Below are 72,089 nucleotides of genomic sequence, written 5' to 3' on the forward strand. Positions count from 1 at the left end.
TCACGAAGGTGGACGCCGTCCGCATTTAACAAGGAAAATACGTCCCAAATCGACCGCCGATGGTCCCAGAAAATAGTCTGAGGACAACACAAACGTTGTGCTAGGAAAGTATTAACCCGTGAAACCCGCTCGTTGTAAACATGAACTGAGACGTCACCCTTGTGGGCTCGCGTTGATGCCCGGAAAAATAATTTGCATACCGCAACCGTTTGAACACCACAGGATTGTACCAACCAGTCAACAAATGTACAAATCTCCTGTACGACCGTGTCTGGGTCTGCCGAGGGGCAGCTCAAATCATTGCCACCGCATTGTAAACAAACAACGTCAAAACCTGACCCACGGAATCTACGAGAAAACTCTCTCTATATCCGATTGATACCAGCTCCTGAAAAACCGTGATATTCAACAACGTCATGATGAAGCCCTAAATTCGCACGCGAGGGCAATTCATTAGCGTACCTCAAAAGCCGAGTTATGAAGCTATGGCCCAACACCAAAACTTTCCTTCGGGCGCCGTGACATGGTTCACTGAAACACGTGCGGGCGTGATCAGATGTAAACAAACATTGATGATGACTCACCAAAAGTCCAAGATGTGTATCCTTGTGTTTGGGATGATGCTTAGAAAACTTTTGCCGTATAAAAGGTCAAATTACTTGTATCTTTTTTTTATCGTTCAAAAAATCAAAGATGGAGTGCGGTTGCAAATTTTTCTGTCCCCCAGTGGGGTTCACCTGCTGAAACAGGGGTCAGCTATCACGTGGTTTAGACTTGACCAATGAAATTGTATACCAAAATTAAACACCGGGAAATTCAAATAATATATTGCACATGAATATATACGTTTGTGAAAAAAGATGTCTATTGCTAGACTTTTATTTATATATTGTTATCTTTCTTTGCAGCTTCCCTGTAATGCTTTATTACTAATTTAGTCAGAAAATGGAGTAGGTCGGAGATAGAATCATTGTTGTGTGTCCCATAATCTCGTACTATGACCTATGGAAACCGGTTCTTTCGGAGGGTTTCGACCACGTTGTAGAATAGCTTACCATCTGCTATAAGAAAGTCAAATATCCTGGCCAAAAAGAAGGACATCAACACTTACCTTTTCACGTCTGCATACTAGGGTCTTTACACAGACGTCGTGTACTTCGAACCCTTTATTTATTCATTTATGTGCACAGTGCACATTGATATGGTTATCTTCGTGCTTAATGTATAAAAGTGATTATAAGCATTTGTTCTTTTTTCACAATTATAACTAATACTAGTATCCATATGTTGTAAAGGGATTTAGAGTAATTTACAAATTATATAGGGCGCTATATAAATGTTATATTATTATTATTATTATTATTATTATTATGAATCCGATAGACCACCGTACAATACGCTTTTCCAGTGTATAAAGTTCAGAGTAAGCATTAGCATTTTCAGTGTCCTGGATTTAACGGGATTTGTTTCGTTTAATGTCAGAGTCTGTGTTTACAATTGTGTTAAGTGTTTATCAAATATATTCAACTTGTACATTTCACACCTCGCTTCAACTACATTACGCATAAATGTATCTCTAACACTTCAAACGGCCGGGATATTATAAGTTCGGAAGAATGTCATTCTTATATAGAAGTTATCGATTACGAGATACCGAATTTTGACTTTATCTGATAAATATATATATATTTTAATATTTAAGATGTAGTAAGATAAATGTTCATTCTTAATCGCCTTAAATAAATATATTTAGCAGTGACAGCTGTAAGATTTTCCGTTGGCAGCACAATAAACGGAGAAGGATAAAAGCCAGTAACTTTGTTTAGTATATGACCTGTCGGTGGCGCTCGCAAGTTTGGAGAGTACAGAACCGTTTGTTGGATTATAAAGGTAGTCTTTGCTTTACTCATAGCTACATATGGTAAGTAAAATGTTTCTGTCAGAAATATCTAGGGAAAGATACAGGGATCATCAGCGTATTTAGACACCAGACAACATTTGAATACCATTTTACTTGTCAGTGTTGTATCCAAACATAATCCCTTTGTTTCGCCTCAATGTTTTGTTTGGATTTAAATATCCTTTTTTGTTTCCGTGTGCTTTTGCTTCTTGTTGATGTTTTAAGGTGGTTAATTTGAGTTCCTATTTAATCCTTATTGGTTGATACTGTAGCATAGAAAAAAATAATTTACTTTCAATACTTTTACTTGAAATCATTTTTAATTGATTTCATAGAGAAATATAAATTCATTGATGAATAATTTTTAGACAGTCTTAGTCAGTTTCATTCTTCTGGGGCGATATTTGAAATTGCTGGTAAATACTATCACTCATATAAAAGCCATCCACCTGTTCTATAAAACTGACTTTGAAGTATAAGTTGACGCGTTTTTGATATTTAATACAGCACTTATTCCAGCACTAACGATGTACATACATGCACGTCACTTCGGCGACATCGTGAATGAAGCTCAACAAGAAAGACCAAATATGTAAACACTGCAGATTGTGTCCGTAAAATGACAATGTTTTCATGTTTTTGCAACAACATGCACATATTTGTCATTTAAAACTAGATTGATGTGTATTGTAAATTACATGTATTCGTAGAAATGCTGTTCATGTGCAGAATATTGCGATGCGCCGAATATTACGACATGACTGTTGTTAAACATTTCATATAATTGAATACTAATTGAATTTTTAGCTTTACAGATGTCAGTGATGATGTCATATATCTTGAGTGTGGTAGGACTGTCGCTCCTTCTCGCACCTCTGGTTGTTGATTGTCGTAAGTAAATATTTTTGGGTTTAAATGGCTTCATCAATATGTCGTGTGTTATAGTTTTATAAACTTGTCATGTGTTAACGTACATGTCACGTGTTTACGTACATCTCGTGTGTGTGTTTATGTACATGTCATGTGTTAACGTACATCTCGTGTGTTTATGTACATGTCATGTGTTCACGTGCATCTCGTGTGTTTATGTACATGTCGTGTGTTCACGTACCTCTCCTGTGTTTATGTACATACCATGTAATCACGTACATCTCGTGTGTTTATGTGCATGCCATGTGTTCACGTTCATCTCGTATTCACGTATATCTCGTGTGTTTATGTACATGTCATGAGTTCCCGTACATCTCGTGTGTTTATGTACATCAAGTGTTCACGTACATCTCGTGTTTATGTACATTCCATGTTTTCAGGTACATCTCGTGTGTTTATGTACATCAAGTGTTCACGTACATCTCGTGTTTATGTACATTCCATGTTTTCAGGTACATCTCGTGTGTTTATGTACATGTTATGTGTTCACGTACATCTCGTGTGTTAATGTACATGTCATGTGTTCACGTACATATCGTGTGTTTATGTACATGCCATGTATTCACGCACATCTCGTGTGTTTATGTACATGTCACGTGTTCACGTACATCTCGCGTGTTTATGTACATGTCATGTGTTCACGTACAGCTCGTGTGTTTATGTACATGCCATGTGTTAACGTACATCTCGTGTTTTTATGTACTTGTCATGTGTTCACGTACATCTCGTTGTTTATGTACATGTCATGTGTTCACGTGCATCTCGTGTGTTCATGTACATGTCATGTGTTCACGTACCTCTCGTGTGTTTATGTACATGCCATGTTTTCACGTGCATCTCGTGTGTTTATGTACATGTCGTGTGTTCACGTACATCTCGTGTGTTTATGTAGATGCCATGTGTTCACGTACATCTCGTGTTGATGTACATGCCATGTGTTCACGTACATCTAGTGTGTTTATGTACATGCCATGTGTTCACGTACATCTCGTGTGTTTAAGTACATGTCATGAGTTCACGTACATCTCGTGTTTTTATGTACATGCCATGTTTTCACGTACATCTCGTGTATTTATGTACATGTCATGTGTTCACGTACACCTCGTGTGTTTATGTACATCATGTGTTCACGTACATCTCGTGTTTATGTACATTCCATGTTTTCAGGTACATCTCGTGTGTTTATGTACATCAAGTGTTCACGTACATCTCGTGTTTATGTACATTCCATGTTTTCAGGTACATCTCGTGTGTTTATGTACATCAAGTGTTCACGTACATCTCGTGTTTATGTACATGCCATGTTTTCACGTGCATCTCGGGTGTTTATGTACATGTCGTGTGTTCACGTACATCTCGTGTGTTTAAGTACATGTCATGAGTTCACGTACATCTCGTGTGTTTATGTTCATGTCATGTGTTCACGTCCATCTCGTGTGTTTATGTACATGTCATATGTTAACGTACATCTCGTGTTTATGTACATGTCACGTGTTCACGTACATCTCGTGTGTGTATTTATGTACATGTCACGTGTTCACGTACATCTCGTGTGCTTATGTACATGTCACGTGTTCACGTACATCTCGTGTGCTTATGTACATGTCACGTGTTCACGTACATCTCGTGTGTTTATGTTCATGTCATGTGTTCACGTTCATCTCGTGTGTTTATGTACATGTCATGAGTTCCCGTACATCTCGTGTGTTTATGTACATCTCATGTGTTCACGTACATCTCGTGTGTTCATGTACATGTCATGTGTTCACGTACATCTCGTATGTTTATGTACATGTCATGTGTTCACGTACAACTCGTGTGTTTATGTACATGTCACGTGTTTACGTACATCTCGTGTGTGTGTTTATGTACATGTCACGTTTTCACGTACATCTCGTGTGTGTGTTTATGTACATGTCATGTCTTAACGTACATCTCGTGTGTTTATGTTCATGTCATGTGTTCACGTACATCTCGTGTTTATGTACATGTCACGTGTTCACGTACATCTCGTGTGCTTATGTACATGTCACGTGTTCACGTACATCTCGTGTGCTTATGTACATGTCACGTGTTCACGTACATCTCGTGTGCTTATGTACATGTCACGTGTTCACGTACATCTCGTGTGTGTGTTTATGTACATGTCACGTTTTCACGTACATCTCGTGTGTGTGTTTATGTACATGTGACGTGTTCACGTACATCTCGTGTGTGTGTTTATGTACATGTCACGTGTTCGCGTACATCTCGTGTGTGTGTTTATGTACATGTGACGTGTTCACGTACATCTCGTGTGTGTGTTTATGTACATGTCATGTGTTCACGTACAACTCGTGTGTTTATGTACATGTCACGTGTTTACGTACATCTCGTGTGTTTATGTACATGTCATGTGTTCACGTACATCTCGTGTGTTTATGTACATGTCATGAGTTCACGTACATCTCGTGTGTTTATGTACATCTCATGTGTTCACGTATATCTCGTGTGTTTATGTACATCATGTGTTCACGTATATCTCGTGTGTTTATGTACATGCCATGTGTTCACGTACATCTCGTGTGTTTATGTACATACCATGTAATCACGTACATCATGTGTGTTTATGTACATGCCATGTGTTCACGTACATCTCGTGTTCACGTATATCTCGTGTGTTTATGTACATGTCATGTGTTCACGTACATCTCGTATGTTTATGTACATCATGTGTTCACGTACATCTCGTGTTTATGTACATGCCATGTTTTCACGTGCATCTCGTGTGTTTATGTACATGTCGTGTGTTCACGTACCTCTCCTGTGTTTATGTACATACCATGTAATCACGTACATCTCGTGTGTTTATGTACATGCCATGTGTTCACGTACATCTCGTGTTCACGTATATCTCGTGTGTTTATGTACATGTCATGTGTTCACGTACATCTCGTGTTTATGTACATGCCATGTTTTCACGTTCATCTCGTGTGTTTATGTAGATGTCATGTGTTCACGTCATCTCGTGTGTTTATGTACATGTCATGTGTTCACGTACATCTCGTGTGTTTATGTACATGCCATGTGTTCACGTACATCTCGTGTGGTTATGTACATGCCTTGTATTAACGTTCATCTCGTGTGTTTACGTACATGCCATGTGTTAACGTACATCTCGTGTGTTTATGTACATGTCATGTGTTCACGTACATCTTGTGTGTTTATGTACATGTCATGTGTTCACTTACATCTCGTGTGTTTATGTACATGTCATGCGTTCACGTACATCTCGTGTTTATGTACATGCCATGTTTTCACGTACATCTCGTGTGTTTATGTACATGTCATGTGTTCATGTACATCTCGTGTGTTTATGTACATCATGTGTTCACCTGCATCTCGTGTGTTTATGTATATGCCATGTATTTACGTACATGTCATGTGTTCACGTTCGTCTCGTGTGTTTATGTACATCATGTTTTCGCGTACATCTCGTGTGTGTATGTACATGTCATGTTTATGTACATGTCATGTTTTCCCGTACCTCTCGTGTGTTTATGTACATTTCATGTGTTTACTTACATCTCGTGTGGGAATGTACATGTCATGCGTTCACGTACATCTCGTGTCTTTATGTCCATCTCATGTGTTCACGTATATCTCGTGTGTTTATGTACCTGCCATGTGTTCACGTACATCTCGTGTGTTTATGTACATCATGTGTTCGCGTACATCTCGTGTGTGTATGTACATGTCATGTGTTCACGTACATCTCGTGTGTTTATGTACATGCCATGTGTTCACGTACATCTCGTGTGTTTATGTACATGCCATGTGTTCACGTATATCTCGTGTGTTTATGTACATGCCATGTGTTCACGTACATCTCGTGTGGTTATGTACATGCCATGTGTTAACGTACATCTCGTGTGTTTAATTACATGTCATGTGTTCACGTACATGTCACGTATTTACGTACATCTAGTGTGTGTTGTTATTATTGTAGAAAAAACATGTAACGCAACAAGCGGGCGTGTCTGTGGTGCAAAATTTACTACAAAGACGTTTAAGAACGAATGCAAAGTTAAAAGGTAGGTATTTTTTAGTAAGAAATATTCCTTTTTAGTCTAATAATTATTTATTGTTTATTACTAAAAACTAAGGCTTTACTCTAAATATGTATCTTTTTTTAAGATTGTTCTTTTTTGCGTTGTTTTTGCGAAGTACTGATTGCAATATCAACTATATCGCCCTTATTTTATCATAGTCTGTATTTGTGCTATTTGTTTTGTTTCGTTTGTTTTACGAATTCGTTTTCTTCCGTCTTAGTAGTTTATAAATAAAATGTACATCATGGCAAATACATAGATAAAGAAGTATCTGACAGATACCCAAACTGAGCTAATTGACAGAAAATAAATAACACGTGTTACTAACAGAAATTACTTATAGAAGTAACACATCTTTTGTGCTGATGGTTGCCAGTATTGGAAAGGTCTGATAAAGGAAATCAGTTGACATATATATAAGTACAATTAGACATAACGGTTAGCAAGCCAATTTATTTCAGACATCGTCTCTCTGTTTTGTACGTAAGCGTCGAGGCGCCCAGGAGTTAACTAGTACTACACAAATTATAACGGAAGTAATAGGACCTCTAGAGAATTCGATCAACATTTCTTGGACGGATACCCTGTTCATTAGTACTGCAGAATAGGGAGTGGAGCTGTTTCATCCAGTTAACAGTCAATCTGCTATTGTATTTAACCCGTTTAAGTAAGAATCGCTTAACATTCATAATCTGAATTTCGTATGTCGTATGTTGAGCCTCTTCACGCATCTTTATACCACAGGAAAACAATAAACTTCCTACATCCAACTGAATGAACGACTAACGAAGGGGATCCTGTAGAACCAGGAAGTTAGTGTTTTGTCTTTGCTTAGGGGACATTCGAGAAACCAAAATTGATCTTCTGCCCTTATTGCAACATTGGGACCCCACACTTTCATACGTCCATTTTATGAGCTGAATTTCTGTTGACATCTAATCCATATAACAAATGTCCTGCGGACGCAATACTTTGGACATTCAAGCAATTAAACAAATAAAAGAAGTATAAAAATGCTTTGTAGAACTTGAAACCTTTAACATAGAATATTACGTTACATTCTGAGGCCGTTATGAGTTGAGGTGCGTTAGCTGTATTCCCCTCGTATCACCATGCTATTGTGTAGTCACAGAAAAAAATGATCTTACATCATTGAATTACTGTAATGGGGGGCCGCGGTGGCCAAATGCGTCTGACAATCTGCTACTACTAGCCCTCCACCACTGGGTCGCGGGTTCCAAATTACTGTAATGGTAGAATTTTGAATGTGTTGCTTGTATTTGTTTCCAAACAAATTGATGGCAAAATATGTGAACTTATTTGAAGTTGAAATAAATATTTTGATCATTTTTGATGTTATGCATAACAGTTCTGTTAAGCATGTTCCACGATGAGCGGTAGTTTCTCACAGGGGAAATGTTTAAAGGGAACTATGTATTATACCATCATAAATATTACATAGGATTTTATAGGATTTAATAGGATAGATGCGCGACGCAGGATATGACTTGCCTCTATGTCCATATCATATAATATAACAATATCAAAAAGTTCAAGATGTTTTTAAATGTTGTAGCCTGTTTGACCGCCTCAGGAAGACTGTTCCTTATATGTTTCTTAATATCTAATTTACAATGTTTTTCTTTATTTTTTTGTGAATGTCCTCTTGTTCTAAATTTTGAATCTTGATCAAAGATGCCAGCAGTAACTTTGTTGTCGTGAAAATTTTATAGACGTTAATTATATCACCCCTCATTCTTTGAAATGTCAGTGTTGGGATTCCTAATTTCTTAAGACGGTCGCTGTAGGAAAGGTCCTTACTTACTTACTTACTGGAATATTTCTATGAACTTGTTGTATAAAGTATATAGTGTTTAAATCACCTTTCAGCATTTCATCCCATATGGCATCTCCAGGGTATTTTCTCATATCTTCAAAGTCTCCTTTGTTGTACTTTCTGCGGGTCATACTATTTTCTGGATACTTTTTAGTCCTTATATTTACGTTCAAAACAACAAAGAAAGTTATGTTTTTCTCCCTCTACATTTCATTTCGGTTCTCATTACAATCTAAGGAAAATGTTGGCGCAGCTCATTTTGCAGGAATAATGTTGTGTTTCCTATTGTTTCAAGTTCGGTTAGGTTAATATCGTCAATCGGAAACCATTTTGGATTTGTGGCAAAATTTCGATATGACATCAGGCACTGATTGGTCCCCGATAACTCTACAAATATTACGAAAAGAAACGACCTGTTTCTGATTTGTTAGTATCTTATCTACAATGGTAAAGGTTAACATGGCTGATTATGATAAATGTAACAAACTGATTTAAAAATCAAACTTGTTCAAGGTTGTTTAATAAGAAATAGTAATAGAAACTGGATACAATATTATGTAATTTACATGATTTCAGGAAGTTCAACGTTATCTATTCCGGAAAATGTAGTGGAGACTGCGTTTGTCAGCAGGATTATACCCCAGTATGTGGAGTAGATGGCAAAACGTACAGCAACGACTGTTCCGCTGGCTGCAAGTAAGTAAAGAAATAATTAAAAACAAACAATAAAAATATGCTGACACAATACGCGTAAACCTAGGTTAACTAAATATGATTAGTAAATTGATGATGTATTGTTAAAGAATATTTATTTTAAATGTAAAAGGCACCTGGATTTTTTTAAGTTAACAGTAAAATAATAAATTATTTAATGACCACTATATGTGAGTTGAAAGCTGAAGAAAATAAAACCTTTCGAGAATTGTTCAATTTCCTTCATGGATGACGTTAATTAAGTTCCTCTTAATCAATATATCAATCGGTATAATTATTATTTTTATGACGTATATTCCTCTGTATTATATAGGGTAGTTGCTATGACGTATTTACCTTTCATTTACATAGGGGTGTTGCAGTAGCTTGCATCGGGAAATGTCCATGTGACTGTATCTGCACCCGCGAGTTTGCTCCCGTTTGTGGTGTGAATGGCGAGACCTATGGTAACGCATGTGTTGCAGGATGTCAGTAAGTGAAACCTAACTATTTTATTTATATAGTATATTGTATTGTATATGTATAGAGTATCTTACATTTGTGTCCATGTCATATTGAATTTATCAAACGAGTCCAATATTTTGATATGAGCCTTTAGGTGAGTGTCATATCAATGTATTGAACGAGTTTAATACATTCATTATAACATGGACACAAATGTAAGAGTATGTGTCTCACGTAACATCCATAATTTGAAGAAAAAAAATCAAACATAATGATGTGTTCTCAGCTGACTCTATATAGTTGAAACCAAAGTACTGAATACTCCGATCATAGTATTGTTATTTCGCGTGGTGCAAAGCAGTTCCAGATTTTCTCTGTTTGAAATATAGTTTTAAATGTAATGAAAATAATAATAACAAAATAGACCTTTCTAATTCATTTGAAATAACAGTAAATGTATCATGTGGTATAGTAAAAAAGTAGTACCTGTAGTCGCGGAGGAATATGTTCCCACAGTTTTGACCAATCGCAGCACCTTTAGGTTGTATTACACATGTGTAATGCCATATTTATGACATGGCCGTATGACTTATTAAAACGGGTCAGTTATGTGATAAATGTTATTAATCGACCCCTTTAAATATAAACGTGTCAGTTAGCAGAATCTAACAAATATATATGTTTATAGGCGGAACTTTACAAATGAATACAGGTCAGTAATCGCAACATAGATAGTCAATAAGCGGAAGCTTCAAGTGATCAAAGGTCAGTAATCGCAACATAGATAGTGTGTATGTGTCAATAAGCGGAAGCTTCCAAGTGACCAAAGGTCAGTAATTGCAACATAGATAGTGTGAATGTGTCAATAAGCGGACGCTTCCAAGTGACCAAAGGTCAGTAATTGCAACATAGATAGTGTGTATGTGTCAATAAGCGGACGCTTCCAAGTGACCAAAGGTCAGTAATTGCAACATAGTTAGTGTGTATGTGTCAATAAGCGGACGCTTCCGGGTATATTTATGTACATTGATATACAATGTATTGAACAAACCAGTGTTCATGGCATTAAGAAGGAAATAATCACTTGACACACAAGTAAGATAACGTTTTATTTAAAACTTCAGTTAATGAAGTAAACGTTCATTGCACGATAACGTATGGGTATACTCAAATAATTCAAATTTACGAACTACATCTAACTTAGATTTGCCTTCTGTACTCGTATGAGCAGAAAAACGAATAATCTCGAAATAATAAAGAATACCAGGTTGGACGCCATGTTTGTTATTAAGTTCTGATATTAATCTTACTGATCATAATACCTCTGACATTCTCTTAAACAAATATTGTTTTTCTGACTCTTCGGGAAACCCAGAGAGTGAGTCGAGCGAAAAAAACACCTAGCACTCATTATTGGAACCAAAAAGACAAAAGAATGAAAAAAAAAAGTTAACAAAAAGTTTCCGAAGCTAAAGGAAGGTACTTTTGAAGCCCTTTATACCGGTACAACGTTAAGCTGCAACATATCATTAATAAACTGTAATTCCATTTAAACTGTACAAGAAAAATGCTACATAAGTATAAGTCTACGGCCATTCTCGTGACAGTGTCAGTAACCTTGTGAGTCATATAATCAGTAGGAGCACGTGCCTATTTAGTTGGTAAGTCTATGAAATAGCAAAAATAACAGATGCTAAAATGTTATTACAGAATTAAAAGGGTGTATAGAGCTATAAAGATAAGCAAAATAGTCTTTTCAAACAAAATCTTATACGGCCTAATTAGTCGTTTGTTAGCGACGTTGATCACTCGAAAACTCAAAAACATCGTCGACAATGTCCACAACTCATGACCGTTATGTATCATTTAAAGTTAATCTTCTTTTGTTCATTAATTTTCATATTAAAAAGAACTCGCTGAAGAACGAATTCATGTTGAACAAAAGTCAGCAATGATATAGAATGTTTATATAAACTATGCCGTATTTATTTATAAATAAATTAAAAAAACAACCTTTACATTTAATCGAATTATTTTTCCTTACAGTGGTGTTGCAATCAAATGTAAGGGGAAGTGCCCGTGTCCGTGTATTTGCACACTAGAGTATAACCCCGTATGTGGAGCGGACGGCAACACCTACAGCAACAAGTGTGGCGCGGACTGTGCGTAAGTGCAATCACGTATTTGAAAACATTAATACGTTAAGTATTAACGTATTAATTGTATTGATTAATGTATATGCTAATTGTACTTTTTGTATATCTATGTACTGTAAAACGCTTTAAAGTGGCTTATGTTACCTAGATTTCTAGGGCGCTATTTCAAATGTTGTTTATCATAATTATTATTTAGTATATATAATTGTTTTATTTATTATCATCATCATTGTATTTGGGGGAAAAAATGTAGATACTTTGTTACACGTTGTAGTTTAAGTGACTGATAGAGATAAAACATTGCGACCCTTATCATGTTTATACGACAAAAACAAATACATTTAGAAAAACACAATTTTCTGATGATTTTCGAGAATATTTTACTATATGAGTTCTAAAGCGTTATGGTTATCTTTCCGCTATGATAAAAGTTCGAAACTTTACATGAAAGAACATATATATATATATGTATCTCATTTTAAAAATGATAGACGGCGAAGTGTTTATCTACAAGGGCTCAGTTGTTCAAAAGGTGGTTAGATTACTCAGTAATTAGCGCAAATTTTATATTTTATGTATCTTTAAGACACAACCATTGAGTTAGTTACAACTTTCCAAAAATCAAATATTCAGTAGCGTGAATTTACATTAAAAAAATGAGAGATTTTTCCTTGTATATCGACAAAATTATTAAAGGGTGAAAACTGTCGTTAAACTGTGATTAAGCTAATCACGTTTTGAACAACTGGGCTGGTAATAAGTCTTAAATTCCTTCATATCTGTTTTGATAATTCTGTACAATATGATTTTGTAAACGTGATAAAGTTATCCAATCGAATACCAGCATGCCATGAAGTCTGTACTATATGATATGACGGGTCTTAGAATCGTTTTGAACGGCTTTGCCGAAAACGCGCAAGAATCATGCTTAGTAATGTTGTCCATTACATATTTTATGTTTGCGCCAATTCATCAATGCGCTAACCTCTTAAAATTCGATAATGTACTAAAAGTGGACGGCGCTAAAATAAGTACGCTTACAGCATATACTTAATGTTACACTTTTTGTTTTTGTAAATTAACTGAAAGTTATGTAAGGGAAATCGACTTTTTCTCTCTTAGTGGTGTTGCTGTGAATTGTGTCGGTAAATGTCCATGTGACTGTGTGTGTACCTTACAATACGATCCTGTTTGTGGAACAGATGGGAAGACTTACGGTAACGAATGCTTCGCAACAAAATGTCAGTAAGTAGTTTAATCATATATCTTTCTGTTTATAAATAGTCGTATGTACACAATGCCTAAATTAGTTGAACATTTTCTATAGACCGACGGGGCTCTGCACAGAACCTGCATTCGAAGAGAAATTATAAAGTTGAAACCTTCTTACCTTCTTGCCTTACTCTGCAGCCATGTTCAATTTTTATCTGATGACTGAACCTATATTGTTTTGTGACAGTAACTATAATTATAAACCTAACATACACTCCCACCTGTTGGTATCAAACTCATGGAAGTGAAAGAACTGACAACAACAGAAGAAGTAGCAGAAATAGCACCATGTATGGGTTGTAATAATGATGCATTATTCAATCAACAGTGGTGTTGGGATTGCCTGCAAAGAGAAATGCCCCTGTCCGTGTATTTGTACAGCAGATTATAACCCGGTGTGTGGGGTGGACGGCAAAACCTACAGCAACACGTGTCGCGCTGGCTGTGCGTAAGTATCATAAATTGTTTCATTCAGAATTCTTTTCATTTATCATGATGAACGTTTAACGAACATTTTGCATTAAATCATATTTTCATCAATATTTTTCATATTTTGTAAACGTAAATAAGTCAGAAATAGATATGTACTCTTATTGATATTGCAGCTATTCTATATAATATTGTAGCAATTGTATTGCTATCCAATTAAAAAGGGAAAAAAAATCGAAAGAAACAACAGCTTTACTTTGCACTGTGCGATGTGAATTAGCCTAAAAACTATTTAGAGCAGCTTTGTTGGAAAGCCCAAGACTGGAATGATACCTGTATATAGCGGAACCTCGATGCACTATTATCAATGCTATATATATATATGTAAATGTATATATATATATATACGATCATACCATTATTGGATTACATAAAGTTATGATTGTGGGTGTACCTGTATTGACTGTGCGAGGTTATTGCCTTTGTCCAAAAGAAAAGGCGAGTCATAAACATTTATGTAATAACAGAAAACGTATTGACTGTACAAAGTAATTATCTTCGATCATTTACTAAATCTTGAAAGAGAAGTTTTACAATGGAATTTGTCTCTCTTAGTGGTGTTGCTGTGAACTGTGTCGGTAAATGTCCATGTGGCTGTAAATGTACCTTACAATACGATCCTGTTTGTGGAATAGACGGGAACACGTACGGCAACGAATGCGTCGCAACAGAGTGTCAGTAAGTCGTTACGTCTATATTTGTTAAACGTGGTTATGGCCCAATACAACGGATTTGAATTTTAACATCAGTTATTGTCTCGAGAATGATTTACCTGCGATTAATCAAATTAATACATCTATTTAACTATACAGTTCCTTGAATTTTTAAAAAAAGATTGGAGATATATTTCTAATAATAATATCATAAATAATTTGTTGGGAGTGAACTTGTTTCGACTATTATATCATTGTTGCTGAAGCAGAAGCAATAGTAAAAGAAGTAGTAGAAGTGATAGTAGTCGATGTTTTAGTAGTAGTAGTAAGAAGTGGAAGTGGTGGTGGTAGTAGTAGTAGTGTTGACGTAGTAGTAGTAGTACTAGTAGTAGTAGTAGAGGAGGTAGAGTTGTAGTAGTAGTAAGTAGTAGTAGTACTAGTAGTAGTAGTAGATTGTTGCTGAAGCAGAAGCAATAGGAAAAGAAGTAGTAGAAGTGATAGAAATCGAGGTTTTAGTAGTAGTAGTAGATTGTTGCTGAAGCAGAAGCAATAGGAAAAGAAGTAGTAGAAGTGATAGAAATCGAGGTTTTAGTAGTAGTAGTAATAAGTGGAAGTGGTGGTTGTGGTAGTAGTAGTAGTATTAGGAGTAGTAGTAGGAAGTGGAAGTGGTGGTTGTGGTAGTAGTAGTAGGAGTAGGAGTGGTGAAGTGGTAGTAGTAGTATTAGGAGTAGTAGTAGTAGTTGTGGTAGTAGTAGTAGGAGTTGTAATAGTAGTAGTAGTAGGAGTTGTAATAGTAGTAGTAGTCGTTGTAGTAGTAGTAAGTAGTAGTAGTAGTTGTGGTAGTAGTAGTAGTGTTGGAGTAGTAGTAGTAGTTGTGGTAGTAGTAGTAGTGGTGTTGAAGTAGTAGTAGCAGTGGTGTAGTAGTAGTAGTAGAAGAGGTAGAGTTGTAGTAGTAGTTGTAGTAGAGTAGTAGTGTTGAAGTAGTAGTAGGAGTTGTAATAGTAGTAGTAGTCGTAGTAGTAGTAATAGTAGTAGTAGTTGTAATAGTAGTAGTAGTTGTTGTAGTAGTAGTTAGTAGTAGTAGTAATAGTAGTAGTAGTTGTTGTAGTAGTAGTATTAGTAGTAGTAGTAGTAGTTGTAGTAGTAGTAAGTAGTAGTAGTAGTAGTAGTAGTAGTAGTACATATAGTAGTAGTAGTAGTAGTAGTAGTAGTGTAGTAGTAGTAGTAGTAGTAGTAGTAGTAGTATTAGTAGTAGTAGTAGTAGTAGTAGTAGAAGAAGACGTAGAGTTGTAGTAGTAGTAAGTAGTAGTAGTACTAGTAGTAGTAGTAGTACATATAGTAGTAGTAGTAGTAGTAGTAGTAGAGTAGTAGTAGTAGTAGTAGTAGTAGTGTTGTTGAAGTAGTAGTAGTAGTAGTAGTAGTAGTAAGAGTAGATAGTAGATGTTGTAGTAGTAGTAGTAATGATAGTAGTCGATGCTGGGGTAGTAGTAGTAGTAGTAGTAGTAGTAGTTGAAGACGTAGAGTTGTAGTAGTAGTAGTAGTAGTAGTGTTGAAGTAGGAGTAGATGTAGAAATAGTAGTAGTAGTAGTAGTAGTAGTAGTAGTAGTAGATAGTAGATGTTGTAGTAGTAGTAGTAATGATAGTAGTCGATGCTGTGGTAGTAGTAGTAGTAGTAGTAGTTGTAGTAGTAAGTAGTGGTAGTAGGAGTAATAGAAGTACCATCCTCGAAATTTCAATGCCTACACTTACTTACGTTCTCTGCATCCCTGGAATATTTCATAACAAATTCGAAGCACTGTACGCGTCGACTCGTGACTTATACAGGTAGTTTGGCGTTCATAAAAGGAAGTAGGAAGCGTAACAGTTAAGTTTATTAGTTTATAAGTTGGCTGTCGGTCCTACGTAATCTTCAAAGGACAGGTATCAGCCTAGCAAGTGGTAAGCTTTGTTTTCACCTGAAACCAATCAAACAGCTAGCCTTAATTTTGCTTTAAAGCATTCCAGGGGTGCAGAAAGCGTAAGTGAGCGTAAACCTGGGAGTATCGAGAATGGGGTAGAACTAACGACAGAATTCGCAGAGGCAACAACAGCTGTAGCATAACTAGGTCTAGTATTAAATGTATGTCTTAAGATCCTATCTTTAACCAACAGCGGCGTTGGCATTGCATGCAAGCAGAAGTGCCCTTGTCCATGTTTCTGCCCACAAGTGTTTATCCCGGTATGTGGGGTGGACAATAAAACATACGGAAACGCGTGTGAAGCAGCATGTGAGTAAGTAATATTATATGTATGTCAGTTTTTAAATTGGTTCTTTTTTTGTTAGTGACGATAAACGGGTTATATTTAAGATCCAACGTTAGGTCAACATTTCAGACAGCAAACTCTATAGACTTATTAAATAATTTTCAAACAGTTTCCAGTGGAACGTGAAGTCTGTCGTGACTGAAAATGATCTTTTTCTCTAGTCACCGTCTTTGCTAAACACAACAGCACATAGACAATCCAAACACCAATAACCGGACGTTCGACTACCAAGAAAAAAACCGCCAAAGTGTCCGGTATTTTACAATCCAACCACTTTTTCTGGAAACGAAAGTGGCGGGATTTTAGAAACATTGTTAGATCATAGAGGATGCAAGACGTTTATTTCTCTGAAGTTATTGAATTTGTTTGATGCAACTGTTTGACTTATTCACTGTTAAAGTGTAATTTATTTGAATAAGGAGTAACAATTTTCAATGATATGATGCAAATATGCAATTATATGGGGCTGATTAAATGAGAATGCATTTCTTTTATACCTTTTGATGCTTTTTTTTATCAAAGTTCATGTGGTTTTGTCAATGAATCGATTTTTTCATTGTTTTCTTTACTTAAGCGAACAATATTCATATCATTAACAAATGTTTTTTTAAATCTCGATTACCACGCGTAGCATGATATATAAATGCTCTGAGGAGTCATAGTTGCATCGCAATGGTTTTTCAGATAAATTTTGTGTCTGTAAAACTCGCTTACATGACATGCTATACTGTATCCGCTATATTTACATAAGCATACATTTGCCTTTTTTTCTTGAACACTGAAATGTTGCACAAATCCATTGATGTAGGAATGTACCTGTGGAATGTGCTGGCGAATGCCCCTGTGGCTGCGTTTGTACTAAAGAGTATAACCCGGTGTGTGGGTACGATGGTAAGACGTACGGAAACCCATGCATGGCAAAATGTCAGTAAGTATAACATACATGTATCATATATATTATGGATAGTGTACGTAGCCAAATTTATCACATACCTGGTGAATCTTGTTATAGTAATACAAGCAATTTTCAGACCATGCAATACAACGTTCTGTATTGCACATGTGCAATGCGGAATGTTGTATTTACCTACTAGCCGGAACTACTTTTTATGGGAATCCCCTTGTCATGGCGAACCGAAAAGTTCCCTGTATTTGCAAAACAATATCAAAGTTTATAAAATCTTTGTATCGATCTCTACCAAATACGGAAGGTATGTGATAAAAGCAAGACCACACACTTGTGTTTTTCTAACGAACCAGAAATCACTCATTTATTGCGCGGACGTATATATTCGTCCGCACAATAAACTCGTGCTTTCTGATTCGTTAGAAAAACACAAGTGTGAGGTCTTGCATATGTATTGTTTAGGGACAATTTTTATATAGCATTATTCAAAATGTTCGTGAATATAAACTCTTAATAAGTTATCTAGGCTTTATCTTACTTAGTACACAACGGTTGTGTCGAACTATGAGCTATTAGGTGTGGTGTGCTATCATTAGTATCTTTTACAATGTTAAGTTGAACATGTATTTGAATATACATTTGTGGTGATTAGTGCATTGTAGCTTTTGGTAGTAATGCTGTATAGAATGGTTCATAATATAGTGTAAACTGTTTTCAATGTGTTTAAAATGTCGAAATTGAGACGAAAATATATTAAAAAAAATATATTGCACGAGTGCGCTATTCCGATGTTAAACTGTGTATGTTGTATACTACTTTCCGATAATGAATGGTCACCTTAGCCACATTAAGGTTCCTAGCACATTTAAAATTTCAAATCACAGTTTTAACATTTAATGTTGGCTATTAAAGAAAATGGGTTCACAATAACTTGTTGCTTTAAACAGAGTACTTTATTAGCAGCGATATTACATCTGATTTTCGGCAATGGCAAGAACCCTAAATGTTACGCCATATTAAATATTAATTATAATTTTATCAATCTATTGAAGATTGTAACAGAAATGCATTATTTTTTTACAAATACAATGTTCGTATATAAATATATGTATTTTTCAGTCGTATTGACTAAAAACTTACATTACAATATGTATTTAATTATGAAAATATCCCGTACAGAATTGTTCGAAAGTTTTGCTAAGTACGCCTTTTTTCACTAGTCTAACTTGCTTAAAACGGAGGCATTGCGCCCTTGGGAAATTTCACTGATTACAAAGCTTTTGGTAGGAAAACTAACAAATATTGTTTAATGTTATGCCGTTTGAAACATTTTATGGCTATGTACCAATCCGGAACGTTTGCGTTTGGGAGGGATCATTCGGAACGGCCCAAGTGATTTTTTTTTATAAATAAGATAAAATTAAGTAAACAAAAAAGACGCTGAAGTAAATCAGATGTTGAAGTGATGGTAGTTATCTGTCACTGTTGCCAACAAAGAAATAGAAAATCTCAAATTATACTGTGAGTTCCACCTGAGATCCATTAGTTGGAATACAGTATATTTATTGCATCTCTATGTATTGTCTTTGTAGTTTCTTGCACACAGCTCGCTTACTTTTTTCTCTTGTAAATTGGGGTTATATCTTGTACTATTCGAACAATCTACGTTAACTTTTATGTTATGAATGAACTTCGTTGACTACAAGCTTTCCTATCGGTTACACGGACCTCGCTGTAACATTGTTTTAGAAGATTACCAATGTTTGTACATAATGTACATGCAATGAGGTAATAAGGTAACGGAATAAATCATTCTTTGTAATGTAGAGGTGCGGCCATACGATGTAAACAACAATGTCCCTGCCCATGTTTGTGTACGAAAGAGTTCCGACCAGTGTGCGGTGTTGACGGGAAAACATATGATAACAAATGTTTAGCAGCTTGGAAGTAAGTTATTCCTTTTTACGTTATTATTTATAGCAGTACCTTATAAAAAAGCAATTATCTTTACCCAAGCTTGCATATTATCTAATATGATAACTGAATGGTTTTGTTTGTCATATGTTGTTGAATATGAAAAAAGGAAGGAAGGTTATTAGGAGCAATCTTTTATAATTGATCTCAGCAAGGTAAATCTGCTATCTTACAAAAAAACCCAGCGTCAGTACTTTTTTTCTTGCTGACAATGTCAATACAATATTACATTTGTCTCTTTTTTGTGTTGATTAAATACCAGGACGAAAGCAATATGAAACCATATTCTCATAGGATAAAGCGTCGGTGACAAGTTATTCGATCGGAATACCATTGTTATATTTAACAGTTCATGCGGAGATATGTCAGCATGTTTCTTATAATTGATTACAGCCGGTAGCATATGATGTTCTTTCGGCATGCACAGATTCTTAATTCTAAGCGGATTTCTCTGTCCAATGTCAAACTGCTTAACGTACATGTATATTTCTACCTGACGGGTGGAGGTAATGAGGTCAAATACGTTCAGTTTAAAGTTAAGGATACCACTTAATCAGTTATAAACGTAAAGAAGAATTCCACTTGAATTTTGTTCGGATTATTCACCGTTTACAATGAAAATGAAGCAATCCAAAAGGATTTTTTTTCTGCTTAAATTTATATCCTTGTCAAGATTTTCTTGGCTTTGCAGCTTATAAATTGGACATAATTTCTGATGTCTTGTAGTTATATTTCCTCGATAGCAGCATCGATAAAGCGTTGGCTTTGTATTGTAAATGTTCTGCGTTCGTTTTTTGTTGTTTTTTGTTTTCATTTTCCACGTCCAAATTTCGAGCAACTATCAACCTCTAAAATGCGTATCTAATATAGCATAAATATGTTCTAATTAGAACTTCAATTGCGTGTGCATCAGGTCAGCTACGCAAATATATGATCAAGATGTTACATATTCACATTTTACCTTATGTCGATGCATTTTTGTTTTATTTTTGTTGGCTTTTTAAAAATACATTTTTTTATCAGTATATACATCAACTAACTTCATTTAGAACACCTACTTGTATTTAATACTGTATGTAGTTGTTTGTCTTTGTGAAGCTATACCCGTGTTGAGTGTTCCGGCCCATGTCCTTGTAATTGTAAATGCCCGAAAGTCTACATCCCAGTTTGTGGAGAAAATGGGGAAACGTACGGAAACACATGCGTAGCTACATGTCTGTAAGTATATATTTATTTCATATTACCGTATTCATATACATTTACTTTTTTAGTCATATTTTGTTTTCTATTAGAACAGACAATGCTTGTTAAATAATCTCAACGAGCTTTTCAAATATTGCTAAAATAACAAGTGTAAATAAATTTGTAAAAACAAGAGTAATCAATGAAGCTGATATTCTTAATATACCAGTCCATTTAAACTCAATTACTAAGAGTAAAAAGCTGGTGACAGATTTCACCGATGAAATGAACATAAATCATGTATTTTAAACTATATGAATCTTGTTTTAAACTGAAGAAAACATTTGATGTCACAACTTTGGTAAATGAGAATGTTTGGACTGAAAAGATGGAAATTAAGTAGTTCAAGTTATAAATAAACAAATATAGCACCAATAGTACTTGGACCATTATGATTTATTTTATACATGAAATGACAGACATTTACAAGTACTACATATTCTCAATTTGACGAAGGACAAAACAAACTTGGACCTTACTTTGACCGAATAACCAATAAGCAACAGATATCAGCATATCAACAATGATCATATATAGAAATGAAATACAAAAGTTAAAAAACATGCTTCCGATCTGGCTTCGGAAACAAAAAAGGATGGCTGCTGAATTTCGAAATGTCTCTTATGATTTTTTTTCCTATCTCCCCTTTCCCCGAAATTGATAAAACAGAACAAAACAAAAGTAAACTCAATGGGATTTGAACCACAATTAGTGATACAGGAAGCACAATAAGACTGTGTTAACAGTTAACCAGACCTTAGGGGTATTGCTTTTCTCTCTGTCGATACAACTGTTGGTATGAACCAGCTTTAGAGATACATTTTTTTCAACGAAGTGATTTTGTTTTCATTGACAAGTTTACATTCTTTTGTTTATCTAGAGGCGTAGCCATTCGCTGCAACGGGAAATGTCCATGTCCATGTCCATGTCCAAAAATATTGGCTCCAGTGTGTGGTGAAGATGGAGAAACGTACAACAATAAATGCCTTGCCAATTGCGAGTAAGTAACAAATACGCTGACTTTGAATGCTTGTATTATAGCATGCATATTATTTACTTTACCGAGTAGCGTTTATACTTTTGTATCATAATAGTAACATTCTGTTAAAGGACTTACACAATTTAATCATTTACCTTATAGAAGTTAACACCAGCGACAACTGCCCTTGTTTATAGATACATAGCTGACAAAGGTTTCAAAGTGCATTTCTTGCATGTTTAGTGGCAAATAGGAGCACTACAGGCTTCTGATTTTGACAACCGGAAGTTTTCAAGCTAAACCGGTGAAGTGGGTCGGGAACACTCCCCTGAATTTTGACCCCATATAAATCCACCATCACATATGAAAATCAACTAACACTGTACGTCAAGTACACTTGTAAGATATTTTAAAATTTCATTCAATAAAATGTACATCAATATTTACGCATTTCAATTACTCAGAGGCACTGTATTTAACCAGAGCAATTTTTAGGAGGGAATTACAACCGTTTGAAACACTTGCTGATTTGCTGATTCTGTTGTGCGAGTTCTTAAACCGGGGTGTTACAAGTTGTCACATAATGCAGCTAACTGTGTCAGCATGATGACAACAAGGTCGGAAGCTTGATTCCTGCAATCAGCGAAATGTAATTTTCCCCTTTATACAAAATGATTTGCCCTTGTTTCATTATATTGGCTGGGTTGAGTATCCTGGTTTGTGTGGTTTTTATCATTTATTATCTAATATTTATTACATTTTCTTATTTTTTTTATCAGAAATTATCAGTGTGTTTGAAACTGATGTCTTCACTGCATGGAAGATATACGAAATGTTTAACTACACATGCGAAGATAACTCATACTGGGAAATATTGACGGTATCTAATAGAAAACCATAAGATATTCTCTACATATGAACCGGTGGTATACACATCGATAGCAAGCATCACTTTAAAATAAAGGGTTGAATAATGTTCTCTTCTGACTGTGTTGAATACATATGCCTTTTACAGATGGAATGGCGACAGACTTATATGCCACTTACGAAAGTACTGCGATAAAATGTAATCCCTCGCCGTGGGAAGTTGGCATAGAATAGTGTCTCAATAGTGTTACCAAAACTAACACCATATGTAGTAATAAATGTTCTAATTTTTTATCGCTACGTCGATGAATTAACGTGAGAATATATCTTAGAATCAAGTAATGCAAGAGAGGTAACTCTTAAGAAATTTGAGAGGAAACATATCGCACTTTTACTGAATTGACTGGAATACGCCTTAATTATTTTGTGGGGCTGAAGTCAGGAAATAAGCATGGTAGTTTTTAATCATCTGTCTCACCATAGTTTTTCCTTTATATCTTTAACCCAACCTAACGGTTGTTTGTATATCACTTTTTAAAAAGTTGGGTCAGGGATAGGTCCGTTGATCAGATAGCTCAATCGGTTAGAGCAATAATATAACAATCTGAGGGTTCTAACTAAATCTTTACACTCTAAACACTGCTGTTTTATAAGGTATACTTAGTTTGTTTTAACTATTTTCCATAAATGATCCGGATTAAAACAATGAGCGCAGTACTCCATACTCTTAAGACCTTTGAAGTCCGACATGATCACCTTAATGTGTTCCTGCGTTAACACGAGCATTAACATATTTAGCATGCCTTTTAACTGTATTAACTGATTTACGAATGTTTTCTCATTCCGTCAACTGATAGTTCCAATACATAACAGTTCGAAAATAAGTTAAATGAACGAACTTATGACAAAACATAATATAAAGGGTTAATAATTATACATATCTCTGAGCTAATATTTCTAAACAAAAAAGGGAAATAAGTGATAAAATCTATTGACATGGTAACAGTCGAGACCGTTACAAGGACCATCTTTAGATAATCCATAAAGTAGTCTCTAAGTGCAGATGCCCTCTTAATACAAGTTTAGTTAACAAAGAACTCACCACCATGGTGAGGTTCAAAAGTGGTCTCTTGACATTGAGGTGGCCTCTCAAACAGGTTTGACTTTACATATTCCACACAAACAATATTAGGACTAAATTTTAAAATCTGCAGTAATGAATATCTATGCCAATGAACCGACTTAAAACTATCTTCTGTATTTCTATCAGGAAATTCATATTACCCTTGGTAATTATTTTTCCTCCAGGAGGGTACCTGTTGCATGTACAGGGAGATGCCCATGCTGAAGAGGTTAACCTATACAGATACATGATATGCATGCTAGATGCAGGTAAGGAAATCCTGAACTCTCATTTATCAGAATGAATTTCACGAGAAACCCTACTTAAATTTACTTTCGTGACGTTTCCTGCAGATGAATTCAGTAAGGAATAGGGTCTGACAACAATACATGTTTCATTATTGAAAAACTTGAAAGAATGATTGTAGTTATTCCCCTGATTTGTGTCAGTTACCAGCTTTATTCTGATCGTTGATTAGACGTTGATTGTGGGTTAAACGTTGATTGTTGTTGTCGTTACAGAAAAGTCTTATCATTACAATTATCAACAACAGAAAAAATGTTAAATGTAGAAAGCTCTGTCGTTACAGAGGAAATCCTTAGATAACACCTGCTACCATTTTTGTTTATTTACCTTTTAATTTTGCAATAATTGTTGTCTTCTTTCAGGAATGCCACGGTTCTCTGCGTTCCTATCTTGGAAGAACAGTTGGAAAATGCGGAATTGCATGTGAATTTCACAAAATCGTACGCTACAAATAAACAGTTATTTGAATTTATTTTAGTATTATTTATCATTGAATTAATCACCACACGAGAATAAATGCTATTTCTAGATATAGATATACACAAAAACTTATACATTTACTGCCAAACCATCCAGATTTAAGATCTCACTCAAGTAACAAGTAACGTTTATGTTTTTTTCTTGTCTGCAATCATTCAACCACCTTAGATTTTTGCAAAGAAAAAAATCATATTGCTTAGTTAAATCCAAACCGAATCATTCAATAAGTATAATATGATATAATTCATAATAAAGAGGTTATTTTCGTCCTTTTTAAAACGAATGTTTTATTGCATTTAAACCATTGATTAACAATTACCATCGACAATGTTCTTTGTTGGACAATAAATTATACAAAAACCTAATTGACCGTCGTTAGTCTTCAAACAAATTACTGACACCTTCATTTCATTATGATTTGATTTAATCAATCTTATATTTAAGAACATTGCAAGGTAGATCTGATACAAATTATCAATTTCACCTGGTCTTACAATACATTAGGTAACAGATGTAAGATAATACGTATTTTACATAAACAACCAGCAGCGTATGACTGACTGTCCTTAAAATATGTACGAAGTAGGACAAAGTTGTTACTATATTGTCTGCAAAGAGTCAATATCACTCACATTTCAGACGTTTTCCATAACTTAACACGTGCATGGGCACTTATTCGTTTTCAAGGTTTAAGAACTCCTTTTTTTTTCAATATGAATTCTTTATATGTACACTACTGTAATCTCCCTCATACATATCTTTTTCTGTAAAATGATGGCCAATTCTCTGTCTCAACCTGTAATAACAACTGCTGCATCAAGTATGATTACACGACATTGCATGCTCTATGGCTGCAGTATGCCAATATAATATTGGGGTAAATTTCAATCGGGGCCTATAGATGTAGCATACGGATGTTCTTTAGATATTTTTTTTATCAATTATGTACTTTGACTACCGTATTAAATTATTTCTTTAATATTCTTTTTTTTTATAAATTAGCTATATTTAGGTACACCAATAACCTTTTCCTTGTAGACAATTATTCATTTCATTTCAACAGCCTCTTCTCCATTTTCAGACACATTGTCTGCAAATAGTTTGACGTAAGAAATCGAACCCTCCTGAATAATATTTGCAACAGATATTATCAAAGCAATTAATATGGTCATGAAGATGGTCTTGAATCAATAAGAAATTACTCAGTTGACAAACGCTTTTCATTCCGACAAATCCCACGTCATTGTCCTATTGACATGCTTTTTGTTAAGATGTATGCCGATAATGGTAAGTTAAATTTTCTTTATAAAGAACAATGTTTGAATAGAAGCGTTGTCTCTCCAAGTGTTGTGGCTCCATCCATGCAAACTTGATTGTACCAAAACATACCATAAAGTTTTTACGTATAAAACGTAGACATGATTTAATTAAGATTTGTCAATTACTTCACGACCTTCATTGCGAAACAGCTGTTAGCTGTTTGAAACATTATGGGCTTTTAAAGGCGGACAAGGGGAAAAATGCACCAGTCTGAACACAGGATTGTCAATTAACGACAAGGAAAAGGCAAGTAATCACCCTGTTTGATTATAAAAGGTAAATGGTTTTACAGTTTATTAAGTTCTTGATTTTTAATATTCTACCAAATTATAAAAGAAGTATTTGACGACCAAATGTGTTACTGTATGCATATGTATACTGAAACGAAAAAGAAATGCAACTTGAAATTGTAGGGTTTGATAAAAAAAAACTTTTGATGTCATGTCTAAATTTAAGATGCAATAGTTAATATTGAATATTGAACCTCCTATACATTTCGAGATTTTTTTTAACAAAAGTTCATTTTGCAAGACGGTCATGATTTGTAGTGCCATCCGTGAATCAAAGTTGAAATGGCAGTAAAGGAAACCGTGTGTGTTCTCTTCAAACAGCTACAGTACCTCTTATTCTTCGTTGCATCGTTCGATTTCATGAGGGCATTCACTCTCCGTATTGGAATATTATTCCATTCTTGAACAAATGTGTTGGCAAACTGGAGGAGGGTATTTGGCGGATAACGGTGATACCTAACTCTTTCGACTAGTTCATCATTCAAATGCACGATTTGGAACAAATCGGATTTGTATGAAGGCCAATCTAGGGAAACGATGTTCTGTATCGCAAGAAAGCTCTATAGACTCTTACAGAATGTGATCTCGCGTTATCTTGCTGTTTACTACATGAACAGATATTTACCAGATCCCATAGTCTAAGATGGCTGCTAGGACTTTTGATTGGCTTGAAACTTTCCGGATGTAACGTCATTTCCATACGTTTGATTAATGCTTGGTGCTGATTGATCAATTCGTGGCACATATATACTATACAACTGGCGATACTTTTTAAATATAGAAATGACGATATTTAATCATTATATGACTTGCAAAACTTTATAATTATACAACTGACGATACTTTAAAACTTTATAACTCACGAAATTTTATAAATATACAACTGGCGATCATTTATCATTATATAGCTGACAATAGTTATACACATTTAGCAAAACCTAATAACTATGCCACGATTTTATATAGTCATACAAATCGCGATAACACATTTTTACAAATCTTTTTTCTCTACTTTTTTATAAATGTTTGTTCCTCAGATGTCTTTTTGTATCTATTTGTTGGTTATATGGTACACTTTCTCATTATATTTCGTTTATAACCATTCAAACACAACAACAATTCAATATCGTATTCAAGAATTTATTTTTAGATTTTATAATGAACACATACAGTATTGTATTCACTTTAACCTTTCCCAGTGTGGAACATCACTTATAATTTTAATAGCTCCCGAAGTGGCAGCCATGCATGTTTGATGTCCGGCCCACGAATTTTAGAGACGAATCGAGCAGCACCATAGTGATAGAAATATTCTTTAAGAGTTACTGCCCTTTAAACAAATCCAAAACTAAAATAGGTTATTCAACCAACTAACCGTTGATTTCTATTTGGGCTTTCGTCGTTGATAATTATCTCGTAATTTTTGATAACGTTATTGTACGGAAACCGTCGACATAGCAGAGCACAGTATATTGATATATTATTGGCGGATTTCACTTGTAAAGATATAAATTCCTGGCAAAATTCAATTAAGAAAATATTGAATAATATATGAGCAACTTATCATGTGGAAACGAAATGTGAACGGATGGACGGACGGACATGGTTGTTAGTTTATTACATTCTCATTCTCAGAATGCAGAGACAAACATGTATAAATAAATATTGTAAAAGAAATTCATTTCTAACAAATGAAAGACATCATAATTACGTTTAGAATATATATTTGAATTTCCATTTAGAATGCCCTTCTGTCTCATTGATAATCAGCTTATTGTATAACAATTGTTACGAGAATCTACCTCAGTCATATTTAATAACAACATCAATAGATTAATAAAGTATGTACACCTTTGAATGTCATTGATAAAAATAATTTACCTCGTATTTCACCAATATCACAGTTGTGTCACGCATATAAGCATGTATTTACATTGTATTAGTACTAGAAGATTGTGAACATGTAATTATATCGATCGATAAGATAATATACACAGGTATTCAAAACTAATATTGTATAACATTGTAATCAGATATTTTTATAAAGTATCACAGTGTTAATACATATATACAAATATAATTTGTAAAATAAAATAAATTTCGCTCATTTCCTGTAAAAAAAAATAGTGCAAAAGACTGAAAAAATATGAACAATACTCAATCATGACAAAAACCAGGAAATTTGCACACAACAGATAAGGCGACGTTTATATCTTCATCTTAAAATAATAATTTAGGCTGTCTTTGTATATATTTAGACAAGAGTTTTTTATGAATGACGAGTATATTTTTGGACGAAAATCAGAAATTAAATCAAAATAAAATAATAAATTAATATATACAATCTATTATACAATATCAACAAATAGTTATCAATTCATAAAGTATGTCATTAGGATTACAGCACAGTTATCTCATTCAAATAAAACACATTTTATCATATATGTAATTTCATTATTGATGTATTGGTTTCTATGTAAGAAATACATATGCTCGATCGCAATTTTGCTATCGCTACACGTATATTTACGACTTTTTAAATGTCACCAAATTGTCTTTCCGATTATGAAGTTGTTTTTTCATAAATCTTATTGTTGTTAATTTTTTAAAGCAAATTCATTTTCTTCCTTATCTTATGATTTATTGTGAAACCAAACCGCCTTCTCTTTCTCATCAGTTGTATTTGTTATTTCATAGCCACATTGCATCAACTATCGTATGGGTGTGTCTTAAAACCCCAAATAATAATTTAATTACATAGATAGTACATTGTCATGGACCATCTTTCCTAAACACAATACATATCCAGCACACACGCAGGTATGCACACATAGGGAGATATTAGCCAGGTGGCATAGGACTTGTAGTTAGCGCCTGATAAGGCAGCTCCTGCGAATTCCTCAAAATTGAATTAATTAATGTATATGCTAATTGTATTAATTGAATATCTATGTACTGTAAAGCGCTTTAGAGTGGCTTATGTCAGCTAGATAGGGCGCTATATCAAATGTTGTATATTATTATTATTATTATTAAACGATATAAAAGAAGAGCTTAAGCCTGAATATTAATTCCACTTTCAGTTTTTGTACGACTAATTAACGTATAACTAAATGAAACACAGTTTGGATATAATTTGATAAAAGAAACAGTACCTTTCACATGGTATAGCTAACAATGTGAATGGAAATGGTAAGTCGGGTTAGAGTAGTGACATTTACAATGGAATGGCGAAAATCGTTTTAAAAAACTCATTTTTGACGTATGACACTTTGTAAACCATAGAAGTCTACCCGAAGGAGCTGCGACAGCATTGTTCAATTTAGACATTCATCAAATCAAGTTATAGGAAACACCAAAAAACAGTTTTACAAATTCTGTGTATTCACAACAGCATTGCATTGCCCTTATTTTGCCCTGTGTGTGATCAGGTGCATATTTTATATCAAACTATGCATTGCGGTTTTATTGTAATGCATATATATGATGTCATACATGTTAGTATGTGGAATGTAAGCAACTGTATGTACATCCCCTCGGATCTTTACTGAGGTGGGGGTTTATCGGACTTGTCCGTGTATCAGAGATACAGGTGAGTTCCTATCACGTTACTCATTACTCTCCCCTACCTCTTCAAATGCTAAAACGTTTCCCTCGTCATCGCTGTTCTTCTTCTTTTTCTTCTTTTTCTTTTTCTTCTTCTTTTTGTGGTCATCTTGCTCTGGAACGTCGTTTGTTTGTGATATTATCGGTGGGAGATTGCTACCACGTGACCCGACTACCGCTGTAGCCCACGGTGCTGTACTGGCTTCGAAAGGTATAGATCGCAGAACGTCTAAATCATGGTTCGGATCAGTGTCGGCGTCATGCATATCATTATTAGCTTTCTCTGGTACGACTTTCGCATTCTGTAAATAACGCATACCAAATGTACAGTATTTAAAAGTTGTGAGTCTTAACATCAATTGTGTTATAACACTACATATATTTCTGTGTATTACATGTATACGTATTTGATCACCGATAGTGATGTTATGATAAATAACACAATTTATTTTATTTTTTGTGGAGTACTATCATTAAAAACTATATATCATCATATCTATTCCATTAGGCTACAGATGAAACTAATCAAAATCAATATAGAATAGTAGATTTTCTTTCAGGTAATACGTAAAACTTCACCTCTGATCTGACGATATCTAGGGTTTTAACATACCAGTGGTCTCACAAGTACATGTAACAACCAAATACATTGATAATCCCATATTAATACCTATTCATACCATACCTATACAGACCAATAATCTCACAGTGAATAATAATGCATAGCAATGATCCCACAGGTAATACATATACAAAACAATGATCTAGCAGAGAATACGTATACAAACCAATGATCTCTCAGGGAATACATATATAGACCAATGACCACACATAGAATACATATACATACCGATGATCTCACAGAGAATGATTATTACATACCTATGATCTCACAGAGAATGATTATATATACATATCAACCAACTGTCTCACATGGAATGCACAAATAAATAAGTCAGTCGAATACCAATTATAAATGATACATTGGGGAATTAGTAACAACAATTACCTTTCGTTTTTTGTATTTCCATCGTAACAGCAAAGCCACAACTATAAGGATGATTAGTAAGACAACCGACACCACTACCGCTATGATGATTGTCGATGATCCTGTAAAAATGAAGAACCAGAAAAGGAGCAGTCTGTAGCATAACGCCATAAATAAGTTGAACGTAACACACACACACGGTGGTTGCTCCTACACAATTTGAAAAAGTACAACGAATGAAAAAAGAATAAAAAAAAATGAACGACACTGCATCAAACAGCTGTTTTGTCCTTCTATGACTAATCAGTTATGTTAGGAGCCGAACTTATTTTAATTTTTCCCTTAATTCATGAACTTCAAATGATATAGGAGAACTGGTTAATATAAAAATAAATTATCAGTGAGGCGTTAATATTATGAACCATGCAACTTCTCAAAAGAGATTACTGTGGCTATCAAGGTTAAAGCTAGCCTCGGGTACCAAGAAACTAAACAGCAGTGTCTGGAAAGACGAACATAACACATATAAGCAATTACATAAAAACAAAATTTGGTAGTGACACCCAAACGTATTCGTTTACAGCTATGGAGTATCTAAATTAAGTATGCACTGATTACCGTTCATTAATACCAAACGTTTTTCATTTTGCAATTCCGTCTTAGCGTATTGCAGAGTTATCTTCTCTAGGGAGCAGGTTTTGATTGTTACGTCATTTATTTGTGAGAGTAACGTCATCATGTTTTGAGAAAACGACGTAATTTTCTCACACAAACCAATTACGTAACAATCCATAGCTGCTCCAAAGAGAAAATAACTCTGCAATACGCAAAGACGGAATAGCCATCTCCAAGTCACATGATAGAATAAGCGCCACTTACCTCCACCTGTGTCAGCTGCTTCAGATTTACGTTTTTCTGAGGAGACGTCACAAGGTGTGTCCACTGGTCTAGGAACTGCTGGACATGATAAGCTCAGGCTCCCGCCGGAGTCAGCTGTAGCATTACAATATACATTATCTACTTTCTTTCTACATATCTCACACACATACAAGTTTTGTACAGAAACAGGGGGTACATGAATAAAAAAAAAGCTTTACCATATCAACAATTTTTAGAGAGGTTCCGAAGATGGTTGCATTACAAGGAACCTTGGTCACTGTATGGTAACCCGATGCTTTACTTAACCAATAAGAGACGACGATATTCAAAGGGAGTTTTACAATATAGTATTCTAAATACAATACCGATGGAACGTTCTTCACAACTCATAGCTGAATGATTTGAACTGACAGAAAAAAGAGCTACTTTGTTTCTTTTTCTTGAACTATAGGAGGAGTTTATTATACTCACGAATAAATCCTATCCAGAACTGGGCGCTTCCCTGCATGCTCGATATATCTAGTGTGGCGTAGTTGGATGACGTTCTGTACATCTTAGTGATGGTGTAGTTGTTGTTGTCGTCACACGTTATGTTTTCAGTATGACCAGAGAGATCAGATATCGTGATATTCTGCTGACAGACTCCACCCACCTTGTCAAAATTGATGTGTATGGCCTGGACACTGATTCCACATCCACGGGTCATTTCTATAGAACAGCTGACAGATGTCGACTGCACCATATACGCTGGGTATTGCTGACCCTGGAGATAGAGGGCGCTGTCGGAGCCAGAAGTGAGCGATACATCTGGTAACACCCCAACACTGGTATCTAAAGCAGTATAAAACATAATAAATCTTGCAGGCATGTACTTTCTTAAAAAATGTACGATCGCCAAACAGGGGTTAAGAGTGATTATTGAAGTAATCCAGCGAAAACATTTCCGCATTTTCAGAAATCTTTAACGGTGAGTGTAATGTAACAACCTAAACTTTATAATTTTTAGATACAATGATCAGATAAAAATGTATTACATATTAAATATTCCCTTTGTACTTGTTAAATGGCCTTCTTTGAATGTTCATTTTATTTATACTTTGCCAAAATTCTATCAATTTTGAGTTCGAATTGTGGTTTTGTTTACACTTATTCTATTTTCTTTTTATGTCTTTTTAACACACAACAGCACGTATTGTCATGGTTACACCAGGAAATTTGTATCCTAATTACGACATAATAGATATGACATCATATACGTACTTTTGATGCAGTAGTAATGGATATCTAAGTAGCCGGTGAAATTACGGTAACGTGTATTTTTTTTACACGATTCAGGTATCCGCATCCATTGTACCTGGATAGGTCCACAGGCTTCTTGTCCAGTGCACTCTTCATGGTACCTATATGTTAGGTCAGCGTTTTGGTTAAGGTAGGGCGTGTAACAGTCATTGGCGTTATCGCGCTCACAGCAGTCTGGGTTTGCTAAGTTGACAATAGTAGAGGCCGACATACAGGAAGTATTGATCAATTTAGCGCCTGCGTTCACTTCATCCACAGCAATCATTTCCGTTGAACTACAGTTGGCTCTGATGGCGTTTGGATCCGAATAGCAGGCGGACACATCGATGGTGCGTTCCGGCAGCTCCTGTTGTTGGACTGCAATTACACAAAATATATACATAAAAGACTCGTCAACAGTAGTAATGAATGCTAGAACAGGATTTGATGAAATCTTACATTATATGCCGTTTATGCATCTAATCCATCTAAAACTTCTGATAGTACAAATGTACTTTCTAATCAAAATTCGATCATATTGCTTTGCTTAAGCAATAAACTGCATAGATGTGGCAGACCAACTGGTATAACTGCCACATGTGACCCATGTGGCAGTTATACCAGTTGGTCTACCACATCTATGCAGTTTATTGCTTATATTTATATTTTCGTAATGAGAATTCGCAAAAAATATGTTGTCTTTTTCAACTTTCAAATTTCCCGCTTATTGCTGTCAGGTCAGGTCACTATCTAAAACGGCACAAAGATAACAGCTGAAGTCACGCGCTATTTCCCATTCAAAATTGAAAAGACTTTAAACGCAACTTTCGTAAATAATTTGTTTTTAATTTAAATATATCATATTCTCAATTCATAAAAAAGTAACAAAATTCAAGTGTCGTAAAACATTTTCCGATTTTATTGCGACCTATATCCGGCGCATGCACTCAATGGAAGCCCGCAGTAATCAGGTCAGAGTTTATTTGTAGTCCGGCATGTTGTTGATGTTGATCGTGCAAACGGAGAAGTTTGAATTGGTGAAAACTCCAGGCGTAAAATTGTTTGTTGATCTCACAGACACTTGAGACAGGCAGCTAGTGTTCGGGATCAAAGCAGGAGATACCGATAAGTTCGGTAGTGACACTGTTAAGTCGCTCGGAGGTGCAAAGACCAACTTCAGTTATAGTCTCATAAGATGAAACTGCTATTGGCAGTACTTTAGTAGTAATATAGAAGGGCTTTGCCACACCAAATGTAAATATAAATAAATAACCCTACCACATCCAATTGGCATACATATATACTACTAATGTCATGAGCCGATTGTTGATGACATCATTATCATAATTATGACGTCATAATTGTTTCCAGTGGATACCACTGACAATGTCTAGACAGATGACTGTTCTATTCGTTGAAGAGCAATGTACGATAATTACATTATTTGAACTTCATGCTGAATAATATAACGTGTAATAAAATGTTCTATGTAAGAGAAACGTATTCTAAAAATGGTAAATATAAGTATTGAACTGCTTTAAGTTGGCAGTCATAGGCAATATGAATACAAACTTGACTAAGGCAAATTCAGCATGAAGCGCTAGCGGACTTCGCTGAGTTTGCCTTTGTCTAATTGGCATTATATATGCGTATGAATGCAAACAAAGTGAAAGCAGTGCAATGCTTAAATAATAATCATACACACCTGCACGTGTTTCAAATCAGTTAAGATTTTGTTTATAAAAAAAAAGGTAATGCTTTGATTAAGCTGTCTGTCTCGTAAAAATAGATATGTGTGCTTCTTTATCTGGTACCAATACTTAGATACATGTAGTACTTATTTAAAATAGATCCATACATACTTCATAGAAGGAAAACAAACGGTAGCTTTGGTTCATGTAGAAATCCCAATTTGATCACGAATACATTGTGCATGTCATTCCACATGTTGGTATACTAGTATATCAAAGACTTTTTTAAAATGCATATAGCACTATCTTTAATTTTATTTAAAGATTGACCTTCATTTTGACGGCGTATACGGTAGCATTAACGCAGTTGGCAACGGAGATATTCTTTGGTGCGCGTTAGAAAGATTGAAGGCAATGCCAATTCGTATATATACATCATAAATATTGTTCAAACGCTATACAAAGAAAAAAACCCAGTATAAGTGGGTTGCTACGATGGTAACTATGGTGGCCGTGGTTGCTAGAATAATATAGTTCTCGTGAAACTACATAGATTTATGGGTAAATTCAGAAAATACGCAGTGAAAAACACTATTTTTCATCTTTTCATCGCTTTTTCATTTTAAATTAATAAATGTTAGTAGCTCATGGAACATTCTTTATATTTATCGTCGCTATGTACACGGATTAACACACTTCTCTGGTTGTGACGAACGTCGCAAAAGGAAGCCGCCATGTTTTACTTTACCTTCAAAGAATTTTGAATGTACATTCATGGAATAAGAAGTTTGCCAGCATCCCTTTGTTGTATAATCAGACTTAATGGATCCCGAATATGGTTCATGTTTCTAGATGTTGAAGTAACAAAACAATGGCTGTCATCGAACAGTTATCTTGCTGAAGCGAGAACATCGCCATATTTGATACAGGTACATTGTATCAATCCGCCGTGCGTTCTTTCATTGCTTATACGCTTATTTATACGCAGTCAGAGTCTACAAAAGGGGAAGATGTAAATATATGTTTATAATGCCTTGGTGACGGTACGTCCAAGCTGATGTGGCATATACATATACATCGAACTGATAATTGCCTTGGTAGATTATTCTGACCTAAGTAGTACATTCTACATACGGGTGGTCTACACACGTCCTGGTCATAGACGCTGTAATTTTCATTTTACACACAGCCAAGCGATACATGACGAAACTAAGGATTCTATACTATAGCACTTTCACTGTATACTATAGAAAGGACATTTTAAAAATAACATGACACGTAGTATAGTTTGGCAGATAAGCGAGTTAAACAGCTTGGATTTACATTATAAATTCCTTCTGCGGTAGATGTAATGCACGTTTGTGTTTGGTTTTAGGCAGATGCACTAAATACTTTTGCAATGATTATCATGGCGGATGCTACATCACGATTTCTAACCCAACACAATTGTTCACCCAGTGATAAATTGTGCAAAAATCGCTGCGTTCACATCACGATTTCTCCCCCCTGCACGATTTCTCACCAGGGTAAGACATAATGGCGTAAAATGGATCCAAATATGTAATAAACTAGAGAGATGGAGGGGAGGCACTGTTCTCTCGACACACCACTACACTCAATGATGTCATACACACTGACCATACGTTAGAAAAATTCTCAAAATAAGCATCATAATCACATCGGGAAATATGCTACTGCTTTATGCTCATTAGTGTGTTACTGTTTTGTTGTCACTTAAGCAGCTCTCGCTTACTAAGACGTGACATTACTTTGTTTTCACCTAGATTGACATTGCGGGTGTTGTCGATGAAGCAAAAGACGTCTATTTTTCCCGAACACTTGATTGTTTTTCCCTCTGTTCTTTTCCCTTTGTTTATATTTCCCCCCTTTTATAGATTTCATTGATTTGGATAATGCATGGTATTACACATTGTTTGTCTAGGTTGGTCACACAAGTAAGAAGAATAATTTATTTTCTGTGACGAGTCTGTAAATATGTTACAGACCGTTATATGAATAGAAATGTTTACAGACCTCGACCTATAAATAGAGAAGTGTTACAGACCTCTACTGAAAATAGGCCTAGGTTATTTCCCAGCCAGTCTGTGATTATGTTACCAATCACAATACTGAATTCAACTACAAAAGAATTATCTCATCAAATTCTAAACTATGTGAATATTGATGATGTCGATTGTGCAAATAATATTTACCTGAAATTAAATATCACATGAATTGAATCTTAAATTAAATTCGTTAGTTATTTTGTATTGGAAGTGCTTCACTCTGTGATTCCAAAATGGCCCATGCCATCCGTGTGTTTATGACTTGAAAAAATATTAATCTCATTGTAAAATGTCATATAATAAAACAATTGTGGACTTCAGTTTTGGTCTATCCCTTGTTTAAGGACCTGGTCTGAACAACATCCACCTCAGCCTTCGGCCTCTGTGAATATTGATCAGACCAGGTTCGTAAATCAGGGATAGACCTCACTGAAGTCCATAATTGTATAATATTACCTGCAAATTCGTTGTATGTTTTCTACAGTGATTTGTGAAGTATATTATGCGTTTTATAAAAGGAATAACTGCCTTTTTGGGGAAACTGATATCCAGACTCCACATGTGACTTTATATTTGTAGAACCTGTTTATATAACTGGATGCAATGTATGATTAAACACCAACCGGTTTTTTTTTATGTTTTTTTCTCTGAATGATGCTTGTTGACTTTTATTTTAAAACGTACGAAACTCCATGCATTAAACGAAGAATTTGAATTTCTCATTTTATGCTGAGCATTCATAGTGATGATACATTGTATATGTGCCATTGCAAACTGACTTTAAATGTTATTTTGTACCATTTTAAAGAAATTATGTTTTACCTTTAAAACCAACACATCGATAATACATAGTACTTCTTTTAGAAACAGACTTTAATGCTTTTTAGAAAAGTTAAAATAATTGATTCGTGCTACCTTCCTTGGGAGGGTCACAATATCGGTTAATCTCAATCATTCACGATGCTCTTTGCATTCACTTGTTGATTCTTTCTTCGTACGTTTTTGTCAGTGTTTCCGACTATTGTGATACCATTGTCTATACTCTTTGATTTCATCTTTATAACAACATGTGTGATTGGAATGAATTTATAACATGTCGGAAAAATATAACATCATGTTTCCCAGGCTCACAAAGTTTACACGGAACCTCTCTAGTAAAACAAAAATGAGGCAGTTCACACCAAGTTCCGAGTGAGTGAAGCAGACGAAAACAATGGCGCGTAAATCTGATTATATTTACTGTTTTATTAATTGTTCTATTTCGGTGCAGTACAATATAAATTGTTCTTGTTAGGGGGAAAATGATTATTTGTTTCCCCATGAATTAGGCCGGATTACGTGTGGGATTTTGGGTAAACGTAGGGGAGGAAAGAAAACGGACTGAGGTGGGGTGTTGCGGGTAGGGGTTAAGGATGGGGTGCCGACAGAGATACCATTTTTTCCCCCTCATAAATATGTAGTTTCCTCTCCTCCGACTTTCACCTCCTCTGCCTCCCTGCCTTTCAAAATCAAAAAGTGCCCTAATACATCTCCTAGACAGCGTTCAAATTTATCCATGACGAAAGGTTAACAAAAGTGATCATGTCAGGTAAGGTCTGGCGTTTATGATTGTTTACTTAGGCAATGTAAATATCAGCTGCTATCAAATCAGCTTTAGAAATAGATTATTGACACCAGGAGAGCGTACCCACTCAAAGATTATATTACCCCTCTAGGATTGTTAATTCTTAAGTACATACTGTGCACTTCAATGCTATATTGCACAATAATCTAACCTATACATTTTTTTTCAATCTAACATAATAAATCGTACACGTTTGCCAATCACTTGTATGATAATGTGCATAAGTGGTATTGTTTTAAACTTATATTAAACGTCTTATTCATAACTTGTGATTTTAAATTTAGCATTTGAGTGGTACATTAACGTATACTTGACAAATTTTGTAACACGAACTAAGTTATTTAAGGATTAACTTGAATATATATTTCATGTTATGGAGATGTAACACACAAAAAACGGAGTATACTCTAAATAATCCGCGAAGCGGTTTATGATAAGAGTACACTCCGGTTTTTTGTGTGATAGCTCCATAACTTAAAAAATATATTCAAGTTAATCCTTATAATTTATTCTACTATACACAATCCCTGTGGAAATCCACTTTAATTGATGGACTCTTTTCTCTTAGAAATTATTGCGCTGCTGTGTCAGGCAATCAAAAGCGACGTTACAAACGGCGACGTCGTTTTTTTCTAAGTTATGGGCTGATAGCATAAGTTTTTAAGCCAATAAATATGCTTGTTACAAGCAAGATTAAATAATTTATCAGCCATTAACATAAAAAATGACGTCGCCGTTTGTAACGTCGCTTTTGATTGCCTGATACAGCAGCGCAATAATTTCTAAGAGAAAAGAGTCGATCAATAAAAGTGGATTTCCACAAGGATTGAGTATAGTTGATTAAATAATAAGGATTCACTTAAATACATTTTTCATGTTATGAAGCTATAATACAAAAAACCTGAGTGTACTAACATCATAAACCGCTTCGCGGTTTACTTAGAGTACACTCCGTTTTTTTAAGTTAATCCTTAAATACAGTAAACAAAAAATCTTTACTTATATGTACGCAGTACGCAAAATAACTCTTTAACTTGTTTACAGTATACAAAAATATATATTTACATGTACGCAGTACGCAACAAAACTCGGAACCTTTCGGCGAAAACGGTAGAGAGAACGAAACGTTCCGAGGTGTTCCAAATGAATGTTGTTACATTATTTCCAAATGAATTTTTTTTCAATATATCATTTCAGGACATATTAACGACTTGTCTGCAACTATTTGATTAGAGATTTAAGGTCTTCAAAACCGATTACTTAGGTCGAGCTGCGCAAACGCGCTCGCCCACAAAGTCGATGCACACATGTTAAATGTTCATATAAAAAAAAAAAAAAAAAAAAAAAAAAAAAACCAATGTATGTACAAAATAGATATATCTTCAAGTTAATCCTTAAATGTTCCAGTGCATAAAATTAATATCTACAACCGTGAATAAATCTGATATCTACAACCATGAATAACTCTTATTTATTACATTTTTGCCAGTGAAATATCGGATTCTATCAACTTGATAAAACTGATATCTTTCACACTGTGACAAGTATCAATACTTTTTAGTATTGACCAATCATAACGGTATCTTCGACTATTCGCTGCATTCAAAGGAAACGATTGTTTTGTTCAGATTCAAATGAAGCGACTGTAGAATAAGTGGGTGTTATGGTAAAAGTTTGGTACACACACTTAAGTATTTGCATGAATATACAATTAATAACATTTTCATAAGCAATCACAACAGATAATAGCAGAAAACGTCGGAATTGCATTGAGTATTCCATTCAAAATGGCAAACAGCCTTGTTGTTAAGCGTGACGGCATTAGAATATGACGCATATTATTACGCTTCTGATTTCCGCCCTTTTTTTAATGCAATACATTTTCATGTTTTATGCTTTAAAAATGTAATAAATAGAAAATGTAATGGTGTCTCAAGTAATAACAAATATATTTCACTCGTGTGGCTAATGTTTCGATGTTTCACGAGTGCGCAAATATCAAAATATTAGCCACACTCGTGAATTATATTTGTTATTACTGAAGACACCATTACATATCCTCTATATCTACAACCGTGAAAAAATCTTATATCCACAACCGTGAATAAATCTTAATATCTACAACCGTGAATAAATCTTATATCTACAACCGTGAATAAATCTTATATCTACAACCGTGAATAAATCTTATATCTACAACCGTGCTGAGTTAACATTTGTTGCCACTAGCCTTTCAAAAATCTTAGAAATGATCCAAATATGTTTCCATATAAAATAAGGAGTATCCAAGAGAAGTATGTTAAAATTCAAGTTATCTATGGCACATTCCTGAAACACGTAAAACCCCGTATATCCACCAATACAAAGCATATACATGTACTTTATGATTTTTTTTAAAATTACAATATTGTTTACCTTACCTTTAGTGACAAAGACAAACACAAATACGAATACGGTCACGGATACACGGAATATCACTGCTAGATAGTCAGCAGCCATTTTGAAGTGAGTGTTCAATCATTTTCAACATGACATAAACGTGTATATTTATATTCAACTTCCTGGTTAAAAGTAAGAATGATTAATATGACGCGCTAACTAGAATAGTACCACGTGAGCGGTATCCAGTCCACAGTTCAAAACACTTCCTTGTGATTAAAGGGCTTTATCAAGTATGTGATACCTCTATGGTAGAAGTATGTCTTATAGTCAATCATTCAAATACCATTGTGTTGAATACAACAGACATCTTAACAGACAGTCAGTTATCAAACTGTGAATGAATCTCTGTACATATAATATGTTCCACTCGTTAACGTAGGTTATCATTCTAGTCGCACTGATCTAAAATGAAGCTATCAACATCTTATTGCATTTATAACTATATAATTCCTAAGGGCAAGTGAGCTTATACCATGGCCCAGCGTCCGTCGTCTGTCCGTCCGTCCGTCAACATTTCCTTTAAAACGCTACTTGTCCTGAAGAGCCGAGTAGATTTGGACTAGATCTGGCCTGGAGCATCCTTAGTCAACGGGGACTCAATTTTGTATAAACGGTGGGTGTGGCCCCCCCTGGGGGCAGAGAGGTAAAACCTTTCAAATCCTTCTTCTACCATAGGGATTAAAGGATTTCATCAAGATTTGGTCTGAACCATTTTTGGGTCAAGGGGATTAAATGTGGTATGAACGGTGGATGTGGACCCCTTGGGGCAGACTTGCGGGGCACAATAGGGGAAATAGAAGTAAAAACTTTTGAAATCCTTCTTTTTCTGTATGGATTAAGTGAATTTATCCTAATTTGGTCTGGAGCATCCTTAGTACCCTTAGGGCAGAGAGTTGGGGCCATATAGGGGAAATGAAGGTTAAACCTTTCATCCCAATTTGGTCTGGAGCATAATCGGGTCTAGGGAACTCAATGTTTTAGAAACGGTGTGAGTGGACACCCTGGGGACAGAGAAGTGGGGCCTAATAGGGGAAATAGAGGAAAAGCCTTTAAAATACTTCTTCTACCAGAGGGATTAAGGGCTTTCATACTAATTTCGTCTGGATCATCCTAGGGCTAAGGGGACTCAATTTTGTATAAATGGTGGGTGTTGCCCCCATGGGGACAGAGGAATAGGGCCCAATAGGGGAAATAAAGGTAAAAACCTTTGAAATCCTTCTTCTACTGTACGGATCAAGGATTTTTATCCGAATTCGGTCTGTAGCATTCTTAGGCAAAGGGGACTGTGGTCTGTAGCATTCTCAGGCAAAGGGGACTTTGGTCTGGAGCATCCTTGGTAAACGGTGGGTGTGGCCCCCCTTAGGACAGAGAGTAGGGGCCAAATAGGGGAAATAAAGGTAAGACATTTAAAATTCTTCTTCTACCATAGGGATTAAGGGATTTCATCCCGATTTGGTCTGGATCATTATTGGGTCTAGGGAACTCAATGTTGTATAAACGGTTGGTGTGGACCCCTTGGGGACAGAGAAGTGGGGCCCAATAGGGGAAAAGCCTTTAAAATAATTCTTCTACCATAGGGATTAAGAGATTTCATCCTAATTTGGTCTGGAGCATCCTTGGGCTGAGGAGACTTAATTTTGTATAAACGGTGGGTGTGGCCCCTGGGGACAGAGGGGTGGGGCCCAATATGGGAAATAGAGGTAAACCTTTATAATCCTTCTTCTACCAAAGGCATTAAAGGATTTTATCCTAATTTTGTCTGAAGCATCCTTGGGCCAAGAGGACTCAATTTTGTATAAACGATGAGTGTGGCCCCCCTTGGGGCAGAGTGGTTGGGCCCAATAGGGGAAATAGAAGGTTTTTTTTAAAATTCTTCTTCTACCAAAGGGAATTTTATCCTTATTTGGTCACGAGAATCCTTTGGCTAAGGGGACTCAATGTTTTATAAACGGTGGGTGTGGACCCCCTGGGGACATAGATGTGGGGCCCAATAGGGATAATATAGGAGGCCCGGTTGTCAAGTGGTAGGACGCCGGGCTCGTTACCGAAGGGTTGCGGGTTCGCGCCACGGCACGGCAATGTGTTGTATCCTTGAGCAAGATACTTTACTCCTCTTGTTCCAGTCTACTCCGCTGTAAATGAGTACGTGGTTGGGCAGTGCTAGAATTGTTGAATTCTAGTTGTTAGCGCCGAAATGGCAGCTCCGGCTGTATGCTCCCCATGGAGTTGAGAAATGTACTGGCTAGTTGCAAAGGCCCTATAACCACTGATAATAATTTGTGAACCGCTTTGAGACGCCCGATGAACTAGGCTGTGATAAAGCGGTATATAAGAACCTCCAATTATTATAAAATACTTCTTCTACCATAGGGATTGTGGGATTTCATACTAATTTGGTCTGGATCATCCTTGCGCAAAGGGGACTCAATTTTATATAAATGGTGTGTGTGACCCCATGGGAACAGAGGAATGGGGCCCAATAGGGGAAAAAGAAGTAAAACTTTTAAAATTCTTCTTCTTCCAAAGGTATTTTATCCTTATTTGGTCTGGAATATCCTTGGGCTAAGGGGACTCAATTTTGTATAATCAGTGGGTGTGGCCCCATTGGGGGCAGAGTTGCTTGGCTCAATAGGGAAAATAGAATTAAAAACCTTTAAAATACTTCTTCTACTGTATGGATTAAGGATTTTTATCCGAATTTGGTTTGTAGCATTCTTAGGCAAAGGGGACTTTGGTCTGGAGCATCCTTGGTAAACGGTGGGTGTTGCCCCCCTAAGGACAGAGATTTGAGGCCAAATAGGGGAATTAAATGTAAGACATTTAAAATTCTTCTTCTCCCATAGGGATTAAGGGATTTTATCCCAATTTGGTCTGGATCATTATTGGGTCTAGGGAACTCAATGTTGTATGGGACAGAGAAGTGGGGCCAAATAGGGTAAATAGACGAAAAACCTTTAAAATACTTCTTCTACCATAGCGATGAAGGGATTTCAACTTAAATTGGTCTGGATCATCCTTGTGCTAGGGGGACTCAATTTTGTATAAACGGTGGGTGTGGCCCCCCTGGGGACAGAGGGGTTGGGCCCAATAGGGGAAATAGAGGTAAAAACCTTGGAAGTCCTTCTTCTACTGTATGGATTAAGGAATTTTATCCGAATTTGGTCTGTAACATTCGTAGGCAATGGGGACTCAATTTTGTATTAACGGTGTGGCCCCCCCCCCCCCCCCCCCCCCTGGGGGCAGAGGGATAGGGCCCAATAGGGGAAATAGAAGTACAACTTTTAAAATCTTTCTTTTACCGTAGAGATAAAGGAACTTTATCCTAATTTGGTCTGGAGCATCCTTGGGCAAGGGGACTTATTTTGTATAAACGGTGGGTGTTGCCCTCCTTGGGGGAAAAGGGGTGCGCCGAATAGAAGGAATAGAGGTTAAACCTTTAAAATCCTTCTTCTACCACAGGGATAAATTGGTTTTATTCTAATTTGGTCTGGAGCATCCTTAGGCCAAGGGGAGTCGATTTTGTATAAACAGTAGGCGTGGTTCTCCTGGGGGCAGAGCCCAATAGGGGATAGAGGTAAAACCTTTGAAATCCTTCTTCTACAATAGGTATTAATGGATTTCGTCCCAATTTTGTCTGTTGCATGCTTAGGCCAAGGGGACTCAGTTTTGTATAAACGGTGTATTGGACCCCCTGTGGGCAGAGTTGCGGGGCCGAATAGGGGAAATAGAGGTAAAAAAACTTTGAAATCCTTCTTCTACCATAGGAATTCAGGGATTGTATCTCAATTTAACCAGGAGCATCCTTGGGGAAAGGGAACCAAACGTTGTATAAACGTTGGATTTTGACCCCTTGGGGGCTGATAGTTGCGGGACCCAATAGGGAAATCAGAGGATACATGCCCTTTGGGCCTCTTGTTATTATTTATTGAAAACACCTTGAAATGAATTTTTGCATTACTTTGCGCTAAGATGTAATATTAATTACATCGATTCTTCTTACAATCGTGACATTACTTTTAAGGTACATACCTGTCATGTAACGGCGTTCAAAGATGATAATTAAAATGTATTTCCATGTTGCTTACAAATGTTTTCCTATATTGTTAAGAATTTTTTGCGATCAACTTGGTTTTATATCATCATAAAAGTTAATAATTAGTAGTTCAATGATCATATTTGCACTCAAAATAACAATTCTGTGATGTTTCTTATCGGCTACAACCTCCAGTCAGACTGCAAATTCTAATTTGTATTAGTTCTCGGGATGTAATACTACTATAATGTACAACGATATTTTGATTGGCATGTAAAGCTGTAACCTACAAATCTAAACAGTAAGTTATAACGGCAATCTGTCTACTTTTCATGGTCGAAACGTGTTGAAAATCATGTATGAACTGCATATGGGTCAAACCATGACTATTTAAACAGCTTGTTATCACACGTACTGGAAAGGTGGGTGAGGTCAATTTAAAAATCAATTTTGTTATCGTTAAACTAACAAATCAACGGTTTACATTTGCCGGCGCACGAAGTGATTCTAAAAGAGGAAGTGTATTGACTTTATAATGAGTGTACTGTGTAAGAAATCGATCTTTTACATTACGTTGAGAGACATAATTAATATCTACTCTATGTCTGTAATGGTTGTTGCCACTGCCTGTATGTCGCTTGTGATGGGTTGAAAGAGATACACAGGGGGCGGTTTTAATGGTAGGGAAAGATGCCGTCTATAAAATTACTGTCTGCAAAATCTTAAAACGATTTTTTTTTTCATTTTTAGTACAAAAACAACCTTAACAAACATCTCTTCCATATTACCACAAAAATAAATAAAAACAAGTGTCAAAATATTAATAACAGTTTTGGTCTAAGGCTGAGCCCATAAAAGAAAGCTGTTTTTTAGTTAAAACACCGCTATCATTTAAACTGTTTATTGTATGCTTAAGCAAAATCTTCAGTAAATTTTAAGGAAGACTTGATATGTATCCAGGGAATTGAAACTGCCATGTCTGACATGCTTATAACCAATCCTGGTGTAATTCTGAACAGTCGAAATGGAACCCCTTATTCAAAATGGCGTACTGTGAGTATGTTAAACATTTAAAAGCATGCTAAAAAATAAAACATGATGGGAACACTAAACAATACTGGGAATCTATACAAATCTATCTTTAAACAAACGACAAATGTCACTGAGGGACATTTAAGAAGAAAAACATATGATATTATAATACAGACATTGATATTCCAGGCAGTTGAGTGCTTCATTTTAACACCCTAGCAAGACATATTGATTTTCAATAATTGTATAAAAGACTTTCTATGTAAACTTTTATGTGTTGCATAATAATATTATACAAACAATGTAAAGATTGATTTAGGCTTTTGGCGAAAGTATTGGTATATTAATATAAGTATTGGTATTCAAGGTAGTGAAGTGTTTCGGTCTTTACAAGGGAAAATACACATTTAATGTATATGTTAAATATCCATGCATTTTCTTAATGAACTGTTCTCTGTGTTCAATCACAATTATAACCATTTCCCCCCGATTATACTCCTTGCTCTTAAAAGAAGATGAATTGTTATTACAAATACAGGCCGAGAAAATGTAAGTTGTCTTACTGTGCAATAAAGCGACCAGGTCTGGAATCATAAATGTGGTTAGCTCATAATAAATGTTATAGATTTCACATGATTTATACCTGCGAAATATTAGTTTTACTTTTATATGAGCCGTATATTATTAGTTCACTTTGGTGCGAAGGTTAACAAACAAAACACAAACCAATGAAATGTTTGTAAAGTGTTTAATATATATTTTATTCCAACAACATTCGAGTTATAAATTGATTACTTTCCGATACACGTACATCCGACATAGGGGTTTCCTCGATAACCTCGGGCACAGTAACATTTGTTGGTTAACCTATTACAATAGGCGTTCCTTTTACATTTTCCCCAGCAGGGTACTGTAATGGAAATAATACATGGACTTATAGCAGTTTTTACCACCTTGGTATCAATTTATTTAATGAAGTGTTGGTTTATTAATAATTTGTCATCAACCAAGAGAACATGCCGCGCTGAATTGATTTTTAGGCGTTAGCGCAGGGAAAGTCGAGCTACCTAAGTACCAAGTTTAATACCGCGTATGACCATCGTTGGCACTGAACAGCGTTGCAACGTTGCCATATTGATCTATAAACCGACGGTCAAGGTCAGCGGATATGCTTTTCCATTCATCGGTGAACGGGGAGGGGGCGGCTGCACTTTCAGAACACCAAAAGACGTCCACGCATGGATGCTTTTAATGAATAGAATTTGATTTCCACTCCCAAAATATATATGCTACAATGGTTGTTTCCTTTCCTTTTCTTGTCGAGTATTATGCAGTACCTCATACTGACCATTGGATTGATGATTAAACAAATATCAAGTAAGAAATACGTGTATTTCAAGTATGCTAGAATCTTTTCTCTATGTATTCATGGAATGTGTGGAATAAAGAATTGTCGGTACTGGCAGCAATGAGAACGTGTCGGCGCGTTCTAGCACATGGTCTTCAACAGATTTCAATCTGTAGCTCAGTTTTCTGGACAAGTTTTACAGTCACCATCTTGATCTCATTGGGAAATATACTATTTCCTTGTGTGATATGAAGTTGGACGTATTTGATTATGATCGTTAATGTGCCTTGATGTTTTATGTCATCACCAGAGTTGTTGATCTGATGAGGTGACATTACTTGAATTTGACACAGATTTACATGGCAGTTGTCGTTGATGAAGCAGAAGACGTTTACTCTTCCAGAACACTTTGTTTTATTTTCCTTGATATTTATTCAAAGGTATCCATGTAAATATTTCCTTCGTGTATATTTTGACCTCGTTTTTATCTTTTTTTGAGTTCGGATTATTGTTCTGTTGACATCCGGTATTCTCTTCAACACTTGCGTTTTTTATTTGGTACATTAATCGTTAAGTTTATAAGGTATGAGAATCGATACAAAATGAAATTTTTACGAAATCAGATAGTTCGTGAAACGCAAGTAAATATAAAGAAGAAAAAAATCTATAATTTCGTTTCATTTCAACAAATTCTGTTGTTCGATAACAAATTGATTGGACAACAGGCAAGCCTATATAAGTCCTATCAAATAGGCATGCCAGAGTGAAAAGGGTAAATAGTAGATTTTATATTTATTGTATACTTACCTGTAATCGTGCGTGTACAGCCTACATACGGATTTCCACGATATCCAGATCTACAGCAACACCTATTGTCAGAGGTTCGACAGAACGAATTGGCCTTACAGCGACCATCACAGGGAACTAAAAAAACATTTTAATTTATCATTTCAAATTATTATTGTTATTATTATCATAAAGTTTATTATTATTAATATCATTACAAGCTTACCGAAACATAATATATATAATATTGTCCTTTTCAGTAACAACAAGTGAATTTTATTTATTAAACAATGAAATATATAACCAGACAGGGTGATGTCGTCCTTTATCAGTTTGTGATATTGCCATCTAGTAACCATATAATTATAATAAAGTAGGATGGAATTGAAGAGTTATTCATTGTTGAAACATTTGTCGACATATGTCACAGTGATCATTTGTCTGGCCAGTTTTAGCCTTAACAAAACAGAGGCGTTTAAAGAATTACAGAACGTCCGCATTTACGATTGCTCAGCTTTTTGCATATTTGGTCATCACTAATGTGTGCTTACCTTGCTGTGATCATTCAGACTTACTTCTTTTATTGCCTTTCATATGTTTTTGTTAGCAAAAATAATATGTAGCAATCCTGAGAAAACGTTTTCATTAAAAGCCATTCTAGGCAAATAAATATGTAATAATGGGGCTAGACCCAAGGGTGCATCCATGATTGTGTTTGTTTCTTTATGCCATGTTATCACACATGTTTGGTTGTAGAGTTGCAGGAATATCAAATACGTGTATTTCAATAGTATAAACCTGTACTAAGGCCTAAGGAGGAGGGCTGAATCCTGAAAGTACTTGTTGTAGTCTAAGTGTATCCATATCTTCATGACCAGCAATTACATAAATAGTGAGCTGTCACTACAGATATGGTCAAAGAGTTGAGGTCTCAACCGTTCCATGATTTGATCCAAACACTCTGTCCCCAAGCCCATGCATCATAACTGTCTCTCCATGGTTATTGGGTGGGGAAATATAGGGGATGTTTACTAAAAACGTTATATTTTGCTGTAAGGGTTCGGTGTAAGAGGATCAATCAAATCAGATTATTATTTTAGAATGAGTAGTTCAAGCAATGTATATCAACAACTGGACAGATCTTCATAAATTTGGAAGCCAAGTTTTCTCTTCTATATTCTCGAATATTCATGTCACCTTATGATCAATGTAAGCATTAACTTAGTTTGACCTTATGATTAATCTTTCACCAGATTATCTTGATCTTTGGTAAGTCCACTTCTTGTTGGTTATGACCAACTTTGCTTCATTATGTCACAACAAAATGTTTACCAAAATCTGGCCTTTTGAGGGTCATGTAATGTGTTTTGACAGTATAGCCCACTTTTCAATTTTAAGAAATAGCGACCTCGACTTTGACCTGATAAAGAAACCTCTTTGCACATCTATATATATATCACACTGTATCACTATGTGGAGTTTTAGAAATTTCAGCCTTTTGGAGTCCCGAGATAATCTCCGAAAACAAAAGTGCTGACGGACAGACAGACAGACAGATAGACATACACTGTGATTACTATTGGGCACTAATGAAAGTAGGTTTGTAGAATTTCATATTGCCAATTGTTTGTCAAAAGTATAAAAAAAAATATATCAACACCCTCTGTTTATGCAAACTAGACTCCCCTTTGTCCAAAGATGCTCTAGAACAAATTTGGTTAATATGGATCGCTTAATGTTTACAAAAAAACATTTTTTCCCTCTATTTCCCTTATTGGGCCCAACCCCTCTGCCCATACGGGCTATATGAGCTAAAATGGTTTGACAGCATATACACAAATATTATAAACACATGGAATTTTCCAAACTATGAGAATGAAATGTTAACAAATCATTTGCAAAAAATACAATTGTTTAATTGTCACTCAATGCTGAACCAGAATTAAGTGAAGCAACATGTTGAGATATCTTCACAACTGCTTAAGTTTGCAGAAAATTGCAGACCTCATCATAATTAATTGTAATGTTTAAATGTGCTTGAAATATCATACCAGCGTGTATTTGGCCATTTCGTCAACACCAGTCACAAAAAAATGGTGTTTAAAAGCTTTATCTGGAAGTTTGCAATACAAATTTGTGTCTAATTGTGACAGGTAAAATTAATATATTTTAGGGAGGAATTATTCACAATGTATGAATATTTTAAAATGAATTTTAACTGTCATTGTACAATACCAGAACGAAAATAATATAAAATGTAAGATCTTTATCTAATTGTAAATTAAAGAAAGACGTGTCTTGTTAGTACAGGTAATATCACAGAATTAAAGTCCAGGGTTTAATAATGCTATATTAAATAGGAATAAATTACAATATATGAATATTTTCAAATGGACTTTACCTGTCATTTTACAATACCAGAAAGCTAATAATATTACAAGTTAGAGATTGTAAAAAATGTATCCAAAGTGTTTTTACCTATTATTCATAATCTATAAAATATCACCAACAGCTGCTACAATTCGTCATTAGAGTCCTCGGTGTGTAATCGTTCGAAATTTACCCCCTAAGCGACGCCATTTTGTATGTAATGCAATGACACGGGAGTGACTAATCAATAAAGCGTTCTGATTCCTACCGAAAATGAAATAGAGAACAACTCCGGACCGCCTCTTATTATGGATAAGTCAATTTTCAAAAATGGCCGCCGAACAAAAATGATGACCAGACGTCAGGTCGTTTGAGCGTTTGATCTGGGAGGGAAAATAAACGGAAACGCTTAATCGTGATAAAGACTTTTTAAAAATGGACTCCGCTAAGGATTTGACGAGCAGACGTTAGGATAAAATGTGGAATTACCCCAAAAGCAAAAATGTCTCATGTAGATTGTATCACTATAAAAGTTGTTTTGGATCCAAAACAGGTGGAATTTTGAAGATATCTCGTTTGCTATTTTTTTATTAATATTATATATATTATGTTTAATGAAATGCTTCATAATGTTTTCGGTTTGGTAAGGGTGAATTAGTTGACAGGGGTATAAATAGTTGAGTTGTTTAAAAGTTATTCAATATTGAAAACAAGTTTGCTTGAAATCGAATGAACCACAAAAAGCTTGTACCGGACAAACATTTGGTCAATAGATAAATAAAATATCAATTTTAACCGATTTTAATTAAACTAGGAAATGTCTGTATGAAATAAATGCCCCGCTCATGGATGGGACGGGACGCGAAGGACCGGACGGACATGGGCAACACTATGTACCCCTCCCCCCCCCATTTTATGGATGGGGCATATAATAAATTGGTTACAATACAAATAGTATTCCTAACTTTAATATTCAACTTTAACTTATAACGACCATTATTTTTTCTTGTTTAATGGTCAAGCAAAGTAAAATTGTATACATATTTCATAGAAAAACCAGGAAATATGCTGCTTATTTACTCGGTTACAAACGTTTACATGAAATATTTGATCCTATCTTATTTCATTCTGCAAATTTCTACATAGTTATAATCAGTAAATAGATATCGTTTTACTTACACTAGTATTTTTAATGCATACTTCCTACACAATTGTTTATCAATTCAAATAGTTAAACACCTGTATGAACAGATTACGTCTTTCTTTAAAATAAAAATAAATTTACCTCTACGAGTGCAGCCAGAGTATGGGTTACCCCTGTAGCCAGATTTACAGTAACACTTGTTGTCTGAGGTCCTACAGTAAGAATTGGCCCTACATTTACCCCAGCAAGGAACTGGAACAGAAATGTACATTTATTAAACCAATATTGATATTTTTTTGCAAGTATGAATGAAATGATTTAGAAACTTGCGAAACTTATTATTCCTTATATTTTCTAAAAATTGATATGGTGATATATATAAATATATATATATAGAAAAAATAAGATTAACGACCGACTAAGTTGACTGAGTCTAGTAATTTGAGCTTGTTGGTCACTGACGATAGTGACAATCCGTGAGGCAAGATTAAAAGGAATATTAACTTTAGTGTGTTTACTGTGGTTAGAGTAAAAATTTAGATAATTATGTGCATCTGTAGCCTTACAATATAAATCCGTTGTAATCTTATTTGAATCTAGTTGAACTAAAACATCTAAGAAGTGTAAAGACGTTTCGCTACACTCCATCGTATAACAAATAGAAGGATGTAAAGAATTCAATAGGTTTTGAAATTCATTCAAATCCTTATCAGAAGGCCATATAACAGAACGATCGTCAAGGAACCTTAAAAAAATATTTCTGATAAATTCAGTAAAATTTTCCCCAAACTTTGTTTCAATATTAGATTAAAGTGTTTCCTCTAAGTATCCTAAAACTAAGGTTGCATATGTAGGGGCAACCTTAGTTCCCATTGCTGTACCCTTAATCTGTTGAAAGTATTCTTGCTCAAAGTAAAAAAAAATACGATTGAGGACAAAGTCTAGAGCTTGCAGTATAAATTCATTACTTTACGAGAATTCACTTTTTCTCGTTTTTTGATCAACCAATATTTAACAGCTTCAATACCAAGATCATGCGGTATATTAATGTATAAACTAACAACATCAAAAGAAACAAGTTTAGCATTATGTGGGACCTGTTTAGATAAACGGCTCAGAAAATCAAAATCGTCTTTGATATAACTGTTTACACTTGTGCATAAAGTTTTAAGAATGAGGTCTNCTTCATGTATCCGTATTAGCTCGTTGATTAATCTACGGGTTTCCGCATCGAAATCGTCACTTGCCGAAGTATAAAATTCAACATTACTAAGCATGTTATGTATGCATTCATAATAGAAATATCTATTCATGACCACTACTGCATTGCCTTTATCAGCCTCTTTGATAATAATAGAGGTATCATTTCTTAAAGAATCCAAAGCACATTTCTGTCTGTAAGACAGATTACTTTTTGCGTGTTGATGATTATCATTATGTAAAGGAATCTTTTTAAAACTATCAATGACGTCTTCTAAATGTTTGTCCGAACTTACTTTAAAGAACACGTATGACTGTACATAGACAACAAACTAGAACTGATTCTTTACGAAATCTTCATGTTAACAAACATATTCATGAATGTGCTGGAGATAAATTTAATGAATTACCTTTGAATCAACTATTTTCATCAGACACTATTTTAAGAGAAACGAAAGAAGACCAACTAATCAAAATATTAAAACCAAGTCTCAACAGGCCACAGTAAAATTTTACGCTAAATTGTCCACCAATCTTGTGTACTTCGTGACGTCACGTTACTATTGTAGTGTGATGACACGTAATTGTGACGTCACGACGTTATTCTTTCGAATAAACCTGAAGAGCCCCGTGAAGGATGAAAGGAGCAAGTTTTTTAGTCGGTCGTTAATCTTATTTTTTCTATATTTACTTCCTTCACATGGACATTTAATCCCTTTTTATTATATATATATATTTGGCAATAAGGTATTAAATTGTGTCAATTGATATAAACTGATATCGTTTTTTCTGTGACAGTAACGTTTAATAAAAATCAGTATTTTGGATGTCTGTTTTGTCCACTTAACCTTCGATTTATCCAACTTATTAAAAAAATACTGGATTGGAAGTGTGTAAAAAATAAAGTACTTTTCCAAAACAAACAACAACTACAACAACAACAACAAAACAAGTGCTAATCACCATGACGTGTACAACCTACATAAGGGTTCCCACAGTAGCCAGATTAACAGTAACATTTGTTGTCTGAGGTCCTACAGTAGGAGTTGGCCCGACATTTTCCCCAGCACGGAACTCGAATAAATTATACATTTATTCTATGTAAAAATTATCATATTGTATATCCAGGATGAATAAAAATAGAGATTTAAGTAGTTTTTATAATATTTAGTTATGATTCACAAGTTCCTTGCTTGAACTTTAGAATGTATCATCTCGGTTTTTTTCTATGAATTGAAATGGTTTTTTTGTTTTTTTTTACATTTTTGTCAATAACATATTGAATTTAATTGTTTAATAAAATATTGGTATTGTGAACTCTGCGACAGTTACAATATAAATATAATTATTTTGATGTTGTCTTCGGGAATCAGACCCCGACCTCCTGCAAATAAGGCCGGAAGGTTAACCACTCGACCAATATGCTCCTTCCTGAAATTACAGTTTCTTGCTCGATGTTTCAAATGTATCGTTGCGTAATTTGTTCTTTGTCAAACAGTTACAGATCATGTAAAACAAACAAATAACTCAAACAATGATTACCTTTACAACCTACATACGGGTTCCCACTGTAGCCAGATTTACAGTAACACTTGTTGTCTGAGGTCCTACAGTAGGCGTTCGTCCTACATTTACCCAAGCAAGGAACTGGAACATAAAAAGAACATCTAACGAAGGAAAGCAATGCGTTTTCATGAATCTATGATTTCGGGGTAAATTCCTATGATGTTATTAAATTTATAATTTTAACATTTATACTCAGTCAACATACACTATGTTTCTCATTCAATAACAGGAGTAATGTTTCAGTTTATCTTAAAGGATTGTCTTGGATAGTTTTCTGGTGGACTATTGGCCCCGATGTAAATTGTATCTTGTTGCTTGATAGTATACTGACACAGTTTACGTGAAATGCTTTATAAAAAGATATCTTATCTTTCATCTTAAAAAGTTGCAAATTTCTAACGTTAACCGGATTTTAAAGGCATTCTTTTCCATTTTGATGGTATTTCATTTACGTGCAATTCCTTTATTAACCCTTCGAACCATTGGTGAATACTAAACGGACGTAATTGCCATATGTAGCAGTAAATGCTTACTTTGTTGAGACTTCGGAATGATATTCATCAGTTTGGTATAAAGGCTTTGCTTTGAACACAAACAGGAATTGAAAATGTATTCAGCGAACTTTCAAAACCGACTATTGCATTTGACAAGCAAAGCGTGTAAATGACCGGTGTCGCACCTCTAAGCCGCTAAAACAACTCACCAAGCCAAAGTGGACCGAATCAGTGCTTACCTGTCAAAATTCACAGAGACTTTTGGTACAATTGCACTCCAATAATGCAGGAAGACAGGGTACAGGTAACCTGTTTACACATTCCACCCTTTATTTGGTCTTCTTCTTTTTGTTAAATAACTAAATTATGCGCATCTTAAACTGGTATTTCTAGCGGTCATAATTAAATAACGTTTGATTTATTTAGCATGATTTATTTAGAATGCTTTATTTATTCTTTTTAACAGTTAATTTACCTTTACCTCCTACATAAGGATTTCCTACGAAGCCAGATTTACAGTAACACTTATCTGAGGTTCTACAGTAAGAGTTCGTCCTACATCTACCATCACACGGTACTGAAAGATTGTATCAACGAGATTCATTTGTTATTGTTGTTTTTTGTGGGGGTTATTTTTGTTTTGTTTGCTTGTTTGTTGTGTTTTTGTCGTGTCTTTTGTCTTTTTTTCTTTATCTTATATTATTATTGGAGTCTGCGATTGTTAAGATGGACTTGTGGACAATGAATACAATATATCAATATGATATTAACAAAATCACACAAGAACTTTACTATCTTTATTGATAATGAAAAGTTTACGTACCTTTACAACCTACATACGGGTTCCCAACGAAGCCAGATTTACAGTAACACTTGTTGTCCGAGGTTCTACAGTAGGTATTTGCTCTACATTTACCCAAGCAAGGAACTGGAACATAATAATTAAATTAGGTTATACAAGATATGTATATATATATAATATTATGGTATGTTTTAAAATTCAGCACTTTGTTCCCATTATGTATCTAAAGTGTGATCAGTGTATCAAATATATGTAAAAATTGCTATTACCTCGATATCCTTAGGTATGCATATTTCAGCAGAACGATACTTGTTTATTTTTTTTCTGTATACAGACTAAAGTATAATTACTAAATTTGCTATAACATGTAGATGTAGGTTTTTCGTGTAATACAATGCGTTTGTTTACCGTTTTGTACAAATATCTATATATTGTTTCTTTTGATACATTTTTTCATTATTTATACAATGGTATTTTGCACAAAAGTAGATCTACACTATCCAACCGTTCAATTTCCAATTTCTCTGCAAAATTTAAACGATTACGTATCAAAATCAAGCTACGAACACACAATTGTACAAATGTAACAAAAAACATTCAAAACATCATGCCACGAAATGCAAAAATAGGGACTTAAAACAAATTCAAACAGAAATAAAACTATCCGAAATCCCAATTGTAGTCAGGAGTGAGACCGTGGTCTCCGGGTGTTGATTGTTTTTGAAGGGATAGTGCTTACGTCGACAAATATCGTGACTGTCATTATATATCACGTATATTCCCACAATGACAAACTACTAAGACAAACTTCTCTTCTCTTAAGTATTGTAAGTAAAACTAATATCTAGTTGAAAATACAAAATCGTCAATTCCACGTTAACACTTATTTAGTTGGAATGAATGCCTTCCCGTGAACAGCAAATCTGTTTAACGTAATTTGTTAATATATTACACATGTCTAAAAACATTTGCTACTGTAAGGAAATAGAACATTACACATTAACTTTTATTATGCAAGATAAATATGTAATGTAAATCTGTTAGTTTGACATCAATGTGCGTACCTTTACAACCTACATAAGGATTTCCTACGAAGCCAGATTTACAGTAACACTTGTTGTCTGAGGTCCTACAGTAAGCGTTTGTTTTACATTTACCATCACACGGTACTGAAACATCACATTTGTACGAAACTAATAGTAATCAGATAGCATAATAAAGATCCGTGTCTTATTGACTCTGATCTTTGCCTTTAAAATGAAAATGTGAAACTCATTCTTCCTGCAATGTATACCACAAGGAAATGGAAAATAATCGTTAAGATCATTAATAAAATTAGAAATGTAAAGCATCTTTTCCTGAAAAAAATCTGAAATTTCAAGCAATTGTACAATATTGACCGTTTTTAAAACATATTCATGTCGGTATGATTTCACCTCAAACAGGAATGACGAATGATTTCTACATTTGATATATGATATATCGATCAATCTGTTATTATATAAAAAGATATAAATTTATTTCCATACCGAGAAAAGGACGATTTTCCTGTGTATTTTACCAACCTTTACAACCTACATAAGGATTTCCTACGAAGCCAGATTTACAGTAACACTTGTTGTCCGAGGTCCGACAGTAGGCGTTCGTCCTACATTTACCATAGCACGGTACTGGAAAGTACAATACATTATGAAAGTTAGTCACCTACACTTATGATCATAATGATACGATAAATTCATGTAAAGATCTTCTACTTTTCCCATTTGGTAAAATTATGTACCTTTACAACCTACATAAGGATTCCCTACGAAGCCAGATTTACAGTAACACTTGTTGTCCGAGGTCCGACAGTAGGCGTTCGTCCTACATTTACCATAGCACGGTACTGGAAAGTACAATACATTATGAAAGTTAGTCACCTACACTTATGATCATAATGATACGATAAATTCATGTAAAGATCTTCTACTTTTCCCATTTGGTAAAATTATGTACCTTTACAACCTACATAAGGATTCCCTACGAAGCCAGATTTACAGTAACACTTGTTGTCCGAGGCCCTACAGTATGCGTTCGTCTTACATTTACCATCACACGGTACTGGAATAGAGTAAGGTACATTAATTAAGAATATCGCGTACGCTTGAAATACTTCTGATAAGTTATATCAATAAAAAATCAATTTGTTTCAAGTTTTGATAGAGGGTTTACATTTGCCCTAGTTAGGAAATACAACATTACACATTAACTTTTGATATTCAAGATAAATATATAATGTTAAGATCTGTTAGTTTTGACATCAATGTACATACCTTTACAACCTAGATAAGGATTTCCTACGAAGCCAGATTTACAGTAACACTTATTGTCTGAGGCCCTACAGTAGGCGTTTGTCCTACATTTACCATCACACGGTACTGAAAAAATAACCAGTTGAAATATAAAGCCCAATACTAACGTGTTTAACAGGTATTACAACTTAATAACGTTATTTTCTGCTTTTGTTCAGGTACCTTTTGTACATATCCAATAAAAAATACTTTAATGAAACGGACAAGAAAATTAAGTCGTGCATTAAATATCCAGCGTGAAATTGGTTACAGTTCTTATTAAATATTGGGCTAGCCTAATATGGGACTTGACCAACGTTGGGCTGGCCTAGTTTGATATTCGAATAATTCAAACATAACACCTATACCACAACAGGACAGCTTATCATGTATCAACATCCAGAACGGCATCAACGATACCCCAGGCTAGAGATGCCCACCGGACAATCTCTTCGAATTTCAGTATAGAATCGTCAAATTTTCATTTTCAATAGGCCGGGGCATATTGTTGTAGGTCTTGTGCTACCTTTTCACACCTTAACCACAACAGGACATCTTCTAGGGTATCAACGAAAACTTAACGATTCTATACTGAAATTCGAACAGATGTCCATCACGGCATCACTCTTCCTGGTGCATGTGCACAACAGTATAATGCATGTGTACAACAGTATAATGCATGTGTACAACAGTATAATGCATGTGTATGCTGGGGATGCATGCACAGCGATGAGAAAATTCAATAAATACGTAGAGACTAGTTGGCCTTGTATGCTTTTCGGCATATAGCACTGATATTAAGTTCAGTATAACATCTCTTATTGAAGGGCTGCTGAAGAATTGAGTTGTGTTAATTAATTTACCAAATCGTAACAGATTAATTGCCAATAATTTATCATTGAAATATAAGGAACTTTTTCATCATATTGGATAGGGGTAATAGCATCGTGTTCTCTACAGAAATGAATTATATTATTAATAGAATAGTATTTATAGTGAATAGCATATTGAGATATAGCAGTAAGACACTACATATTCATCACACATTAATCAGTCTTGATATGCGATTTGACAATCTCTTGTTTAAACAAATAGGTAATGAGGGATTCATGTACTAGTGCAAAACGGTAACTATGCATATGAAACTGATTTTCTGGTCTTTTTATAGCTTAATCAGTTTTGAGAAAAAAACTAATTAAGCTTACGGGACTTTTAGGAAAAACTTAAACTGATATGAAATAAAATAAACAAACAACACTGTTCGTACACATTCTGCATAGCGTACTATAGAGCAGAATTCGAAGCCTAGCCATCAAATTGTTTTACCGTCGCTCTAACAAATTGAGCTACCTTGTTAACGGATGTGGCCTAGCTACTGTATCCATAACGATATGATAGGGAGGTTACTGTATATACGAAACATCTTGGAACTAAGTGTGGAATTCTATAGCATTATTACTACAGTGGGACACGGATACTTAAAGGACAAATATCTCCCCATAGGGTTTTGAAACGATTCATTTATCTGTAGCAATGCATTAAGTTGCAGTAAAAATATATTATATCAAATGTCATTAGATAGTTCTTTTAATAAAATATACCAACCTTTACAACCTACATAAGGATTTCCTACGAAGCCAGATTTACAGTAACACTTATTGTCCGAGGCCCGACAGTAGGCGTTCGTCCTACATTTACCATCACACGGCACTGGAAAATACAATACATATGAAAGTTAGTCACGTACACTTATGGTCATATTGTTAAGATATCTTAATGTAAATATCTTCTACTTTTCACATCTAGTAAAATTACGTACCTTTACAGCCTACATAAGGATTTCCTACGAAGCCAGATTTACAGTAACACTTGTTGTCCGAGGCCCTACACTAAGCGTTTGTCTTACACTTACTATCACACGGTACTGGAGTAAAGAAAAATATATAAATAGAGCAAAACACGAAAAGGGAAGGTCAGAATGAATAGGTTTATTTTGTTTTTTGTAAATTAACTTAAATGTATATCCGACACAGGAATTTTCAATTACCAAAGTAATAAACTTGAACAAAATACATTAACTTTGGTTATTCCAGACAAATATAATGGAAATATCTTTCACTGCAAGATACATTATACAAGAAATTTATTTAAAGTCGCATTCATGAAAAAAAGAACATTTGCTCTTTTGAAAGATATTATTGCGACAAACATATGTAAAATAACAATAATACATTATTTCTATGGATTATGAAAAGTTCTTTTTACACAACCAATACAATTTTCTATGTGACGTTTTGATGACTAGTACGAAATGTACACTGTCACCTTCATCAGACAAATGCAAATGACCAGTGAAGCTTTTGCACACAAAGGTTAAAAATAAATACGAGTTGTCCACAACACCCCCAGATTCAGAACATCAGGGATTTGCTGGAATATGTGCTGACAACATATTTTAGTTTCCGAAAAAAACATCTTGCTACAACGCTTTGACACTGTTATGTTGACGACACACTTGAGATAATCAAGAAGGGGTCACAGGAGGATTTGACCACACATACCAACACCATATATGCCACTAACTACATCAGATTCACATGTGAGGAAGAAACCAACGGCACAATGCCTTTCCTAGACACTCTACAGATAATGAAAGAAGACGGAACCGTGAAGGTATTGGTCAATAGAAAAAAAGACCAATACGGATCAATTGCTGAACTTCAAATTTCACCGTCCTTTTCACCAGAAGTAAGGCGTCGTATGCACATTGCTCAACATATGTGATACAATAGTCACATAAAAACAGGACAAAAGACAAGTGTACAATCGCATTGCCAGGGCAATGAGAACATGTGCATATATGGAATGAACCCTAAAACGGGCACAGAAACCGTGTCAAAGTAAGTGAAAGACCAAACAGGCCAATAAAGGATCAGAACAAAACCAAAGGCCAAGTGGTCATCCCATATATGAAGGGTGTACACTTATGTTCATAGTGTAAATAAATATTAATGTAAAGATCTTCTACTTTTCATACGTACCTTTGCAGCCTACATAAGGATTTCCTACGAAGCCAGATTTACAGTAACACTTGTTGTCCGAGGCCCGACAGTAGGCGTTCGTCCTACATTTACCATCACACGGTACTGGAATAGAGTAAAGTACATTAATAAAGAATGTCACGTACGCTTATGGTCATAATGTAAATAAATATTAATGTAAGGATCTTCTACTTTTCACATTAAGTAAAATTACGTACCTTTACAGCCTACATAAGGATTTCCTACGAAGCCAGATTTACAGTAACACTTGTTGTCCGAGGCCCGACAGTAGGCGTTCGTACTACATTTACCATCACACGGTACTGGAATAAAGTACAACACATATGAAAGGTAGCCACGTACACTTTTGGTCATAATGATAAGATATCTTAATGTAAAGATCTTCTACTTTTCACATTAAGTAAAATTACGAACCTTTACAGCCTACATAAGGATTTCCTACGAAGCCAGATTTACAGTAACACTTTTTGTCCGAAGTCCGACAGTAGGCGTTCGTACTACATTTACCATCACAAGGTACTGTTCAAAAACGTATACAGTTTTATTGATTTTATAAAACCATTAAAATATCATGCTTTATTCTCAATTAAACGCAATGAAAATATATTTGTTTCCTATTTTTTAATTGCTTCTCGTTTAAATCGTTATTGAGGGAATACATATGACATTGTACTATATTTCGATAAGAAATACTGAAAAGTATTACAGGAAAAACTGATAAGATGAAGAAAATGACCTTTCATATCTTCAGTAATAAATGCAAAACTCTAAATACTAACAAGAAAGGGGAATTCCTATATTCAACGTTCCTTATCAAGTTTAAGCAGTTATTACGACTTTAAAAAAAACCATTGTGAATAGTTTTACCTGTGCATCCTTCGTACGGATTTCCTATGAAGCCAGATTTACAGTAACACTTGTCGTCCAAAATCTTACAGTAGGCGTTCGACTTACATTTCCCAAAGCAAGGAACTGGAATACATCATAGAAATCGTGTATTTATTAAACTTGTACAATATTGAACATCTGCTGGAAGTGATATTAGTATACGAGTGTAATTGGTTTAGCTCTAAGGCAAATAAAAGGTTATATCAATACATATCAAATATTTGTGACATTTGTTTACTGCGAGTAACTTTGTTGATTTTGTTTCATAGCCGATATGAACTATTTGAACAGGCATTTGACGATAGGAAGAAAGCACATCCAAATTTATAAATAAATCTAGCATATTCAATATTTGACCAACGCCATGATCTTTTAGAACTTTTTTCAAATGACGTGTGATAATTAAAAAAACGCGTCTTTTCTTTTAGAGAGTATGCATAAAAAGGAGTCCCATTATTGTGAATTTGCAAATGTATACTTTGAATGATTCACTTATTCCGGTCATGGAAACAATGTTAGGTGAATATCATCTTTTATCAATTACAAATTCATGATAAAAATACAATTTCTTAATTTCAAAGGAAATCTGATAACCAGTTCATGAATTATAGGAGGAAGCGGAAGCGACCGAACAACAGTTTATATCTACGCAACTGTCAAAAGAACAGATGATTTAGGATTTTTTCTATTATTTGCAATTAAGAATGCCAAGAAACATTCGTTGCAACGATATTAACATTCCATATAAAGCATTGAACTAAATTATTATGAACGAAGTTTTGGCATGGTAGTAGAGAAACAAGCTTCATTAAATACTATTTTTAAATGCTGAAATAAAAAAACGTAAATCTAATTGATCCTATAAAATAAGTGCACATTTTTACATAACCAAAGTTCTAGATCGATGTTTTAGAATGTTACCTAAAACAGGATACATGCAATTTGAATAAGGACTGTCTCCCTTTAAATTAGTCACCAATGGAAGAATTCTGGTATCTTTTTAAATGAATTTTTGTTTGTTGCAAATTGGCTTCTTTAATTTCCAATGAGAAAGGGACATTCTCATTTTGAATGGTGACAGACATCACGAAAAAGGCGAGGGAAACCCATGATTTACCGTACAAATATGAAGAGGGGGAAACAACAACATAAGCGATACAAAGGGATCACATGAGAATGCAAACAGGAAATTAACGAAAAGTTGATAATAAAAATATTGGATTTTGACCAGTAACGTAAGATGAGTATTATTCCTGACGGGTGTTAGAGTTAAGACCGTTATGATAGTAGTGCATGTCCGTTTTTCAATGAGATTTAACTGGGGAAAATAATCAACATGATGTGTTTCCGTATTTTGATTTATTTTCCAATTCCAGTGACTATCCACGTTTCCGAGATTTTAATCATATATTTAGTTATAAACATAACGTATTTGATTTTGGAATTTGAAAGTGTCCAAAATATTTTGAACGGACGAGAAACACTGCTTAGTGAACACGATTCTGTCCTTTGTCCAGCATCCTACACAAGACGAATCTTTCAATATTCTTCTGACCAGATATGAGAATTGGTTCTAAATGATATAACAATTCTGAGCATAAGCTTTCTTTGAGATTCCCTATGTTTTCAAAGTTACTTTACAATGTTGAAAAAAAATACGAATGTCGCATATTTCATAGATTTTGTCTAGCATCATCCCCGAAATTCCAGTGGTTATGCCCACTCGCATTCTCTGCACGCCTGGAATATGTCCTGACAAGGCACGCGGTTACCTAGTTTTTTGCTTCTAGATGAAAATAAACTGACCATTTTCTATGTTGTCATTTGACGATTACAAAGGAGCGACATCGCACTTCAAAGCCGGTTAGTTTTACCGATACACTGCCGCACTATTCTTTTAATTACCTCAAATGACCATATTTGTCTGCTTGTCTTATTCACAAGTGGTGCGTACAGAGCCTTCGATATATGATCATGACATATTCCAGGGGCTTATAAAACGTAAGTGGCCGAACCACATATAATTTCGAGGATGATCTGACATGGAACACGTACCTGGCTTGCAAGAATAAAAACCATTGCCTACATAGCCAGTTTTACAAACACACATCGACCCATTCCGAAACGCATTCTCACAACATTGGGGCAGTGTGGGGTCTGAAATCAATACAAACAAGACACCAAATCACCATGTAATGCATTCATGACAAATATACCCCAAGCAACAACTTCAAACAATAATAGTGAATACTGATAGATCCAATGAAACAAATATGGTGTAACCGTGAATCTGTATTCGTATTAACAAACGATATTGAACAGATGAAAACCTACAAGACTAAGTTGCAAAGTTCCTTACACTTATTAAAATTCTTTTTCGTTAAGTATCGTTTATCAAATTTTTGAGTTTCCCTCTTTTGCTCTATTCGTCAGATGAAGAAGTCGCAAAGAGTAGATAGCTTAATAATGACCCATACGGAGAAATACATTGCAATTACAAAATAAAATTAGAGAACAGGTGTAAACAACCTGCCATATTGTATCATGTTGCAGTGCACAGTCGGAAATAAGCACAAAATAGAAAGTGTTCGAACCCCGATGTACTTGTTTGTAAGTGTTTAACTTGTGTGACGCTGGAACCTTATTCATTGTTAACATATTATTATCTTCTTATTCATTGGCTTTTGTGACGTACCATCCTAATGACTATTATATGTATCATCATAACATTTGAACTAGTCTAGTAAAATACGACAACAGCATCCTATGTTTTATTGCTTCACACGTTTTAAAATATTCCATCAACGAGATCGTCAACAATAACAAAACTAATTTAGCAGCTCAGAAAAATAGTTTAGAAGGTTTCATATTTGTAAATAATTGTTAAACTTGGTAAAACAATATCAGATAGCAGCATCATTTGTTGTATTGCTTCAAACGTTTTAATACAGACGTTTTTAATTAAGCAGCTCAGACAAATACAGTTTAAAGGTTTCATGTATGCAAATATTATTTTTTAAGCTACCAACTATACTGTTATTGAAAGTCATAATTAGCATTTAAAAAGAAAAATTATAAATAAAATTCATATAACAGAAACACTTAAAAAAAACAATCTGTCTCATTTGCCTTACTTTGGACGCAACCAGTGGAGCAGTACGGGTCGCCACAGTATCCAGGACTGCATTTACACCTGTTGTCAGCTACGTCACACCAGGAGTGATCTGGACAACGACCCATGCAACCCTCCCCTAAACATAGAGAACGAAGTACGGCGAAATAGGTTTATACAGCAGTAGGAGATCATGACCGTCCAAAACATTTTCTTTTGAAGTAATGATTATCGGCTTACTTCAACAATAATATCATATATATATGTATATATATATATTTGCATCTTTCAATTTCAACATTTGTAAATTACGTACATGCTAGTGTCTTTTGTGCTCCAAGAAAGAGAGAAAATGCCACGAAGAGAAATGAAGACAACATCACTGTTGAAACTACAGACGCAATTTAAAGGTTTTCTTTTCATGTTTCACAACATATATATTCCACGGCAACTCCTTAACACTTGTTTTGATATAAACCTTTCTTTACGTGTATAAACATCTGTTTCATATGTTAGTAAACTTTATGTTCCACCTTCTTCAAACAAAAAATTGAGATACTAGGTATACTCAACTTGACGGAATAAAAATAACTATTGTCGTTTTCTTGATCGAAACTGATTGAAGTAGGTGAATTCAGATCATTAATACAGAGAGAAATAAGTGCACAATGCGTTTAATTATGAAAACACAAGTCAAAGGATTGGTGCAGGTTGAAAGAAACACCTGTCGTCTTATTCCTGATCCTCTTGTAATCACACGTGTTGGAAGGTACGCCTTCGTTGTACCTAATATCAATACCGATATACTTTGCTCTAATGGCAAATAATACACTATAAACGCAGATTTTACTATGAAAACAGTGTAAGGCTGGGTCTATATTGAGAACTCACATAACCATGGTCCACGCTTCAATTAACATAAGAAGGTATGATCAAGTAGGAGGCGGCTATATTAGGCAAAAATAGAGAGACACTTTGTGGGTACGTGGTAGGTCAATGGCAGATACTCATACATGTATCAGTGTTAAAGATGGGCTTACCTAAACAGGGTGGTCGGATGGCGCAGTCGATAACGAACTCGCTTTTCAATAAGGCGGTTGAGGTTTGATTCCTCGATCGGACGTGAAAAAAAGGTCACCTGTGACCACGTCGCTTTTCTCAGTGTACTTCGGTTTGCCAACACGAGGACCCGCGCGCTAACATCCGGGCCAACACGTGATAATTGTAAAATATAAAAATAAAAGTGTTTTTTATCTCTCAGGTCATTGTAACACTCAAAATGCCAAAATAAACTTTTGCATATTTCCATAGAAATGCATTTCGGAAGGTGAAAGATGAGCATGTGATTGCATCTATACAAATGTGGTAAGAGTATGCCAAAATTAAAATCATTCACCTGTTTCTTCCTTCTATCACTCATCGAAAATACCAGGGATCAAAAATGGAAATCCAAGCTTGTCTAATATCTATTGTGACGGAAGGGTTGGCTTGTAAACCCAAGTTCATAATGAGCATATTGCATATATTAAAAATCGCTCTACTACTCGAAAGGGATAATTGTAGGCATCATGGCTACTACAAAATCTCGGGTACTAAGAAATCCACTACCATCTTGTATCTTGAAAGGTGAACGTGACACACACATATGTGATTGTATCTATGAAATTTGGAAAAAAATACAAAATGCCAAATAGCTGTTTCGTCCTTCAATGAAATGTAGAAATTAGAGTTGGTCTAAACTATTGATGAAACAAAACGGAAGTGCGTAAAACACCTTAATATCAGAATTTCAAAGTTTAAAGGAATGCTGGTTAATTTCATGATAATAATTATTAAAGTGTAAAGTAATCAGACCCAAACCTATACATGTACTAAAGCAGCCAATTTAGTCTAAAACCCATCCTTAATGAAAATCATGCGAACACGTCACTGTTGACTTCGTTTTCAATGGGACATTCACTTACGTTACAATTGTATATAAATCGTATTACTGTGTAATCCCTGTAAATTCCATGTAGACCGCGCCATATGTTACACAAACATTGTAGGGATGTTGTTTTCAGTCACCTATCAGTGATCTGTAGCTCGCTGTCCTGTCAGGTTTCTGTCAGGTACTTACGGACTAGTATTACAGGTATGTTAATATGCTTTCTCCCACTTCTTCGTATACAAGGTACACGTGCGCTACATAGTGTACGCAGGTGACACTTGTAGAATCCATCTTTGATTTGAGATATATAAACAAACATAGAACCGAGCTTTGAAAAGCCTAACCCATATATCACATATGTGCTGGAAGTTGCGTAGCAAATCATTTTTCGGAGTGCATGCTTACATAGCTTCAAAACAATCTACCAGGCCCTAGAAACAAGCATCCGTGTTCTGGGAACACCTGTTTATCTGATTATCAACAAGTAAAAGTTTCACTTGCTAATGATAAGACTGAAAGGCTCTTAAAGTTCAACAAGCCCCTTGATAGATGATGCAGTCACCAAAATTTACAACCCCCTGATAATTAATATTCAAAGACCTCAATTAAAAATCGGAACTTATATATGTCATTTGAATATATTGAACTTGTTGTTGGCTATTAAAAAATACAGTCATGTTAGCGTAGTCGAAAATAATGCATCAAAGCTGATTCCTACCTCAAATAAAGATAGATGTTGCCATGCAAAACCACTAAAATCATTGTAAAATCCGCTAGTAATATTTTTTAACAGATTATAAATAAGAAAACATTGCCTAAGTATCTTTAATCGATACATGAACTTAAGATGATGTGCCATTTAATTACATTTTGTGATGTTATAAATGCGCTAGACGTGTTATAAACATTGAAGCTGAAAAGTGCTATAATGGTTATAACATGTCTAGCTTTATAATAAAAACATTAAATGTCTTTAAGTGGGTTTTTTAATGGTCATAAGTCTGTGTTTTTTTCAAAATATATACCAATAAAATATGTTATACGGACGATTCACTATGTACATTTCCCAAGCAATAATCAGGTACTTTTGAGGCCGGTAAGCCTCTCCATACCTTGTTTAAAGAAAATAAGGTCTGCATGACCTAGGTATATAAATGAACTTTGAATAATATGTCATTTCAGCGATTGACATGTTATAAGTCAAGTGAGCCATTTTTATGAAGACATCAGCTTTAATACTTTATTATTGCCTCCGTTAACCTGGTTATGTACATTTTAAGAAGCTTGTGTTTAAGTCCAATATATCTAAAATTACATATAAATACATATTCCGATTTGTAATAAGGGTCACTGAATATGACTTACCAGGAGTTGAAATTTAGGTTGACTATAACATCTTTTAGGAGACTTGTTGAACCTTAAACGATTATCTGAGGACAACACGGTATAATATGTTCCGTCGGACTAAGATTTTCATTTTTTTTTTTTTATATATTTCTTTCCATATTTATTATTGATACCGACGGTCAATATTAATCATAAAAAATAGAAATCAATGAAAATATGTGATTGAAAAACAATCTTTATTTTATATAGTGTATGCTTAAGCATACAAGCATACATGTATGCTACGCCACTGGCTGGGGTCTTTTCTTGCATACTTTCTAAAAACAGATGAAATCAACTGTTTAACGTTAGTTGATTTGCATGGAAACAAATGTAGGTTGTATGAATTTGTGAAAAAAGGAAATCGTGCTCTACTTACGCAAGACAAAAAAATACCATGATAAAAACAAAATTCAGTGTCAACAACTCATCCCGTTTTCACCTCTTTTCTCTGTAAGATGTAAGCAAATCATAAGTTGCTTCCCTTGACAAAAATACAGTCCATTGCAGTTCGCGCTGATAGCCAGTGGGTCGAATAGAATATCTAAGCAATGCTGACAAAGGAGATATCTGGTATGCAATAAAAATTACATTCTACTGTCAGATTTAGAATCTAGTTTCGGAACTGAGGCTGACGTCGAATTCTACACTCGGTGATACAATTGATAGAAAGCACAGTTGCAAAAAGCGTCTTAAGTCTGATGGATACATTAAAAAGTAGTATTTTATAATGATTTAAATGGGGGCAAATTTTCAAGACTGAGGACTAAACTGAGGGTCATTTTCAAATAATATACATAAAAACTTTTTGAGAATTTGACTAAATGTATTACATGTACCTGCTTGATCTAGGGTCTAGAAGGTCGTAGATACATGTACTGTTCTAGTACTCTCGTTAGATGAAACATTTAACGACACAATAATGAATCATTACATGTATATAATACATGTAAGTAACAATGTAATAACATTGTATTCAGTAACCCTACAAACAATAAACAAAGGAATTATAAAACAGTCACCGGTCTTATGAATACCTCTTTAGGAACTGTTAGATTGATGATGTTCCAACGGCGATAGATTCTGTTAAATTCCTAACGAGCAGCGTCCGTTAATGGAAGCTATAAAAACTCTGCAACATGACCATATTGACGCCATCTTTGTTTTTACGCGCTAGGTAAGGGGAGACCCGTTTGTCAGTACAAAATAATATTGATATAATATTTTGTTTGTTACAAAGTAACACGGTTTTTCGAACTATTGTATGAAATGTTAAAAGATTTAATTAAGAGTCAAACAGAAAAAGCAATGAAAATTTTCTTCATCTTGCATCATTACTCAAGAATGTTTTACTACCTTGAGTGTCTAAAGTCTGAAATCATTTTGATTAATTAGGAATTACCAGTTTCCTAGCAATATCTTTTATTTCCAATTTGGAGCATTGCAAATACAATTGCATCCTCCACTATGACGGCAAACAATGTCACGTTGAAAACGTTAAATTAATTATTTTTTTACATTATCTTCCTCGACTCTGATCACTTGGCTTGGATCACCATATCTGAGAAATTAAAGTAAATCAAATAAAGATGACCGCCCGTGGCCTATACTAGACGACATAGTGGTTTAATTAGTCGCCTACAAGAAAACATAATTTAGTTGTAACATGTCGTACTATTTGTATTTGTATTAAGGTATCAGACTTCTTGTTGTTTAGCAAATAAATCCTAGTGACGGGATGAAATTTAGGTTTGTTCTTGTCCAAAACGCGAGAGAAAAAGATGATTTTTTTTTAAATATAGCCAATCAAAATTGCTTCAGATAGATTCTGAGGCAATCCTGGCGATTTGAAAGAGGGAGAAATACTTTATGAGTATAACATATAGTGTAACCCATTTGAGATTTTTACAATAGGGTTAAACCCTCAGAAAACTTCGGGGTTTCCCAAATTTGAAAAACCCTCGGGTGGAACCCATATGGACATGCAAAAGTAATATAATTCAGTACCGTTTACCTCCCCTGCGTCGTTGGTTTATTTCAAGTGTGCTGTCCTTCCGTACAGGGAAAGCTGAGACTTAACGCTCGTTAGCCATTTAAATTACAATTGTATTCAAAATATTTCTGAGGAATTAGGACATTGATAAAGACTTTTGATGACCTTTTCCTATTTCAAAATTATCCTGGTGACAGTTTGTAACTGTCATAATAACTACGTCACTGGAATTCCACAAACGGAACTAATTTAAGTTTCACTTTCGATTCTGACTATGGCAGTGACATCCTGGGCGACATTTTGCTAAGCTTCTGACAATGGCAGTGACATGCTGGGCGACATTTTGCTGAGCTTCTGACAATGGCAGTGACATGCTGGGCGGCATTTTGCTAAACTTCTGACAATGGCAGTGACATGCTGGGCGACATTTTGCTAAGGTATGCTTGCATTTCCCCCATTATTATCGGGTTCATTGTACATACTGAAATATATATATGTATATACCTGTATAGTATAAAAATATTTACGATCTGGTGTTGTATTGTTAATAGCTATGCACATGTATGTGATAAATATGTCCATGCAATTTTATAGCTTCCATTCGACTTTGGTTTTGTTTTCGAACGATTTCAATATTGTATACATCTTCTATTATCTAGAGGTACGACAACTCCTCTGGGTTCTTATTTTAGAACACTCTTTTCTCTCAGATACTCATTCATTACTACTGCAAGTTGAATGAGTAATTGAAAATAAATGGTTAACACGTCACATAGTCTACATGTTAATACACTTTAGCAATATCGATCAATATTTAGTGCATTACTACCCTGTCCATTAAGATATCATGCTGGCAAATTTTAAGGAAACGAAATGAGATACAAAAAAGCTTTGTTGGTATTAATCTATGCATGAGTATCGTTGCCATAACATGGTTGCTATGTTAGTGTAGGGTTACAAATTTCCATATAAATGCCTTGGTTCGATATCAAGTTTTAACTCGGTGATCAGGATGTTTGATATGTGTATAGAAGTTGCCAACGCTTGAGTAGGCATAGCGTATTCATACCCTATACATAGACTACATTTACTGGTGTATATATATTTATGTTATATAGAATAACAGGTATAACTCCTGACGGACATGCACACGTTTATGCAGGCCTTACAAGTTGCGTGAAAGCAGCATCAGATTACTATGTCCGACCTTATTTCATAAACGAACAACTCTGGCCCGACCAGTCCAACAGTTTGGATCGCGATATACAAACACCGGCAACGGTGCAATGTTTCTATTGAATACGAATCATATTGATTGCAGCTCGATATTCAAAAATTATAATGTAATGTGGTTACAATGCAACAATCTTAAAGCAGCGTAGCGTTAAGTGCGGCATAAACACAACAGGGAAAATAGAAACTCAGGTTGTCATTCGGGGTATATCGGTCATCAGGCTCTCTCGTGTACGGAAAGTGCCGACGGTTCCCGATTGGTTGGATAGGAACGTGTGTGGTACGGAATGTCAATATCAATATCTCTATATTGATATCTTATGTGGTATGAATAATATACCATATGTTTTATATAAGAAATATCATTTTCATTTATGTTAAGCATGTCGATTTACGTCATCTGAACATGAATAAACTTGTGAAATCCAGTAGTAAAAGTAGAACTGCATAATATTTGATTAGCTCAAACCTAATGGGTTCGCTGCTCAGCAGGGACTGGTTAATAAATAAAACATGAATAAACTGAGG

General features: G+C 34.9%; 4 protein-coding genes across 5 annotated transcripts in view; 2 read left to right on the forward strand and 2 right to left on the reverse strand.

Annotated features, from left to right (window-relative positions):
* The first annotated feature begins 1,833 nt into the window (after positions 1–1,833).
* On the forward strand, positions 1,834–24,868 carry LOC110455117 (agrin-like). 2 transcript variants are annotated; one of them, XM_021505067.1, is made up of 16 exons: positions 1,834–1,890; positions 2,708–2,791; positions 6,819–6,903; positions 9,335–9,454; positions 9,824–9,943; positions 11,963–12,082; positions 13,195–13,317; positions 13,673–13,792; positions 14,389–14,511; positions 16,638–16,757; positions 17,599–17,718; positions 19,525–19,644; positions 20,770–20,889; positions 21,794–21,913; positions 24,068–24,151; positions 24,551–24,868. In XM_021505067.1, the coding sequence occupies exons 2-15, from the start codon at positions 2,716–2,718 to the stop codon at positions 24,105–24,107; spliced, it is 1,527 nt and encodes a 508-aa protein (XP_021360742.1). In that variant the 5' UTR covers positions 1,834–1,890; positions 2,708–2,715; the 3' UTR covers positions 24,108–24,151; positions 24,551–24,868. The 2 variants fall into 2 exon arrangements, with proteins under 2 accessions (XP_021360742.1, XP_021360741.1); XM_021505066.1 differs by having other exon boundaries at positions 1,838–1,921; positions 24,551–24,867.
* Positions 24,869–31,455: 6,587 nt separating this feature from the next.
* On the reverse strand, positions 31,456–40,914 carry LOC110455094. Its single transcript, XM_021505033.1, has 4 exons — positions 40,831–40,914; positions 33,012–33,407; positions 32,223–32,582; positions 31,456–31,865 (listed from the first exon to the last, which is right to left on the reverse strand). The coding sequence occupies exons 1-4, from the start codon at positions 40,907–40,909 to the stop codon at positions 31,456–31,458; spliced, it is 1,245 nt and encodes a 414-aa protein (XP_021360708.1). The 5' UTR covers positions 40,910–40,914.
* A 5,744-nt stretch (positions 40,915–46,658) lies between these two features.
* On the reverse strand, positions 46,659–65,408 carry LOC110455095 (multiple epidermal growth factor-like domains protein 10). The gene is made up of 16 exons (XM_021505034.1): positions 65,336–65,408; positions 65,042–65,158; positions 63,963–64,064; positions 61,887–61,991; positions 61,217–61,321; positions 60,999–61,103; positions 59,563–59,667; positions 57,940–58,044; positions 57,623–57,727; positions 57,408–57,512; positions 57,193–57,297; positions 55,649–55,753; positions 54,308–54,412; positions 51,707–51,817; positions 48,073–48,189; positions 46,659–46,827 (listed from the first exon to the last, which is right to left on the reverse strand). The coding sequence occupies exons 1-16, from the start codon at positions 65,397–65,399 to the stop codon at positions 46,709–46,711; spliced, it is 1,680 nt and encodes a 559-aa protein (XP_021360709.1). The 5' UTR covers positions 65,400–65,408; the 3' UTR covers positions 46,659–46,708.
* Positions 65,409–70,573: 5,165 nt separating this feature from the next.
* LOC110455102 (probable RNA-dependent RNA polymerase 1) overlaps positions 70,574–72,089 on the forward strand; it is a 20,926-nt gene continuing 19,410 nt past the window's right edge. The window contains exon 1 of the mRNA XM_021505045.1: positions 70,574–70,765. The gene's annotated coding sequence lies outside the window, so the exon portion shown is untranslated. The remainder of the gene's footprint in view (positions 70,766–72,089) is intronic.

Source organism: Mizuhopecten yessoensis, unplaced genomic scaffold (genome assembly GCF_002113885.1).
Source record: "Mizuhopecten yessoensis strain PY_sf001 unplaced genomic scaffold, ASM211388v2 scaffold8131, whole genome shotgun sequence".
NCBI classification, from domain to species: domain Eukaryota; kingdom Metazoa; phylum Mollusca; class Bivalvia; order Pectinida; family Pectinidae; genus Mizuhopecten; species Mizuhopecten yessoensis.

Excerpts from the sequence above, each read along its gene's own strand:
- LOC110455117 (XM_021505067.1), top strand. The coding sequence starts at position 2,716 with ATGTCAGTGATGATGTCATATATCTTGAGTGTGGTAGGACTGTCGCTC. Across the intron at positions 13,318-13,672 it reads TGCTTCGCAACAAAATGTCA|TGGTGTTGGGATTGCCTGCA; the intron begins GTAAGTAGTTTA and ends TTCAATCAACAG. Across the intron at positions 13,793-14,388 it reads ACGTGTCGCGCTGGCTGTGC|TGGTGTTGCTGTGAACTGTG; the intron begins GTAAGTATCATA and ends TGTCTCTCTTAG.
- LOC110455094 (XM_021505033.1), bottom strand. The coding sequence starts at position 40,909 with ATGGCTGCTGACTATCTAGCAGTGATATTCCGTGTATCCGTGACCGTA. Across the intron at positions 33,408-40,830 it reads GTTTGTCTTTGTCACTAAAG|TCCAACAACAGGAGCTGCCG; the intron begins GTAAGGTAAACA and ends GTGTAATTGCAG. Across the intron at positions 31,866-32,222 it reads GTTCTGGATAGGATTTATTC|CTGACTCCGGCGGGAGCCTG; the intron begins GTGAGTATAATA and ends GTAATGCTACAG.
- LOC110455095 (XM_021505034.1), bottom strand. The coding sequence starts at position 65,399 with ATGTTGTCTTCATTTCTCTTCGTGGCATTTTCTCTCTTTCTTGGAGCA. Across the intron at positions 57,298-57,407 it reads TCCTTATGTAGGTTGTAAAG|TACCGTGCTATGGTAAATGT; the intron begins GTACATAATTTT and ends TGTACTTTCCAG. Across the intron at positions 54,413-55,648 it reads CCCGTATGTAGGTTGTAAAG|TTCCTTGCTTGGGTAAATGT; the intron begins GTACGTAAACTT and ends TTTATGTTCCAG.